Genomic DNA, 72,089 nt, shown 5'->3' on the forward strand with positions numbered 1-72,089 from the left:
GATTTTTTTTTCTTCAAGCTCTTTGTATCTTCAATCGCTAGTTTGTAGTGTTTGGTTTGGTTTGGTTGTTTTATAGTGGATTTTATCATTTTTGTTCCCTGTCCTGCAGAACATGAATGAGTTTTGTAATGGGAGAAGGGAAAACAGTTACAGTATTAATGTTTGGTACATTTTAAGTTAGGAAACCAGTCAGGAAGTGAGGGAGATAGAAAGAGAAAGGAATATGGGGGAGGGGGGTAGATGGGTTGTTGTTTTTGTTTTTGGTTTTGCAGAACATGATTAAGTTTTGCAAAAGGGAAGTGGAAAAACAAAAAAAACATCAACGTTAGGTGCATTTTGTCTCAGGAAGCCAATATCTTCAGACAGCCTGATCTGGTAGCACCAGGGAATATTTGAATATTTATGTATCTCATATAGAGATCAAGTGTTGGCCTGTAGAGTGGCCCCTTGATTTGTGAGATCTTCAACTGCAGTAGAATGAAATAAGACTATTTGGACACAATTTTCATTTCTATTTTTAGAGGTTTATGATATAATATATTAATATTACAATATATATATTAATCTTATGATATAATATATTAATATTACAATATATTAATCTTACGATATAATATATTAATCTTACGATATATATATAATATATTAATCTTACGATATATATATTACTTTTACGATATATATAATACATTAATCTTACGATATAATATATTAATCTTACGATATAATATATTAATCTTGCGATATATATAATATTAATCTTACGATATAATATAATATATTAATCTTATGATATATATATTACTCTTACGATATATATAATATATTAATCTTACGATATATATATTACTCTTACGATATATATTATATATAAATATTACAATATATATTATATATAAATATTACAATATATATTATATATAAATATTACAATATATATTATAAATATTACAATATATATTATATATAAATATTACAATATAATATATAAATATTATGATATATATAATATATTAATATTACGATATATATAATATATTAATATTACGATATATATAATATATTAATATTACGATATATATAATATATTAATATTACGATATATATAATATATTAATATTACGATATATATAATATATTAATATTACGATATATATAATATATTAATTGTTTGATTTACTGAAATGGATTAAATAAAGACTTCAGTTTGAAATTTCTAAACGCAAAAAGGCTGTGAAGTACAACGATCGAAACGTTGCGGACAAACAAGTAATGTAAATAATTTTGTGATTGAAACAAAGAATCGGGTGAAACCACAATGATCGAAGAGTTGTGACCGACAGAACAGAAGAAAGATGAATGGAGTGTTATGCAAAGAGATGATGAAAGAGTATCAGCACACATAGTTCATCGTCAGCAGCAGCAGGGAGACGATGGTAACCCAATGGTTAACGACATGAGCCGACAACCTGGGTGTGCCAAGTTCAAACCCAGTTTGTTCCACAGAAACACGTTCACTTAAGGACGTTGGCAATCTTCACGTGGACATTTCCATAAGGACTCACTATCCTTCTAGTAAAAAATTCTCAACAGAAAGATATTGGGGCAACGAATGCCAACAAAAAATCATTGTTAAGAACGATGATTAACAACAACAGCAGCAGCAGCAGCAGCAGCACATGGTGATAAAAATGAAGACATGTATCGACTGAATTTTTTTTTTTTTAGATAAGAATTGATGATTTTTATTATTTGGATTCTTCAGACTACTGTTCTCATCTTGAGTTTTGTTTTCACAATGTTTCGTCCGATGTAACCTCCTGACTTTCTTCAGGTGTAATGAATGCTTAATTTTATCCACAGGGATAACATGGTCCGATTTTTTTAGCCACAACCAGGTAGAAGTGCTAAGTAACACGAACTCGTACTTTGAGTGTTGCCCTGCCGCACTGAAGATCGAACCCCTAACCTCCAGAAAAGAGCATGCTACCTCTGTGGATTAAATCAAGCGTTCCGTTCGAAATTCTGTGCAAAATCCCAGAGTTCGACAGAAAGATTCAGAACTCCGACAGAAAGATTCAGAACTCCGACAGAAAGATTCAGAACTCCGACAGAAAGATTCAGAACTCCGACAGAAAGATTCAGAACTCCGACAGAAAGATTCAGAACTCCGACAGAAAGATTCAGAACTCCGACAGAAAGATTCAGAACTCCGACAGAAAGATTCAGAACTCCGACAGAAAGATTCAGAACTCCGACAGAAAGATTCAGAACTCCGACAGAAAGATTCAGAACTCCGACAGAAAGATTCAGAACTCCGACAGAAAGATTCAGAACTCCGACAGAAAGATTCAGAACTCCGACAGAAAGATTCAGAACTCCGACAGAAAGATTCAGAACTCCGACAGAAAGATTCAGAACTCCGACAGAAAGATTCAGAACTCCGACAGAAAGATTCAGAACTCCGACAGAAAGATTCAGAACTCCGACAGAAAGATTCAGAACTCCGACAGAAAGATTCAGAACTTCAACAAGATACACTTGACGAAGGTCGGAGTTTACACTGACCAATGCGTTGTGAAAATAACACTTAAAATGAGAACAGTAGTGCGAATAAGCCAAATAATACAATTTGTTAAGTGATGTCAGTAAAAAGTAGGAGTTTTTTTTTTTCTTTCTTTCAAAGGAGTTGCAATAATTCAAAGGTCAGGGAGTCAACTGTTGTAGGAAACTTTTGTCCATTTTAAACTTTCTTCCCACAACTTCTTCCTCACGTCTTCGTTTTTGACTGTCTCACACCAATCAGAAAAGGCACATTCCCTAAAAAAGAAAAAGAAGACTTATCAAATTTTTTTAAAATAAAACAATGCTTGGTGCTTCTGTAGTATAATAAGATTTTAAAACAAACGCATTTCAGGTGAAAACATCATTACGTACTTAAGTATACATCATGAGGAAATTAGTATACAATTACAAAAAAATTCAAATGAAAAAATAATTATAAGTAAAAAATAAAATTTATCAAATTATAGAGTTTTATCATATGTTTTAACATAGAAGAGTTCTTAAAGTCCAGGGGAGATAACTACAATTTTTCATTTTGACTTATAGCATTTGCTTTCAATAAAAACTTGCCATTTAAATAGAAAACACATTTTAGGTAAAGCACGCAAGATGTTGCCTATGAATATGGCTTGAAATTTTCAATAGCTCCTCATGTACCATAATGGGTGACAATGTCACGTAGCTAGCAGTAGCTATAGTGAAATAGAGAGAGGAGCAGTAGGAGGTAGCAGGACTGATGATGTCACGCAGAGATAGCAGCGGCAGTAAGACAGAGAGTGGAGTGGGAATGACGTGACATGAACAGCAGTAGCAAAGAGCAGACGACAGAAAATTTCTGCTAGCCGGTGACAGCTCTGTGAAAATTTGTTATGTAAAATGAAAAGCTGGGACAGGAAATAAAAGTGCCTCAAAAAAAAAAAAAAAAAAAAAAAAAAGTGAGTTCAAAGTATTTCTTTTATTTGTTTGGCACTTCGATGTAGGGTAATCAGACGAGAGGAAGAAAAAAATGAGAACACCTATAATAGTACGCTCATATCTCGATGGCAGTGAGCCTTGGTTTGGGTGAATCTAAGTAAAAAAAAAAAAAAAATGATCAAGAAAGGGCAGATAATCCAGATTTTGTTGAAACTCTTTTCAGTATAGTGGGTGATTTGAGTGCGAGAGTAAAAACTCCTCCCAATTCTTGTGTGCATGACCAAGTAAAAAAAACAAAAATAGTGAAGAGTATTTTTGCACCATGCCAAAAAAAAAAAAAAAAAAAAAAAAAAAAAAAAAGGTCAGCATGTACCATATCCACCCCCAACTCCGTCCCATTTAGCCACAAAGTCCTCAGAGGATGTCAAACGAAAAATGAACAAATGGTGAAGTTTTAGGACTTAACATATATAAATTTGAGTTCTGCACCATGCAAATAAAGAAATGACCAAGTCCATCATTTGCTTTCCCCCCCCCCCCATTCAGCCCCAAAAGTCCCCAAGGTCTTAACATATTTAAATTTGAGTTCATCACCAAGCAAAACTGCTAAATAGACATACAGAGTAAATTTTGGACAAATATGGTAAAATAGTCCCAAAAATGGAGTGTTTTTATTATCCCTAAAAGAGCCCCTGGGGCACACCCAAGAGTTATCGTGAAGTATAGACAAACAAAAGTATATAGAAATCAGTTAGTTAAAACTTTTCAGAAAGTTTTATAAAAACCCAAGGCATCAATTTTTTTTTTAATAAGCACACCTAGTACCTTTCTCTGTTAAAGAAATGAAAAAAAAAACGAAAAGAAATGTGTTCGTTTTACTTACGTAATATATTTGCCAGATGTTTGTTCGAGAGAATCATCGAGGGCCGCAAAGAGCACCGAATTGATGCCGTCTTCAGGTTTCTTGAACAAATACCAGACGAAAGGCATGAAACAAAGCGTGATGAACGTGTGGTTGCGGAATGGCATATGGCGATGCAGTTTTGTGTTCACGATACCTGGATTCACGCAATTTACAGTCACATCCGTACCTGAAAATACAGCGAAGACATTGAACTGTAACAAAATTAAAAACACGTTTTAAAATATCGACTCAAATGAGGCTCAGTAATGCACACCCTTCTCCTCGGCATAATATACAATTGTTTTCAAGATGAATCCAATATCAAATACATATCGCACAGAACTTTAAATAATCTATATATATATATAAAATTGGAAATTCAATTAACTTTCTTGAAGTTATACATTTGGATTTTACCGTCACTGAATTATTTATCTTCCACCACACTATCCATTCACGTGTAAAAACCTTTTTCTTCACCATATTCCCTCTGCTTCACTTTTTTTGTTTTCAAGTAAGATCTTTGACTTACTTGTTGTTTCATCAAATACTTTTGCATGCAAAATCCGATCCTGCATTTTGCTAATTCCTACCCTCTGATGAGAAGGAAAGTATTTCTTCGAAACTCTGCGGATTAAGGACTATCCACTTATTTAGTGTTTCCTTTTCAGATTAAATATGTTTTTAACTCATTTCAAAGTGTTTTTAACATGTTTTATTAACTGTTTGCTCGTATATATATATATATATATATATATATATATGATGATGATTGCAACGGCATTTCTCGGCATAATATACAATTGTTTTCAAGATGAATCCAATATCAAATACATATCGCACAGAACTTTAAATAATCTATATATATATATATATATATATATATATGTTTGTCTAGCCGCACTGATGAGTTGTGATACAACGAAACAGTACTGTATGTGGATGACAATTAAAGCCCCCCTCTTTGGGTTGAGCACTTTGTAAATATATTTTCACCCAACGCGTATTTAAAAGCGATTAAGCGAAGCCCACTATTAATTTGTTTGTAAACAAGCAGATGGTTCGAGCACTCTGCGACGGGAGGGTGTGGATTTAATACACACTCTAGGAAGAAATATTTACGGCACTGATTCGTAGCCGAATGGTGAGAGCTGCCGACTGTCAATGCGACGGTTGTAGGTTCAATCCACGGCTGGGGAAAGGTGTTTGTCTAGCCGCACTGATGAGTTGTGATACAACGAAACAGTACTGTATGTGGATGGCTATATATATATATATATATATATATATATATATAAGGCAAAAGCGGTGAGCACGTTTTTTGTATGTCCAGCAAAGGTTTTTTTTGCAAATTGATTCACAAATGTTGTCGAAAGAAAATCTGGAAATCTGGGGAGACTTGTTGTTAAAAACATTTTTAAATTTTACAACGAACACTCGTCCAGCTACAAACACTGTCAACAATTTCCCCCGCTCTGTATCCATGCCTCCTAGAACTAAATACAAATTCCACGAGCAAAGTTTCTTTTCAAGAACAGCCCGTCCGTGGAACACAATACCGCGGGGCTGCTTCCCAACTTATTATAGCATGGGTGTTTTCAAGTCCAACATGAGCAGGTTTTTTATCTGTCCTCTTAAATAATAAATTTCTTCCCGAATTCCACCATTACTGATCTCACTTGACACCCAATAACTCTTATCCTTGAGCGGTGACTCATTAGTAAAAAAAAAAAAAAAATGATTGTTTGAATATCGTTAGCGGAGGTCGTCTATCTTTTATTTGAGCTATTTCTCCTTCTCGTGTGTTTCGCTTTCTCGTATAAAAGTGAAACTAATTCAAAATAAAAGCCTTCGTGGCCAGCACGTGTTGAAGACAATCAGCTTTGATCACTGTGGTGAATACCCTTCATATCAGACACTTGCTATTCATTAAGACACTGCCAGAGCCCCCTCCCCTCCTGGTGAGGAACTGGCTTACAGCCAAACATAAGTGCGTGATTTCGTTTCTTCGCCTTTGCGAATTCATTTACTTTCTGCATGTCAACTTTTTAATCGCTAAATTCGAACGTTTTTCAATCGTTCCCCTTCCTGGCCGAGCGGTAAAATGTCACGGTTTGCTTTCACTTACTTTTCCACGTTCGCGTCAAGGATTCAGGTTCAAGCCTACCTGCCTACTACAACTTTTTTTTTTCTCAACACACACCTACAAACACCCAGGCAATGCCAGGCATCCCCGCTAGTCGATATATATAAAAAGGCAAAGTGTGTGTTTGTATGTCTCGCAAAAACTTTCGACAGACCAAACCTGTATCGTTTTAAACCTGGACCCTTCGGACAACAAATATTGAAAAATTGGCCAAAAAAACTCATTTCTCCATCCTCAACTGGACGGTTTTCTACAGGGAGAGGTTGTTTTTTTGTCTTCTTTTGTCGCCATTTTTGCAAGTCGTCGTATCGTCGTATCAGTTTGCTTGACTTAATTAAGTAAATTTCAACATTGTGAACTTCCGGTCGGACGATGGCGCATCGGTAACGCGTCAGATTTTCTTTCACTTTCTTTTCCGCCTTTGCGGAAAGGGTTTGAGTCTGCCTGACTACTAACGCATTTTTTTTTTAACACCTCTTCACATGGGCTGCCGACTGTTGTTTTGATTTCTTCCCCCACCCCCACTCGCTACTACCAGTTTTTTTTTTTTTTTTTAACACCTCCACCTTTGCTTCACAGGTTCGAGCCTGCCTGTCTACTAATGCTTTTTTTTTTCTTTTTTCACACACTTACAAACGCCCGGGCAACGCCGGGTACCCACACTAGTCTAATATATAAAAAGCAAAATGGGTGCACGATTTTTGCGTCGGGGTTCTCACATCTGTTAGATTCCAGGAGAAGTTTTCGTATACTTCCTAGATCGTAATATCTCACATTCGCAAACTGTTTCTTTCATTTTTTTTTTTTTTTTTTTTATTTGCGTTTTAAAAAATTCCCACCGCCCTGTCCTCTCGGCTGTTTGTCTTTTTCATATAAATAAAGCGAAAGTATTCGAACACAATCACCAACTCCTGGCCTTTGGCTGGGTAGTATCTGTTCTATAATTGCTCCTTGGTCAATGTAGGGGAAACCCTTCATACTGAGACAATTGCTATTTATTTGGATACTGCCAGGGTGCCTCCTTTTTTGGGGGCGGGGGGGTGCTTCCCCCGCCCCCCCCCACACACACACACCAATCAACACACACACATTATAAACGACTTTGTGTCTAATTTGCTTTCCTGGGGAAGTAAATAAATACCTCGGCAGAAAGCAGAAAGCTTAACTGGCCCTTGGCCAGGTTTAAAAGCAACTTTCAGCCGACTCCTATGATTCTTAAGTTAATTACCAACTCATTGAATTCACTTTCCACTATGGCGTAATGGTTAGTGAGGAAGACTAATTCCCCTAAGCTTTCGAGTTTGATCCCACCTCTCTCTCTCTCTATTTTTCTTTTTTATTTTGTCCTTGCGTTAATATCCTCCACCCGAGCAAAAGTTAGTGACCAACATATTTAATTCACTATCCTTTTTTATTTTTCACGTTTTTTCCTTCTCCGTGATATGGATTCAAGCCTGCATGCCTGCCTGCCTAATACCACTTTTTTTCTTTTTCTTTTGGCTCAACACACACCTCCAAACACCCGGTCAATGCCGGGTACCCAAGACTAGTACTTGAATAAAATGCAGCTAAGCTCCAATATGCAATTCTTTTTAATTCAATCAGGTTTAATTAAATATTGAGCCCAAAATCGTGAAAGTGGCTTAAAATTAAAAGTCAATAAATATTTTTCATCTATTAAAACGCATTTTTAAAACTAGTATCTATATGAGATGTCACAGTTACTCTGATTAGTGGCCTGGAAAACCCTCGACTCCCCCCATTCTTATTAGGGTTTCAGGCATAAGTTTGTTGTTATTGAAAATTACAGATTATTGTATTCTTACTTTATATTGTATTTTTTTCAAAACACAATAAACTAAATATACAAGATTAAAGTGTAGTATCTGTTCCGATGCTACACTTTCACCTGTCCTCGGTCAGTGGAGGAAAAATCCTTCATGACTGAGACAATTTTTATTTTTGTTCCTATCCAGAGTGCCCCTTTTCGGGGAGGTGGATTTCTTCCAGATTAAAAACCGACCTTGTGTCTAACTCTGCCCTCGTGGGGAGGCAAGTAAATAGGAACATTAGGTAGTTTTGTGATAAGGGGACATAACTCTTGTATCAACAATTCTGAAATAATGCAATTTCAGAAGAACATATTTTTTTTATTTTATGTTTAATATTTAAAAATTATTTTAATGGTATTTTTTTGATTTTATTTTTAATATTTAAAAATTATTTTTATAGTATTTTTTTTTTTATTTTTAATATTTAAAAATTATTTTAATAATATTTATTTTGATTTTATTTTTAATATTTAAAAATTATTTTAATAATATTTATTTTGATTTTATTTTTAATATTTAAAAATTATTTTAATAATATTTATTTTGATTTTATTTTTAATATTTAAAAATTATTTTAATATTTATTTTGATTTTATTTTTAATACTTATAAAATAATTTAATAGTATTTATTTTGATTTTATTTTTAATACTTATAAAATAATTTAATATTTTGATTTTATTTTTAATATACAAGAAATTATTTTAATATTTATTTTGATTTTATTTTTAATATACAAAAAATTATTTTAATAATATTTATTTTGATTTTATTTTTAATATACAAAAAATATTTTAATAATATTTATTTTGATTTTATTTTTAATATACAAAAAATATTTTAATATTTATTTTGATTTTATTTTTAATATTTAAAAATATTTTCATAATATTTATTTTGATTTTATTTTTAATACTTCAAAAATATTTTTTATAGTATTTTTTTATTTTATTCTTAATATTTAAAAATTATTTTGATAATATATTTAATATTCTATTACAATTTTTGACTGAACATAAAAACATATTTTCAAGGCCTTTTTAAAGTAATAATAAAAATACCATATATACTTGTATAAGTCGATGTTGCGTACATGTCCATCTTACATATATGTCGTTCATGTATATATGTCGATCTTGTATATAAGTCAATGTGCATTTTAAGACCAAAAATTGTGTCATTCTCTGTATTACCTGTGTATAAGTCGACTGTAGATTCTAGACAAGTTAAATGGTCCGTTTCATGGTTTTTCTGGCACAGATAATTTACTTTACGGTGTTTTTTTTTTTTGTAAGATATATTATAAACTGGTTCTCGGCATCCGCAAGCGATAATACGTGCATTTACGCAAGCGTGGTCTATTCGATTTTCGTATAAAAAAACAACTTGCCGCACACTTACATGCACTGAATGCAAATGTTGCGAATCAAATATTCTGATCAATGACATGCTGTAAATTCCCAGCGCAGTTACTGTCTTAAGACATAATTTATGTCACGTACCATAACGTAAACGCATACATTGCACGAGCTGTAATATACTATAATAATATGAATAATATAAGTGCCATTAAATGGTTAAAACTTGTTGAACTTAGGGGAGAATGGCATATCATAAACACTACATTTACTAACCTACTAACAAAAAACGTCATATCATCATCAAATACATCATATCGAACTTAGGCCTATAGCCACATCTAGAGAGTGAACATTGTGAGCGCTATTCCAATTATTAAGCCTCCCACTGAAAAACCGCGTATGTGCTTACATGCTCGCAAACACACTACAGTGAGGTTCGGAAGGAGTGCGATTAATTACTAGGATATATTAATGGCTATATGATGTTATTAAAAAACATCTTACTCTCTTTTATTGGATTTTTCGATTATCGATACTTATCAAAGACATTCCAATAAAAAAAACAATCTAAGAAAACTTAGGGGAGAATGGCATATCATAAACACTACATTTCCTAATCTGCTAAAAAAACATCATCACCAAATACATCATATCGAACTTGGGCCTATATCCACGTCTAGAGAGTGAACATTACGAGAGCTATTCCAATTATTATAAAATCTCCCACTGAAAAACCATGCATGTGCTTACATGCTAGCAAAAACACTGTGGTGGGGTTTCAGAAGAAGTGTGATTAATAACAAGAATTACCGGTATATACCGAGTGCACAAACAAAAGGGCTTTTTCTGTGTTACTAGCAAGGGGTACCCGGCATTGCCCGGGTGTTTGGGGGGGGGGGGAGGTTAAAAAAAAAAAGTAAGTATGAGGATCGAACCCGAACCCTTGAGGCAAAGTTGTAAATTCCAGTGTGAAAAAAAAAAAAGTGCGATGTTAACCATTGCCTCACCGCAAGATGCTAACGGAAACACGTTTGAATTTATTTAATTAGTTGGATTTAGCAGGTGCCCGTTTTCATGAGTTAATGAGGTCAAGTTTGACTGCGGGATAGTATTCATTACTACTGAACGCTTTTTTTTTTCCCACCCCCCAAGATGTTATAGGAAAAAGACTAACCCACATGCGACGAGTGACAAATATTGAATATTTATCTTCCCGAAATCGAGCCATCAACGGTCACCAACTGAACACTGTCATCAACTGTTGACAAAACTCACTTCCATTCCTAAACTAACTCTAAATATATTGTCTAGTGGGGGATGCCATTTTCTCTTCCCTGCAACCTCTTTCCCACAGAAGATACGCTGTGAGCCTGTCTCTGCTTTATTGTTATTTTCATGGCAAGTGCTTGTCTGAGCTCCAATCTATACCACTTCCTTGGCCAGATTTTCACAAAAAACAAAAAATACTCGTCTAGATGAAACCACTATCAATAATTTCTCCCACTCTTTATCTGTGCCTAAACCTAAACGTAGATTCCATGAAGAAAGCTTCTTTCTTAGAACTGCACGCCTGTGGTACTCTTTTTTGTTTTCCTACTTTCCGACTGACTACAATATGGACATCTTCAAGTCCAACATAAACAAATTCTTGATGAGCCATTCCCTTAAGTAATCCAATTTACCAAATTTGCAATACTAACGACTACTACATTTTTCCATTGACTACTGTACACTCATTAATCCTCATCCTCAAGTGCTTTGATAAGCAGTTACTCCTTTGTAAAAAAAAAAAAAAAAAAAAAAACCTATTCCTGATTCTTTGTCACAGTCACACCTTGATTAACAATCCTATTTCCAATCACCTTTGTGTGCATTTTTTTCTAACAACCTCACTTCCTATGCTTTTGTATTGCTGATCAAATATTTCTTCTTTTTCATGAATCACTTCCTTACACTCTGGATGAGGGGGGGACATCCATTGTATCACAGCCATAATTTGTGCTGCAAACATGGTCAGGTAGCTGATTTTTTGACGAGCACTTACACAAAAACAAGACCAGTAGCGGTCAAGATGCATGTTGCCGTGGCTAAAACGTTGCCGGAAACATTTTTTTGGAATCTCACCTTCGAGTTGCTCAGCCAGTTCGACAGTGAAAAGAGCGATGGCTAATTTACTTTGCGCATAAGCATGGCCAGGGTTGTAGTCGTTATCCTGGTTAATGTCGTCAAAATCAATGACCCCCAACTGATGGGCGTGGGCAGTCATGTTGATGATCCGCGACGGGGCACTCTTCTTCAAATGATCCAATAGCAAATGCGTTAGAAGAAAATGACCTGCAAATAACAAAGACAATGGATAAGATGTGTAGGGTTGTGTGGGATCAGGTTAAACATTTCTATTGGAAAATGTGAAAATAAAGAGTCAGAGTTGAATATTTCAAAATTTTAGAAGTTATGAGACAAGAAATGTTCAATGATTTACATCTCTTTGGGTTATGTGACAAATTATATGTTATGGATTTTAAAATGGATGCATATAACCACATAAAAATAATGCAACAACAAAGTAGAATACTTAACATATTTATTTAACAAGTTACGATTGAAATTATGAAACGTTTAACCACTGGATGTGCGATGATAAAGTCTCTTGATTTGAGGCCGTGTGTGTCCGTCTCAAAGTGTCATGGTCAACTCTTTTTTTCTTTCTCTCCAACCAAGTGCAATCACTTTTATATCGTCCAAGGGAAACAACTCTTTTCTTTGGTTGGTCCTAACATTATAACTCTAAACTAATTGTAGAGTGTTGTGTAGTGATCCGGATTTTGTATTTGAAAAGACGAATGCCACAGAAGACTTTTGATGAAATAAAAGAAACAAATCAGAATCAAAATTTTTTGGAATCATCAGAGGGAGAAGAGAGCTGGAAGTGAGAGAGAAGAGGAAGGGAGGGAGGCAGAAGAGTAAAAGAGAGGGGCAGAAGAGTAAGAGAGGGAGGCAGAAGGCTTAGGGAGGGAGGCAGAAGACTAGGGGAGGGGGGAGGGGGCAGAAGAGTAAAAGGGAGAGGCAGAAGACTAAGGGAGGGGGGCAGAAGACTAGGGGAGGGGGGCAGAATAGTAAAAGAGGGGGCAGAATAAGGGAGGAGGGCAGAAGACTAGGGGAGGAGGGCAGAAGACTAAGGGGGGAGGCAGAAGACTAAGGGAGAGGGGCAGAACAGTAAGAGAGAGAGGCAGAACAGTAAGAGAGAGAGGCAGAAGGCTTAGGGAGGGAGGCAAAAGACTAGGGGAGGGGGGGACAGAATAGTAAAAGAGGGGGGGGGCAGAAGACTAGGGGAGGGGGGCAGAATAGTAAAAGAGGGGGCAGAAGACTAGGGGAGGGGGGCAGAAGACTAGGGGAGGGGGGCAGAATAGTAAAAGAGGGGGCAGAAGACTAGGGGAAAGGGGATAGAACAGTAAGAGAGGGAGGCAAAAAGTTTAGGGAGGGAGGCAGAAGAGTAAAAGAGGGGGGGCAGAAGACTAAGGGAGGGGCAGAAGAGTAAGGGAGGGGGCTGAAAAGAGATGGCTTCTGATTCCTTAGAAAACCTCTGACTCCAACAGCAATGATGGAGATGCTAAGGTGTTTGAATTACCAGAGTAATAAATTTTGGAATCCTAAGAGTCAAACCAATACTTTCCAATTCCATAAATTTCATCGTTTCAGATATGTGTCACTAAGAAACGAAAGTGTTGAGTTCAAAAACTTTACGTGCAGTCCCATAGTTTGACGGCAGAAGTCAAAACAAACAAAACTTTGTCATAGCAAAAAAATTAAAAAAAAAAAAACAAGTGAAGCATCCATGGTCCCCCGTGAATGCACAGTGAACGAGGCATAAAAGAAACTAAGTTTAGCATTTGCACCCCCTCTCTATTAAGCCCCAAAAATCCCCAGGGGACGTCAAATCCTGGTGAAAATAAACAGTGCAGTTTTAGGCCTTTAACATTTGATTTCTGCACCATGCAAATAAAGAAATGACCAAGTCCATCATTTGCCCCCCCCCACCTTCCCATTTATCCCCAAAAGTCCCCAAGGTCTTAACATATTTAAATTTGAGTTCAGCACCATGCAAAACTGCTAAATAGACATACACAGAAAATTTTGGACAAATATGATAAAATAGTCCAAAAAAATGGAGTGTTTTTCTTAGCCCTAAAAGAGCCCCTGGGGCACACCCAAGAATTATCACAAACAAAATTATATAGAGCTCAGTTAGTTACAACTTTTCAGAAAGTTTTAGAAAAATCCAAGGCATCAATTTTTTGTTTAATAAGCATAAAAGTGTCAATTTTAGCCATTTTAAACTCGAAAGGCACCCTCCTAGGGGGTCAACCGGAGTTTTCCTGGAAAATCTGTTCTGTTACTTTTTTATTCATATCATGTTTAATGTTTGTGCAAGATTTCAAAAAATTCTAAGGTGTAGTTATTGAGAAAAGTGCAGACGAACGAACGGACAAGGGTGAATTTACAGGTCTACTCTCCTTTTGTCGGGGGACCAAAAAAAAAAAAAATAGGAAAGAACACAGTATGAAAATCGTAAATATTACTCATCATCATCAGTTTAACGTCTGTTTTACATGCTGGCATGTGTTGGACAGCTTTTCGAAATTAACTTGTCAAACTAACATATCTTGTACTTCCATAGACTTAAGAACTTCTGCGTCTGGCAACATGAGACAGTCAAAATATACTATCGTTTTTAGTCTGAAGTTACATCTTTAGGTCATGAGAAATGACAATTCATGAAAAAAAAAAAAAATTACTGTCTTATGTCAGTGATTTTATGATTTTATGTGTTATTTCATTATATTTCGAAAAATAACAAGCGCGAATATTGTTGAAACATAATGTTTGTTCCGTCATTTGTGACAATGTGTATATATTAGTTTTAGTTTATAGTGCTGTACTTGATTAAGTATTCATCCTCAACATGAATCTCTTTTTCTTTCAAAATCAACAGAAATTAATTCCTGTAATGGCCTGGTCCCTGTTGATTGCAGTGGGATGTCAGTTCTGTGCAGTTCTAGGAGAGTCCACCCTCCCAGGCTTTGCCTTCTCTCTTGGAGAAAGGGTTATTTTATTGCTAGTCACCTGAGGATCCCTTACTGGGGTATGCCTACAGGGTTGCCCAGGCACTTTTTGCAGGTCAGAGTGCTCCCCTCCTCAGGGCCGTTGACTTCTCAAACCACACTTTCCAACTATGGTGTCACAGTTCTTGTAGTAAGAGAGAACTAAATACCGTGTGTGTGTGTCTCTCTCTATATATATATTTATATTATATATAGATATATATATATATAATAAAAGTTGAGGAAGTTACATAGAACTTTATTACATCATCTCTTACTTAGCAGGGCTTTACATTGCGAGTGAAACAGTCACATTTACGAGTGATCTTTCAAAGTGGCAACTAGAAATAATGAAACGCTTATCTTTTAGCGATTGCATTTCTTTCACTGACGATCTTCCAAAGCTGAGTGAAAAATATCTTTTTATTTTTTTAATAAAACGAACAAAGTTAAATTATTTAAACAATAAAAATTTAATAGAAGAATACACTTTTTTTTTGACAAAGGCTGTTTAAAAAAAATATCTCAAGAAATGTTTATACGTTCAAGTATCAACATAAAATTTGTTGTATATTTAGAATTACACTTATTTAAAAATATACAGAAAAATCTTTATGATGTACATACTCGTCACAGAACGAGGATGTCATATTCTAAAAATCATGTGGGTTTGGCTAGTAACTTTTCTAAAATATTTAGTTATCAAAGGTTAACTAAAGATAAATTTGTTCATAGAGCCCTGCTTAGACTTATCGCTTAACTCCTATGACAATAGTATGTTGAAGAGAGAGAGAGGAGGGGAAAAGTGAGAGAGAGGAGGGGAAAAGAGGGAAGTGGAGGGAGAAAGAGATAGATGGGGAAAAAAGAGATGGAAGGGGGAAAAGGAAGCAGAGGAGGGAAAAAGGAGAGGGAGGGAGGGAAAACTAGATGGAGTAGGGAGAACATTAAGAAAGGGAGCAGAAGAGAGATGGAGGAGGGGAAAAAACAGACAATGGCAGGAAAAGGAGATGAAGGTGGAGGAACAAAATGAGGCGGAGGGGGGAGAAAGGACGGAGATGCGGAGACGGAGACGTGGAGATGGAGGAGGAGAAGAGAAGGGGGAGACAGGGAGACGGAGGAGGAGAATAGAAGAGGAAAATGGGGAGAGTCGGGGGGGGGGACACTGAGGGGGGGTAGAGGAGGTAGAGAGAAAACTAGATGGAGCGGGGGGGGGGGGGGAGAACATTAAGAAAGGGAGCAGAAGAGAGACGGAGGAAAAGAGAAGAGAGCCTTGTAACTTTTGGTGATTCATTCTTCTTTCTCATGAAAAAAACATCTTTATCACTACCTCCCATGTTTCTCTTGGCCTTCCCTTGCCAACTGACCTTGCTAACTCAACTGTTCTACTGATCTACTGACCCAAGAACTCATTTATTGTTTGATCACTAGTTTAGAGTCTGGTTTTACTTACTGTTCGACCGATAAATTCGACATATTTGGATTTATGTTAAAAACACAAAGCGATAATTACTTACCAAGATAATTGACACCAAATTGCATCTCAAATTTATCTTCCGTCAATGTTTTCGGGCACATCATCACAGCAGCGTTGTTGACGAGAATGTGAAGTTGTGATTCAACTGTCAAAGGAAAATTAAATATACGAGGGTTGTTTCAAAAGTAAAGCCTCCTATTTTTTTTTAAACTCAAAAAGTGTTGAAGAGCTACGTTGCAGATATTGACAGTATGAGACTCTAAGAAAGCAACCCCTGTCATGGACGTGCATCAGAAGCAGAGATGTATCACTGAATTCCTGGTAACGGTGCATAAAGAATGGTGGTGACTATGTAGAAAAATAAATTCTGGGCACAATATGTCACTCCTTTTGATGATATCACCCCGTCTTCGTAGCTGTTCAACATTTGGAGTTAAAAAAAAAATAAAAAAATAAGGTTTTACTATAGGAATGCCTCACGTTAATCAAAAGACTATAATTTTTACACTTTTTTAACAGGCTAAAATGTTTAGTTTTTGGGGGGTTTATTACATACCCATCACTACTATCAAAGCCCAGAGGCCACTCAAGGATAAGGGTTAATGAGTGTACAGTAGTCAATTGGACAATATAGTAATAGTAATGGAAAAACGGCTCATCAAGAACTTGTTTACATTGGACTTGAACACAACCATATTGTAGTCAGCTGGAAAGCAGGCAAGTGGAAGACAGTTCTAAGAAAGAAACTTTGTTCATGGAATCTACTTTAGATTTAGGCATAGATAAAGAGTGGGGGAAATTATTGATAGTTTTCAGCTAGACAAGTGTTTCTCGTAAAAATTTGGCGAGGGGGACGGGGACCATAGATTGAAGCTCAGATGAGCACTTGCTATGAGAATAACGATAAAGCAGAGACAAGCTCGCAACATCTCTTCTGTGAGAAGGAGGTTGAAGGGAAGCGAAAAGGGCATCCCCTACGAAGCTACAAAGTCTATTTTGAACTCTATCAAGGCAGCATCAGTCATTTCTAACAGCTCCTACCCAGATGTGGCAACAGTACTCCATCCTTGGACATACCTGGCTCTTATATAGGTAGAGAATTGCATCAGCAGTGAGATATCTACTGGCTCGACAAAAGGATCCCACTATTTTTCCAGCGACCTTGGCAACGGATTTGATGTATGTGTTCCATTTCAGATCATTTTTTTAAAAAAACTCAACCTAACATTTAAAAAACTCAACCTAACATTTAAAAAACTCAACCTAACATTTAAAAAAAAAAAAAACTCAACCTAACATTTAAAAAAAAAAAATCAACCTAACATTTAAAAAAAAAAAATCAACCTAACATTTAAAAAAAAAAAAAATCAACCTAACATTTAAAAAAAAAAAAAATCAACCTAACATTTAAAAAAAAGAAAAAATCAACCTAACATTTAAAAAAAAAAAAAAATCAACCTAACATTTAAAAAAAAAAAAAATCAACCTAACATTTAAAAAAAAAAAAAATCAACCTAACATTTAAAAAAAAAAAAAAAAATCAACCTAACATTTAAAAAAAAAATCAACCTAACATTTAAAACAAAAAAAAAAAATCAACCTAACATTTAAAAAAAAAAAAAAAATCAACCTAACATTTAAAAAAAAAAAAAAAATCAACCTAACATTTAAAAAAAAAAAAAAAATCAACCTAACATTTAAAAAAAAAAAAAAAATCAACCTAACATTTAAAAAAAAAAAAAAAAAATCAACCTAACATTTAAAAAAAAAAAAAATCAGCCTAACATTTAAAAAAAAAAAAAAAAAACTTAACCTAACATTTAAAAAAAAAAAAATCAACCCAACATTTATAAAAAAAAAAAAATCAACCTAACATTTAAAAAAAAAAAAAATCAACCTAACATTTAAAAAAAAAAAAACTCAACCTAACATTTTTAAAAAAAAAACTCAACCTAACATTTTAAAAAAAAAAAAACTCAACCTAACATTTTAAAAAAAACAAACTCAACCTAACATTTAAAAAAAAAAAAACTCAACCTAACATTTTAAAAAAAAACTCAACCTAACATTTTAAAAAAAAACTCTAACATCTAGAAAAAGCTCAGCCTCAAATTAAAAAGAATACTCAATCTAAGATTTAAAGAAAAAAAATTCAATCTCAAAATTTTAAAGCTCAAACTTAAATCTAAAATAAATAAAAAATTCAACTTTAAATAAAAAACTCAACATTAAATTAAAAAAGGTCAACCCCAAATAAAAAACTTAACTCTAAATTAAAAAAAACAAAACAATAAAATAAATTCTCACGTTTTTTGAACTCTTCAACAAAACTATGAATCGATTCCATCGAACTGAGGTCGCAGTGCAATGCATTGACATTTATGTTGTCGCATGAATCTTGGATTTCCTTGACAACTTTTTTTGCCAATTCCAGGTCACGACAGGCAAGCACGACACGAGCACCTGCAATAAATTAAAATTTCAATCAAACATTTCACATCATCAAGACAAATATTTCCGATAACTGCATCAAACGTCTACATCGATTAAGTGTAACAACAGGTTAGTAAGTTTTGGTTGAAAGGACGGATTGTTAGATGTTGACCGGACAACACCGAAACGTGTGCTGGTTGATGATTATTATGATTATTCAAACCAAAAAGTTTTGTCAGCTAAAATGTGTTTTTGAATGATTAAAATATTTAGATATTTATTTACATTTAATAGTTACCAGGAATGTTAACTTAAAAATGCAATCATAACTAGTTGACAACTTAGAAATAATGACATGTAAAAACATCAGGTGATAATCTTAGTAACATATACTAACGACATTATGTAGAAGGGGAGATACATGGAAATTAGTGTTTCGAGCTTTAAGGAGACAGACAGAGTTGAGGAAACGACCAGTCGTAATGGCTCAAAATACCCAGGGGAGCAAGGGGTCCAACGCCTATCAAATATAAGAATCAGTGTTGCAACTTTCCAAAACAGGAAAAAAAAATAAACAAACAGAATAGGTGATTATATTGGAATTGGAAAATAAATATTGGAACCATCCCATCACTAGTGTGGTTAAATAATTAATTGTTAACTATTCTGTACTTTCAAAAGTATATCATTTACTGTTCTATACTTTCATCTAACAATTTTCATGGTTAAATTTGTCAAACTGCTGTCCTAGCTTAAGACACCAAATTCACCCCCCATCTCTGAAAAACAGTCCTTTTGTTAAAGCCAGCAGCATCTCATTTGCATATAAAGTAACGATTGGTTGGTTTGGCTGTTTATGTTTTACGGCATATCAATCCTTTTCGGGTTATTTAATGCCAAATCCAAAGATTTTGAAGAAAAAATTTTTTAATAGAATATATTTGTTGTTTTCAAGTCGGTTTCTATTTAACCCATAGATGGGACCCTAACAGGTACTACCACTTCGGGTCAGAGTGGACCTGGGAGCAATGGCAATTAAAGGGTGGCTCCACACTCCCCAAAGCCTGCAAGCTGGGGCCTCACCACTGGATATAGTTTAAGGTCATATGCAGGACTTATAAAGTAACGAGAAACCTTGTTACTTCACAATTTAATTCGATGCAGCAATCTTTTTTTTATCTTATTTTTTCTACCCGTGATCGAACTCTACATGTTGCACAAAATAAGAGGTTGGTATTAACATCAATTTTTAACTACTTCATTTACTTACAAGCAGTGACTAGGCATTTAAACACGATTAGTGAGAACTTGATAGTGAAAATCAATTTTATTCGGACAGCTTCAACACAACAATCACATCACAACATAATCACGTTCAAATCAAAATGTAACCAAAAAGACCCACATATTTTGATCGCTTCCAGTTCTTAGATGACATTAGGATTGGTAAATACGTGATTTTGCAAATCAATTTTATTCGGACAGCTTCAACACAACAATCACATCACAACATAATCATGTTCACACACTGGTTCTCGTCAGATCACCAAAGTTAAGCAACATTAAACCTGACCAGTACCAGATGGGTGACCAATTTGGGAAGTCCAGGTGCTGTACATAGAAGGGCATCGACACTTTCCTGCAAGATTTGCAAAAAGCCAACATCGTCATCTCCCCTAACAGGGATATACATGCAAAGGAGGACCATTTGTGAACTTCATACTCCCATGGAACTTTCTCTTTTGGAGGAAGCCAATTAAATCCATATAGGGTTAGTGCCGTTTCCATTCTATTCTATCAAAACAATAAACACGGTCCGATAAGAGTGACGAAAAACAGGAACACAAAATATGATATTTCGTCTCGGCTCTCACCCAAGTCTTGGTGAAAGACGAGAAAAAATGGCATCTTGTCAACACAATGCTCAAAACCTGACTGTTTATAAAATCACGGGAAAAGGTTTGAGCGGAAGTGCGATCGCCTACAAAGGTGTTCTGATTAAACAGCGAAGAAATCGCTCTGTGAATGAGAACATGTAATCATGTTCTTACTACGGGGTGGAACGATAAAGTTGTCCCCCCCCCCTAAAGAAAACAACACTACAACTTTATTTTAAAACGTTTATTTTAAAAAAAAATCAATTCAGGTAACTTGATTGTGTAGTAGAGCTGAGATCTATTGAATGTAGCCGCCTTCAGCCTCAATCATCACCCTGATACCGGTCCAGGAGCGGAAGCATGCGTTTTCCAAAAGCGTCAGTGAAAGCTCGGCCAGTACTCGGCGGATGGCGACAATCAGGCCAGCTTTGGTGTTGTGGCAGGTCATGTTGGCGATGTTCTCGGCGTATGACCAAAGAAAGTAGTCCAGCAGGTTAAAGTGGGTTATGAAGGGAGAACCGGGGGGGGGGGGGGGGTAACGAAAACAAGGTAGAAAGTCGCAGCACTCCTTCTGAAGCCAAGCCTGGATCTCTTTAGACTTGTGAGCCGGCGTCGAGTCTTGCTGCCACACCCAGGTTCCGCCAGAGGCCACCTTATTGCACCAGGGAATCACCACACTCTTCAGCACATCCAGGTACAATTTGGCGTTGACTTTCAAGCCGACTTCAAAGATGTGAGGTGGCATAATGTGACCCTCACTTGAAACCACACCAAAGACCATAACTGTAGCCGGAAACTTTATTTTTGTCACCCTGGGCACATCCTTGTTATTCATGGCAATCCAGTGATGCATTTTGAAGGTGTTGGCAATGGTCCTGTTGTCATAACTTGGATTGGTAAAGAGCACGAGTTGTACAATGGTGCATCTCCAATCTCGCTCATTGAACATTGTGTCACTTTCAGACATAACAGAAGGCTCCTACTGCTCTTGGGATTTGTACGCAACTGGCCAACTAGTAGATCGTCTGCAACGAAAAAAAGAAAACCGGTTTTCAACAAATGGAATCATATTATCTTTTCTAGGGTGGTAATTTTATCGTTTCACATTTTTTTTCATTTTCTTCCTTTCAAGATTGAAATGCTGGGTATGCGGCAGCCAAACCAGCTGCCAACATTTCCCTGCTTTTCATTGAAACTAAACGAGAGCTTTTTTTAGTATTCTCATTGTCCCCTTAAGTGCAATTGTTTGGATCTCTTTTGCACTTGGTTCACCAGGAATATTAGTTAGGTAGGACTTCAGTTTTTTCTTCATAAGCCCTGTGGCACCTATAATAACTAGTATGATTGATATCTTCCTAAGATTCCAGTTTCTTTTCATATCATACATGAGACCTTGATATTTGGTCTATTTCTCTCTTTCAGCTCTGTTCAGACCTCCATCATTAAAGACACTCACATCAACCATGTTTACAACGCTCTCTGACTAATTCCATATAACTATGTCAGGTTTGACAGCAGCATTTTCAAGGTAGGTGGCTGTAGGGATTACATGGTCGTAATGTATGGCATATAAGTCATTTTCAACTGTTCTTTCAGGTTGATGTTCCCAGGACTTGCTGATACACTGGATGTTTCATTTTTTACAGATGGTCTAGTGGAGGTACTTACATACTCCATCATGTCTCGTTATGTAGTAGCCGTCCCCCAAAAGAACTTTGCAACTTGATACTAGATGACTCACACGTTCCAATTCTGTGTGGCAGAATCTGCATTTATTACCATTTCTGATATCTGCCATCTTCTTGAATGCATTGGTCTGATCATCAGAGAATCAGCAACTATGTCCCAGAGCCTAGCTGGAGTCCGAACACGGTACACCCGTAATAATAATAAAGGGTTGGGTTCGAGACTCCTAAAAAACGGTTCCCCAGTTCGATACAAAACACCTGATGAAGGCCGGAGGGCAAAACGGCCGAAACGTTGTGACTCAAACAACCAAGATGAGGAAGTCAGTCCGACAATCTCAATCAATGAAAACACCTCACCTCAAAAATACAGACAATTACGACTGAGGACTTGTTAGTGAGAAAAAAAAAAAAAAAACGTTACCACAAAGGTAATAAAGGGCTGGTACTGTGTTTTTAATAACAAGAAATACAAGTCTACTTTTAGCATCATTATTTTTTTTCTTTAGTCCTCATATTCCATGAGTGATGCTTCTGACAAAGGAAGAAGAATTGCTGTTTTCTGGGTTAGAATCTATGTATCAAACACTTACCATTTGGTAGATTTTGATCATAATTTTTTTTTTCGCTCCTTACAGCAAGTGGCTTCATACCTTGTCTGGAGCGATTTCCATGAAATAAAATAAACATTAAAAAAAAAACAAATCGAAAAAGAGAGCCTGTGAAAAAGAGAACGAATGAAATTAACGTACCTCTTTGAGCAAAGTTCAAAGCCGCAGCCTTTCCCATTCCGCTCGTGGCGCCAGTAATCAAAACAGTTTTCCCTTTCAAATGTTTTTTACTCTCATAGTGAGTGCCACGTAAATACTGCCTGTTTAAAAAAAAATAGTTTTTAAAGACATTTCTTCCAAATCTCTTCCGCTTAAACAGGATAAAAAAAAAAAAAAAAAAAAAAAATAGAGTCTCTTATAGGTTTCTCACTCTCTACAAGTCTCTAGCCCCTGTCCCATCACTGCAATATTGCATCCTTGTCCTTGTTTTACGACTGATTCAATGGAATATGCTCCAATGAACTTGCTGCTCTGCTATCCCCCCCCCCGATCTAAATAACATCAACCAATCCGACAATCAGCAACATCCTACTCCTTCACAAATCCTAGTGAAAACTAATCGTCGCTACCAACGAGAAATCATTGGTAAACAGCTATTGTGATAACGCAAACAACTATTTTGCAATGGCCAAACACTGGTTCTCACTAGACCACCAAAGTTAAGCAACGTTACGCCTGGCCAGCCACAGATAGGTGACCAATTTGGGAAGTTCATGTGCTGTATGTAGGAGGACGTCGACACCTCACTGCAAGAGTTGCAAAAACCTAACATTGTCATCTCCCCTAATGGGGATATACATGCAACTGGGGATCGCTTATGAATTTCATACTTTGATGGAACTTCCTCCTTTGGAGGAATCCAGTTAAACCCACACAGGATTAGTGCTGTTTTCATTGCAACACTAAAAACATATCCAGTTAGGTAGAAAAGTAACTTATCTTGCCTTTGATAACATTTATTTGTTATGTATTTGTTTTGTGACAACTTTTTCGAATCTATGTGTACAGTAATACAAACCCAAAATTTAATTTAACTTGCAAATAATATTTAAAATACATGTGCGTACACTGACAAGCACCCTTATTATTATCGTAATAATAATAAAAATCTGGTGTAGATAACATTGACTGGTGCCACACCAACTAGTTGTGAAGGGTCAGGGAGGATGGAAAGACCGAGGTGGGAGAGTACTAACCAAATCTCCACTGGACGTGTACAGTTCAAATCTAGAAACTTGGGGAGGCATTTTGTCACCCAAACCCCAGGAAACACCAATGGCTGATGCCAACAAGAAATCAGTAACAACGGCTGTTGCGATAACATGCAATCATCTGCACAAGTGGTAAAGAAGTGGAGAATACTGGAAATCTGGGGAGACTTGTTGTCACCTGGTCTCCAGGGAACACCACAGGTTACTGCCAGTGAGCAATCACTGATGATGGCTTGTGAGACAACTAATACGCTACACATTTTGATGAAAAACATGGGGAAAAAAAATGGACATAGAAGAACAGAAAACCAAAATTTAAATATAATTTCTGTATTTAAAGTAATAGTTATTTAAATATTTCAAAATATAATCTGGTGGAGAAAATCCAGCTTCCCAATAAGGGGCACTCTGGATAGGAATAAAAATAATCTCAGTCATGAAAGATTTCTCCTCAACCGACCGAGGACAGAAAAGGTCAAGTGTAGCATCAAAACAGATACTACACTGTGATCTTGTTCCAAAGGCCAAAAAATATTTTGTGATTAATGTTTCTTTAATTGTTTGTTCCCTAAATTCATAATTCAGTATTAAGTTGTGTATTGCTTTAAAATTACTTAATTTTACATAGATAATATTTATCTCTATATAAATAAAATGAACTCATTTTTTCCCGTCGGATTTTGACCTTAATAGGATTAAAAATCAAGATATTTCATGCAAATATAATATGCACAAATGGCAGAACAATATCTGAGGTGTGTTATAGGCTTATTATTTCTCAAATTCCTCGATAATCTTAGATTTCTATACTTTTTCTGCTGAGAAGTCACGGCCAAAATCGGTTAAGATCAATGGAAGTGGTAAAATATTTTCTCTCTAATAAATTCCTCCTCCCCCTGCCACCACTTAACACCGTTTGGGGATCGTTCACAAGGAACAGTTGAGAAGAGAACACCGGTTTGGCTTCGTAGTTCTTTCATGTGAAGTTATTTAAAATCACTAAACTAAGCTGCAGTGCTCTGTGGCGTAGTGGTTAGCGTGCTGGACAATTCACATTATATTTTCACGTTCGCGCCGACCTACCGTAGTCGTTTTTTTTTTTGGTTTTTTTTTTTTTTCCTAAACAACTGGAATGGACTTTTCTTGATGGCCGAACTGTTAACGTTGCAGATGGTTTTTTTTTGTTTTTTTTTTTCACACTTTATTTTCCTACTTTTACTCATGACTCCGGGTTTGATCCTTCCTACTTACCTACCATAACATTTTTTAAAACTCCCCCCCCCCCCCCGTCCCGGAAACAAACACTCGGGCAACGCCGGGTACCCCCGCTAGTATTTTATAAAGTTCAGTTTCAGTATTAATCAAACTATGTTCCTTTTTCTTTTTAAAAATGTTTTATTGCTCTTTTTCAAACGGCCCTCATATAATACTGACAGTCTGACAAATCTTACCTACATTGCCTGCAGATATTTTTCAGTTAACAGGCCTTCTTCTTACTCTCGGTGGCCGTGGTTTTACTCACTTTAAAACATGTAATCGGTTCGGAAATCATACAGTGTTTATCGATATATTTTAAAAAGAAAAATGGCGGCATGCTCACAGTTGAACACGGTAAGTTTGGGAAAATGAGTTCAAACAAACAAACTATACAAAATACTGTTAGAAACTCACTCAATATATGTCCGCCTATGTCACAGTAACATATATTGAGCGAGTTTCTAACAGTATTTTGTATAATTTTTTTACGTTATCCGAAACTATCTCCACAGCGAGCATACCGCCATTTGCGTTTTTCCAATACATCGGTAAACACTGTATGTTTTTCGAGCCGAATAAACATTTTACATTAAATAAAAAAACTGAAACCATATCCAGTTAGGCAGAAAAGTAACTTATCTTGCCTTTGATAACATTTATTTGTTATATATTTGTTTTCTGACAACTTTTTCGAATTTATGTAAATCCATTTGGTATTTTTTTTACGACCTGCCTCAGCGTAATATATAAACACCGCCAACCACCCCATGTTAAGAACGGCTTTCGGAATAGCCACCCCCCACCCCCGCAATAAAAAACAAACCTCCCCATGTTAAGAATAGCTTTCGAGGTGGGGAGGGAGTATTCCGAAAGCCATTCTTAATACAGGGGAGGTTGGGGTGTTTATAATATGCTGGAACACGTAAAAATTTACCCCCCCCCCCCCAATTTATATTCGAACTACTATCCTCATCTTGGTTGTTATTCTGGTATTTAGGGTTTGCCAAACGATTGTGAAAAATGGATCGCATGTTTCCGTGACGTCAGATTTGTGTTAACTATACGAACTATGGAAAAGCAGAAGCGACTTAATGATTTTTTAAAAACCTTTGTTTATCTTTAAACTGCAATTAATAATTAATCTTTGTTATAATTTTGTTAGGTTTTAAGATTTACACAGTTTAATGATTAATAATATTATAAACATTTGTATATTAAATATGAAATACGGTTTTACTGAATGTTTATTTGGTTACCTACGGGCTTCCATATTTTGGTCGGTAAAAAGAGAAACAAAATATGAGGGGGGGGGCTACAAATGCTTAATATTTGTGCAATAATATTTTCGAATTGGTTTTAATCTAGCGATAAAATAGCTGACAAGAGTCATGTTTATATTAAAACTTAATATTTAAAAAAAAATTTAAAAACAATTAATCTATGTTGTAACGGAACATTTTGAAATAATGGAATTTTAATCATTTTAATCTTTTAAAAATGAATTAATGTTTACGAAGTTTCTTTTTCTTGACAATTCAACTGATTATAGTATATATTAATTCGAAAAAACGCTATTGAAAAAAAACATAATATTAAGTTTATATCAATTTTTCAACTTAAACTTGCAACTTCAAGATAAATTTTTGTTCAATATGCGTATTTAAATTTTTAAAAAATAAATATTTTTTACTTATTTGAACTCTTCTGTTTCATAATAAATAGAAATCTCGATAGATTTAAATATATTTTGTTCGAATTTCGAAAAAATAAATGGGGGGGGGACACGCACTAAAAGAAATTTCCCCTCGTATATTTTACGAAAACTACATTTTATATGTAATTTCATTCTAACATAGATACGTATCGAAACTTTCACGAAAATCTGACCATTAGTTGATTTTTGCTAGATTTATTAAACACGGGTATGTTTTCACGTTCGAAATGTCTACTAGATGGGAACGTTATTTTAAAGCGCCAATTATGTAAACACGATTTTCGTCTCGCAATTTTATTATTTTCGTTCGATGAAAAAAATTTTTCTTTAATTATTACTGGTTTATTTTGTCCTTTTGGTATTACCGTCCTTTTAAATGGTACAAAAGTTATACTGATAATATTAATTTATAATAAAGTTACACCGTGTTACATATAGGGTGGGGTACTTCTGTGGTGAATTTTGCCAGTCCCTATGGTACTTGTACAGTTTAATAAAGACATTAAAAAATGAAAATATCGGAAGAAGGTTATATTGTACGTATTCGTTTTGGACTGAAGATACCCGAAAAAAAAAAAAAAATTCACTTAATTTGATCGAGTAGTTTTTTTTTTTTTTTTGTTTTTTGTTTTTTTACAGCGGAAAACGTTTTTATGAGAGCGCGTTGAAGGCAGACATCTTGTTTTGTTTTTTCAATTTTTGTTTGAATTTTAGAACACGCCACGGGGAGATAACTCCAGTTAAAGCGCAGACACTCCCTCCCCATCTTTAATACTAGCTTTTCTTCCTAAAAAAATCAAACCTTTTGCTCGGTATCATAACAAATTGTTTTTTCGCTGTAAAAAAAAATAAAAATAAAATAAAAAAAATAACTTAATTTCACCAAGTAATATTTTTTGGGTTTGTATTACTGTACACATAGATTCAAAAAGTTGTCAAAAAAAAACAAATATATAACAAATAAATGTTATCAAAGATAAGTTACTTTTCTACCTAACTGGATATGTTTTCAGTGTTTTTATTTAATGTAACATGTTTATTCAGCTCGAAAAACATACTGTGTTTACCGATGTATTGGAAAATTCAAAATGGCGCCCGCCCGACTCTCTTTAACACGGTAAGTTTGGGAAAAGGTGCTATAAATATAAAACTAGACAAAATACTGTTTGAAACTCGCTCAATATATGTTACCGTGACAGGCGTGACATAGGTTGACATATATTCGGTGGTTTTTTAATAGTATTCTGTCTAGTTTATTCTTTATAACACCTTTACCCGAACTTACCGTGTTAAAGAGAGTGTCGGGCGGCGGGCGCCATTTTTAACTTTCCAATACATCGGTAAACACTGTATGTTTTTCGAGCTGAATAAACATGTTACATTAAATAAAAACACTGAAAACATATCTAGTTAGGTAGAAAAATAACTTATCTTGCCTTTGATAACATTTACTTGTTATATATTTGTTTTTTGACAACCTTTTGGAATCTATGTGTACAGTAATACAAACCCTATTTTTTTTTTTTCTTTTTTTAATTTCAAAGTGATTTTTGGTACTAGTGCAGAGAGTGATCCGGACGTAAATAATAACGTTATTATTTAAAAAGCCATTCTTAACATGGGGAGGGAAGGGTGTTTTGTACCTATTCTATACTTCAACCTTACAATTGAACAAAAAAAACATATCATAAACTTTAATTAAACTTGAAAATACCATTTAAAAAATAGCGTGGATCAGTAAGTGCACTAGTAGGTGTATCAGAATTTTTGACACCCCTAACACGAAACTGCGAATAAAATATAAAAAAAACTCGTAATTTCTCTTTTAAAAGTGGGTTTTTTATTTTCTTTATGGATTATACTTCCAAAATAAACTATTAAAGTTGTATAAAAGGTAATAGAAATATTTTTTTAAAAACAGTAATGAAATTAATTGAATTTTACGAGTTCAGTATTTTTCAATCTTTAAACTTTAAAAATCAAATTTTTCTATTGATTCAATTTTTACGATATTTTCAATGTGAAATTTTATGCTCTTTCCAATAAACCGAATATAATTTAGACAAACTTTTTTTTTAATTTACCCCCCCCCCATTTTCAAGTGTCTATTAAAAAGATATTCAAATTTAAAAGTGTTTTTTAGAAATTTACCTGTCAACTCCGAAGTTTAAAACCTCTTTAAAAAAAAAAGCCACGTTGTTTTTTTGTTTTTTGTTTTTAATGACACCTTGGTCCTTGCTCCTTTAATTGAAAAAAAAAAAATTAGGACTTGAATTACATTTTTCGAGTTATAAGCTTGGAAAGACGGGGTGGAATTATTCACTATTTTTCACGAAATTCTGACACACCTAGTGCACTAGCACCTATTTTTTTTTATTTATTTTTTTTTTTTCGGAGAACTTCATTCCATAACGGATACGTACAATTTAAATTTTTTTCGAGATTTTCATTTTTTAATGTCTTGATTAAACTGTACAAGTACCGTTATTTTCACAACGTTTCGACCGATGTAACCTCCGACCACATTCAGGTGAATTTTTCGAATTTAGAAACCATAGGCCGAAAGTCAAACTTGGGAATTAGTTCGACATAAAGATTCCTACGTTCGACAAAAATAAAAAGCCGGGGGTTACATCGGCCGAAACGTTGTGGACATAACCGAGATGAGAATAGTAGTTCGAATAAACGAAATTATAACTTTTCATCGCGAAAATTCTTAAATGGACTATTATTTTACAAAAAAAAAAAATATAAATAAAGAGAAAAATCAATTTAATTTTTTAGATTGTTATTTCCAATGACAAATAAAATAAATATAAATTATGTGTTTAGTTTTGTAAAAAGGAAGAAAAAATTGATTTTTTTTGTTTGTTGTTTAAAATAAAAAATCGTTTAAATAAAAATATTGGGGATGTACTTGAAAGTATGAATACGAAACGTGATGTTTTTTAGATGAAAAATCGAAATGATCTGAACATTTAATGGACTTTTTAATATTTCTATTTAAACAAAAACTGTTAATATCTACCTGAAAGCAAATCCAAACCCTCCGATTAAGGCAACAATAATCGGATACCAAGAGCTGAAAAACGAATCGAATGCCGTCTCGGCCATGATTAATGGAAATTTCTTTTTAATCCGATATGAGTTAACTCCCCTTAGCAAAAAAAAAAAAAAAAAAACCTGTCCGGATAAAATGAATCTAAGACAATCTGGCCAAAAGACATTCTGGTCGTATAATACGTTTCATATTTTGTATTTTTTTTTTTTTTTTTTACATGGGGGTCACCACTTATCAAGGCCCGAAGGCCACTCAGGAATAAGGGTTGAAGAGTGTACAGTAGAAATTGGACAATATAGTAATCATTAGTAATGAAAATTTGGTAAATTTGATAACTTATATGGAATGGCTCATCAAGAACTTATTTAAGTTAGACTTGAAGACAACCATATTGTAGCCAGCTGGAAAGCAGGAAAACGGAAGACAATTCCACAGGCGTGCAGTTCTAAGAAAGAAGCTTTGTTCATGGAATCTACGTTTAGGTTTAGGCACAGATAAAGAGTGGGTGGAAATTATTGATAGTGTTTACAGCTAGACGAGTGTTTCTTGTGAAAGTTTGGCGAGGGGGGACCATAGATTGAAGCTCAGTCGAACACTTTCCATGAAAATAACGATACATCAGAGACAAACTCGCAACATTTCTTCTGTGAGATAGAGGTTGCAAGGAAAAGAAAAGGACATCTCCTACAAGGCTACGAAGTCTATTTTGATTGTTAAACAGTTAATTCTCTATTAAGTGTGTGTGTGTGTGTGTGTGTGTGTGTGTGTGTGTGTGTGTGTGTGTGTGTGTGTGTGTGTGTGTGTGTGTGTTATAAATTAAATAATAATTATTCATCTATACCAGGGGTTCTCAACCGGGGTCCACATGGACCTTAGGGGTCCATGAAATATTTCTGGGGGTCCACGGGCAAAACATAACAGAATGGGGGGTCCACAACGATATTTTAGTGGTCCATGAAGAAAACCAACTCAGAATAGTTTTTATTATTAAAAATTTAATTTCTACTGTCTGATCTCCATCGGCTTGACCATGGAAGAAACATTGTAATATTGTTAATACAAGATATTGTTAAAAAATTATTATCACTCTAATTTAGATTATTATTATTATTATTATTATTATTATTATTATTATTATTATCATTATTATCATAATTATTATAGTTGTTGTAGAATACCTTATTTGCATTAAATTAGTTTTCATTTAAAAATAAAGCTTAATTATATAATATTTCTTTGATTATTAAAACCTCAAAATTTATATGAGTGAAAAATAGAAGACTGTCTTATGACCAATAATTATGAAGGGGTCCACCAAGATAAAAAGAAGGGAAAAGGGGTCCATGAGTAAAAAAAGGTTGAGAACCACTGATTTATACCTGCATACACTAGCGTTTCATGCTTACGTGATCATCAGTGTAGGGTAACAATATATCAATATAATAGTGGCCTGGCTAGGCCACAGGGGAGATAACCCAAGCACCGAAGCAGCAAAACTGAAGCTGCTTGCCAGGACACTATAAATACAAATGTAGGCAAATTTGGGCATATTTTATTGGTTTGAAAATATAGATTCTTTTTTACTAATTGTCATAAAATTTTAACCATAGAATATTATTATAATCTTCAAAAAGCCTGAAAATTTTCATGTAGTTTCGTCCCATAGAACCAAAGATATGAGCATTTCAATAAACAATTTGGCTACGAGTATATATATATATATATATATATATATATATATATATATATATATATATATATATATATATATATATACACAGTAGCGCCCAAAAGTTAAGGAACGGTCGACCATTTTTTTTTTAATGGCTTTTAAGTTTATCTATGAAAAAGAGGGAAAAAATTGGTGAATTTTCCAATGTTTAATAATGGTAGTTAAATAAAAAAAAAATTTTTTTTTTTTTTTGATTTTGAATACATATTAGTTTTTTACATATAAACATATTTAATTAAATTACTAGTGTTGAAAAGTTACGGAACGGGGAAAATTATTAATGAGAAAACAAAGAATCCTTTCAGTATTTAGTGAAAAGCCCCTTGTTTTCAATCACACTATGGCATCTTTTGCTGCAAGACAGAATTAATCGTTCACATGTTATAGGTGAGATATTATTCCAGGATTTTCCTATACATTCCCATAAATCATCAAGATTTGTTTTTTTTTTGGGGGGAGGGGGGTCTGTGATCTTATCACCAATAATTTTCCAAACATTTTCAATTGGCTTATGGTTGGGTCACTAAGCTGGCCAATCCATAACGCAAATATTGAATCTATTTAGCTCTTCTAAAACTATTTTTGCTTTATGGCACGGTGCATTGTCTTGCATAAAGATATCAGAATCAGAAAGATTAGAAACCCACATGTTCTCTAATCAATTCTCTGTACATTCGGGCATTTACTTTTCCATGAATCCTTACAAAGGGGCCAGTTCCTTTTGAAGATATCATGCCCCATACCACTATACTACCCCCCCCCTTCAAATTTTACTGTACTTTTAACGCACTTAGGGGACAGTTTTCTCCATTTTTCTTCTGACATATTAACTATCAAATATTGAATAGGTATAAAAGCGTTGTTTTTTGGGTCCTTGAAAATAGAAAAAAAGATTTACCATTGACTGAAAAGAAAAAATCGGGCCGACCCCGAATAACAACTAAGAGGGGGGATAGAAAAATCTCTCGATCATCTCGTTCTGATCACTTTAAAACTGCGGCTTCAATGTCCTAGGATTTTACATCTGAAACCGGACAAAAAATTTCCAGACAAACGATCTCACGAAGATTAAATGAAGTTTGATTAAGTCCATGCTCAAAGCCTTTAATTTCTATTAAAAATAAAAAGGCCAGATTGTTATTTGTCGAAAAACATTTATTTTGGAAAGAAAAAAATGGGAAACGGTTCATTTTAGTGATGAATCTAAATTCACTCCTTTCGGATCAGACAAAAGTCCACATGCCTAAAACTTTCGACAGAGGCGATGGATTTGCACGAGGTCGGGATCGTTTTGAAGCTCGACCCTTCGGACAACAAATATTGGAGAATTGGCTAAAAACAATAATTCTTACACCCTCAACTGGACACTTTTCTACAGGGTGGGGTCGATTTTTTCGCCAATATTTCCGAAAGTCATCCCCTCTTTTTGATTGACTAGCCTTAATTTAAACGTCTGTAACTTCCGGTTTGACGATGGACACAACAGCAAAGACATCACGTTTTTTTTTTTTTTTCATGTTCTTTTCTTCCTTTGCAGTACGGGTTCGAACCTTCCTATCTACTAACACTGTTTTTTATTGCTCAACATACACCTCCAAACACCCGAGCAAAGCCGGGCACTCAGGCTAGTATATATATATATATATATATATATATATATATAAGTGAATTTAGTTTTCAAACAAATGGCTACACATAAGCATACATGTTTCAGCGAAAACCCAGTAAGGGAATCGCTTCGTCAGGCCAAGGACATCTCAGAGATGTCCTTGGCCTGACAAACCGATTCCCTTACTGGGTTTTCGCTGAAACATGTATGCTTATGTGTAGCCATTTGTTTGTAAACTAAATTCACTTATTTTAGCTCTGTCTAAACATTGAGCACTCTTTTGGGTGACACACTTATATATTTTGTTTTGAACAAACAAATAATTACTACCAATACAATATATATATATATATATATATATATATATATATATATATATATATATATATATATATATATATATATAATATAAAATATAAAAGTTTTTATATTTAGGTCTCGGAAGTAGAGTGAAAAGCATATCTTATTTTTCTTTTATTAATTTATTGGAATCTTTTCTTTTTTTCCTTGTACACATTTTTGTGAATTATTCCATGGATTTCTGCCTTTGGATTATTATGGACCATCTTCTTCCAATTACGTGATTTCGCTGGATTTTACTTGTACAAATGGAAATTCTTTTAACTTTCTTGAAGTTTTACATTTGGATTTTACCGTCACTGGATTTTTTATCTTCCACCAGACTATCCATTCATGTGTAATCACCTTTTTCTTTACCATATTCCCTCTGCTTCACTTTTTTTGTTTTCAACTAAGATCTTTGACTTACTTGTTGTTTCATCAAATACTTCTGCATGCAAAATCCGATCCCGCATTTTGCTAATTCCTACCCTCTGATGAGAAGGAAAGTATTTCTTCGAAACTCCGCAGATTAAGGACTATCCATTTATCTAGTGTTTCCTTTTCAGATTAAATATGTTTTTAACTCATTTCAAAGTATTTTTTAACATATTTTATTAACTGTTTGCTCATATATATATATATATATATATATATATATATATATATATATATATATATATATATATATATATGAATGGAAATGTATAAAAAAGAATACGAAAAGTATAAAAGCTTATAACTTTTCTTTATTCGTTTTCAATTGGTGACGTGCAGGAATACAAAATAATATTATGAAAAAAAATTAACAAACTTTTTTTACAGGTACATAATTTTCGACCGATCCTTCAGTCTTCATCGGTGTAGTGAAAGTATATATATATATAGTTGGGGAGGGGGGTATTTAATTCTCTCCCACTGCAAGAACTGTGACACCAAGATCGGAAAGTGGGATTGGGAAGTCAGCGGCCCCGAGGAGGGTCACTCTGCCTGGCCAATCCCATCAGCATTCTCTGGTAAGAACGCCTCAGGCGATTAGCAATAAACTAACCACCTTCTGCAAGAGAGAAGGCAAAGCCTGGTAGGTTGGACCTCCTAGAACTGCACAAAACCAGCATTACACTGCAATCGACAGGGATCAGATTATTACAGGCATGGTCTAATCTCTGTTGATTTTGGGGTCCGAAAGTACTGATTTAAAAAGACAGGTATGTCGTGATGTGTGTATTATTCTATGTTCTGACACACACACACACACACACACACACACACACACACACACACACACACACAGACTAGCCGTTCACAACCACTAGACAAGCACGCTGTTAAGACAGGCATTTAGGACACTAGACAGTCACGACCTGATTAAAAAAGAGTCAGACAAACAGCTAAAGAAAAGAAATAAAGAAACCGATAAGTAACAGAGATATTTCACGCAATATAAGAGTACATCTCTGAGCTCTGAGCAAACACCAGTGTGATTACGCAGAGGTTCTAATGTGAATGTATTTCGTTGCAAGTTTGGTCTGCTCAGTTGCAAGGACGATATTTAGGCCCTGCCGTGGAGCAAGAACCATAAAATAATCTGTAGACAAGTAGATAGCAGGTCTAATTCAAGCAGATCATATACTCCAGAGGGAACAGATGATAGAAAGTTTGTTTTGAACTCGTTTTAAAATTCTGAGTAAATGTTCATTGATCGTTTTGAACGCTTTATACAACCACAAAATTTTAGAGATTAAACAAGTTGGGAAATTTTAATTTTGCTTAAGAGATTAGGGTGGGAGTGGGGGCAACTTTTGCTACTAGCATTTGAGTGTGTTTTTTTATTTGTTTTTTTTTTGTTTGTTTTTTTTCGTTTTTTTTACGTTTCTTTTTTGTTTTCTTTGTTTTTTCTTGTTTTTTGTTTGTTTTTGTTTGTTTTTTTGGATTTTTTCGTTTTTTGTTTCTTCATTTTTTTGCTTTGTTTTCTTGTTTTTTGTTTGTTTTGTTTTTTTTGCTTGCTTTTTTTGTTCCTCTATTTTTATTTTCTTTTTTGTTTTCTTTGTTTTTTTCTTGTTTTTTTCTTGTTTTTGTTTGTTTTTGGGGATTTTTTCGTTTTTTTTTTTCTTCATTTTTTTTTTGCTTTGTTTTCTTGTTTTTTTGTTTGTTTTGTTTTCTTGTTTTTTTGTTTGTTTTGTTTTCTTGTTTGTGTTTTGTTTTGGGGGGTTTTCTTGTTGATTTTTTTGTTTTTTGTTTTTTGTTTTTATTTTGTTTTTTGATTGTTTTTTTGGGGGGGGTATTTTTTGTTTTGTCTTTCGTTTTTTTTTTGTTTTTTTTGTTATAGAATCTGCTTATCAGAAATGCGTCTCAGCATAACTAAGAATTACAAAAGATAAAAAAGGACCGTGGCGACAATGGCAGACGAGAATTACACTCTGCCGAGTAAATAAAAAATAAAAAATAAAAAAGAAACAGTAGAGAGAGCTCTTCCCCAAAACGTTTGATTTGATCATCTATATACATAAAACAGTAGATGTATGTTTGTCTGTCCCTTAAACTACTTGTCACATAACATTGAAATTGACAGGAAACAGTAATCATACACCAAGGATGGTTTATAACGAGTAAAATCTTTGTTTGGATGGATGATTAACATTAATTTATTTTAGTTGTTATTTCACAACATTTTTTTTTTTACAAGGAAGTCACCACTTATCAAGGCCCAGAGGCCACTCGGGGATAAGGGTTATTGTGTGTATTTCAGCCAACTATTCCTCTGGCCTTCGTCAGGTGGTAACCGTGACGGGATAGGAACTTCAAATCTCCTAACTGTATCCTCAGCAATAACTGCCTTCCATATTTGTTGTCATCTCACCACGTTTTGGCCAAGTAAGCCTTTGGCTGGCTTTGGGTAGGATTGAAACCGCTACCTTCAGACAACGCTCAGCTGGAACCATAGAGATTCAATGACTCTATCTACTGCACCATTAGGTGTATCAGAATTTTTGTAGGAATTTTTGACACCCCTAACACGAAACTGCGAATAAAACATAAAAAACTCGTAATTTCTCTGTTAAAAGTGGGTTCTTTATTTTCTTTATGGATTATACTTCCAAAATAAACTATTAAAGTTGTATAAATAGTAATAAAAATATTATTTTTTTATTTTTCAAAAAACAGTAATGAATTTTACGAACTCAATATTTTTCAATTTTTAAACTTTAAAAATCTATCAAAATTTTTTTTATTGATTCAATTTTTACAATATTTTCAGGGTCAATGTGAAATTTTATGCTCTTTCAAATAAACCGAATATAATATTTTAGACAAACGTTTTTTTTTAATTCACGCCCCCCCCCATTTTCAAGTGTCTATTAAAAAGTAAATAATAAATTTACTCACCGAAGTTTTATATATCACAAATTGAAGAGAAAAGGTCAATAATATATTCAAATTTAAAAAAAAAAAGTAGTGTTTTTTAGAAATTTACCTGTAAAGTTCGAAGTTTAAAACCTTTTTTTTTTAACCACGTTGTTAGTTTTTTCTTTTGTTTTTTTTTTTTAATGAGACCTTGGTCCTTGCTCCTTTAATTGAAAAGAAATTAGGGCTTGAATTACATTTTTCGAGTAGTTATAAGCTTGGAAAGACAGGGGGGGGCGAATAATTCACGCCTCCAATTTTGAAATGTCTATTAAAAAGTAAATAATTAATTTACTCACCAAAGTGTTATATATCACAAATTGAAGAGAAAAGATCAATAAATAATATATTCAAATTTTTTTTTTAAAAAAAGTAGTGTTTTTTAGAAATTTACCTGTAAAGTCCGAAGTTTAAAACCTTTTTTTAAAAAGAAGCCACGTTGTTTGTTTGTTTTTTGTTTTTGTTTTTTAATGAAACCTTGATCCTTGCTCCTTTAATTGAAAAAAAAAAATTAGGGCTTGAATGACATTCTTCAAGGAGTTATAACCTTGGAAAGACGGGGTGGAATTATTCACTATTTTTCACGAAATTTCTGACACACCTACTGCACCATGGGCCCTAAAGAGCAATTAAGGTTGGATTTTTAGGGGTTTTAAATCCACAATAGGGATAGGAACTCCGAATCTCCCAACTGCATCCTCAGTAATTACTGCCTTCCATAGTTGTCGTCTGACCACGTTTTGGCCAAGTAAGCTTTTGGCTGGCTTTGGGTAGGATTGAAACCACTATCTTCAGACAACGCTCACCTGGAACCATAGAGATTCAATGACTATCTACTGCACCATGGGCGATCAAGGTTGAATTTTTTGGTCCTATAAATCCACGTTTATTCATTATCTGAACTTCCATGGTCGGGTCCGTACCGAATGGTATATATATTATTTTTGATTAGAATTCATTATTGAGATGAGTAATATTTATTCATTTTATTTATTGCAGACTATTATCCTCTTCTTTCTTAGTTCTTGTTTTACGACGGGGTGAGACGACAACAACTATGGAAGGCAGTAATTGCCGAGAATACAGTTAGGAGATTCGAACTTCCTATCCCGTCGCAGTTACCACGTAACGAAGGCCCGAGGAATAGTTGGCTGAAACGTTGTGAAACAACAACTAAGAAAGATGAGGATAATAGTCCGCAATGATTCTTTCTTAGAACTGCACACCTGTGGAACTCTGTTCCATCTGCCTGCTTCCCACCTGACTACAACTTGGATGTCTTTAAGTCCAATGTTAACAAATTCCTAATGAACCGCCCTCTTAAGTAAACACTTCATTAAATCTCCCCACTAACGTACTGTACTTGCAATAAACCTTATCCGTGAGTGGCTTCCAGGCCTTAATAAGTGGTGACCACCGTGTAAAAAAAAAAAAAAAAAAAAAAAAATGAATAAATTAATAAATGATACTCATCTCAATAATGAGTTCCAATTAAAAATAACAAGGTTTTATTATGGTTTTAAGAAATTGAAATGCAGAAAATCTTGCTTCATTGATGTCTAATGATTATGGATCAAATTCAATGCAAATCTGAAATATTTGAATATTCAAATAGAAGCGCCGTTATGTACTCTAAAAATCTCTTTAAAATACTAAAAAAAAAAACTTGAAATTTATTATTTTTTTTTAATTGACATTTAATATCTATTATTACAATTTCTCAATCTCGCAAATTTCTGAATTTTTACTAGAGGCTTCCAGTCCTTTGTTTTTTTTACTGTAAAACCAGTCTAACTAATACCCTTGCCAAAGGTATGAACCCATTTATCCTTCTTTATAAAGAATATTATTTTTGATAGGAGAGGCAGTTCTGAACGAGTCCTTCATTTTTTTATGTTGTTCTTCGTCTTTTTTTTTATGTTGTTCAGATGTGGCACTATATCTTAGTGGCCCGATTGTGGTGGTTGTTAGCACCCTCTTCATGCATGGCCAGGAGGTGATTTAGCCATAGCGGAGGTATACATAAGCAACCAGAATGCAATCCCACAATTCCCTTTCTTTTCTCAATCTTTTTTTTTTTTCGTTGGGGTGAGCACGTTATTTTCCCTTTCTGTAAACGAGGGGGGGGGGGCATCCCCTCATTCTTAGCGCTAGTTAAGGTTAGCTAGTTTTAATTGTGAAAGTTAATCATTATTTGTAAATCGTTTTTGTAAAAATATTAATATTTTCTTGGAAAAATTTTTTCTTTTTTTTGTTTTATTTACAAGAAGAGAACTGTTTAGAAAAAAAAAAACAAATAATCGCATGCACATGTCTCACTTTCTGTATGAATTAAAATATAATATTTATGCATATTTTACGACCGGGCAATGCTGGGCGGACTGCTAATCTATAAATATAAAAGCGAAAATGTATGTATGTGTGTTCGCTTTTTCTGTGTGTCTACAAAAGGCTTCTTTCAGAGAAGCGGTCGGTCGCTTCACAACTTTTTAAAACTTTTTATATCACATATAAATCGTAATATCTCACAGTTAACAACGAAGCTCGCCTGTCTATTTAATTTGCTTGATTTCGGGAAGATAAATATTCAACATTTGTTGCTCGCCGCATGTGGGTTAGTCTTTTTCCTATAACATCTTGGGGGGGGGGAAGCGTTCAGCAGTAAATGAAATCCCACAGTCAAACTTGATCTCATTAACTCATTAAAACGGGCACCTGCTAAATCCAAGTAATTAAATAAATTCAAACGTGTTTCCATAAGCATGTCGCGGTGGGGCAATTTTTCACAACTTTAATTTACAACTTTGACTCAACGGTTCGGGTCCGATCCTCATACTTATTTTTTTTTTTAACCCCCCCCCACCTCCAAACACCCGTGCAACGCCGGGTAACCCTCGCTAGTATATCTATAAAAGTATGAATGTGTGTGTGTGTGTGTGAGGACAAAATTCTCAACCTATATATTCAACAAATTTTGATCTACAGACCTGAAATTTAGTATATAGGGTATTCAGACATGAGGAAAACTTTTTAATCAGTTTTCATCTGGAGAAAAGGGCTGCTAAGGAGTCACAGTCCCTGCGGGTAAGTGTAACATTGCGCCTTCATCTATGCTCAAAATTCGATGATGATCAATCGATGATACCATGCTTTCTCTGTAGAGGTTCATCACATTATTGAGAACAGAGTTTCCAACTAAGAGGCCACTGTTCCATTGTGTTGGGACAATTAATCGGAATCGGGAATCAGAACTTTTGGGGATATCGGAATCGGAAAATGTTATGCCTATTTTCCGATGCCCAAACCAATTCCTTTAATTATCTTCTTGTTATTTGATTTTGTTTTAAAAAAATCATCGATTGCTGGTAGTAATAATAAAATAATCAATATTTATTGATTTAAACATTTAGTAAAATTAAAATTTATAGATTTCCTTCCGACACCCGCATGTTTTTACGGTTGAGAAAATATATGCACATTTTAGATGTGTATTTTATGGTAATCAAGACAAAATAACTATTTCATACCTATTTACTATGCCTCCCCACGGGACAGAGTTAGACACCAGGGTCGTTTTTTAACGTGGAGAAAAGGTACAAAAATAAAAATTGTCTCAGTCGTGAAGGATTTCTCCTCCACCGAAAGAGAACAAGAAATAGAATAGCATCTGAAGAACAGATACTACACTTTGATCTTGTCCCGAAGGCCAAGAGCTACATATTTAGAGATTTATAAAGAATCGGAATCGGTAATTGTATCGGAATCGGGAATTCAGTACGGAATCAGTAATTGTATCGGGATCAAAAAAAATATTGGAATCGTTCCATCACTGGTCAACACAGGCGGATTATCAGGTTATTCTAAATCACTTGCTAACGGCATCTTCAGAACTCGATTCAGAGGAGGGGGGAGTCACTATCCTCCCACATACAGCACCTGGTCATCCATCTGGAATTGGGCAGGTTGAGGTTATCCAAAAAGAACTGGTGTGTCAATGTGATTATACTGTAATGAGATGGCTGATAAAAAAAAAAAATTCAGGGTCACGTACATTATGCAAATAGGATATTAATTCCGAATCTCAACCGAATTAAGCAGATAAGAATCTCGACATTAAAAGTCGGGTACACCATCGGATATAGTTTAAAGTCATATCCAGGAGCTCTATTGTATAAGTAAATAAGCATAAAGATTACATGAAAAGAAATAAGTTGGAACTTTTACGCATGGTGATGATTTTCATTTAATCACTGCTGTTTGACTTTTATGTCTTCATTAGCGGGGGTAGCCGGCGTTGCCCGGATGTGGAGAGGTAGTGTAGTAAGGAGTCAATGCAACCAGAAAAAAAAAAAAGAATAGACGCTCGGGTCGAGAGGTGTGCGGAAAAAACTAAAAAAAAGTTTAAGCGAACGGTAAAATGATTCAGTTTTTGTTTAAAAAAAAAAAAAAATCGCATTACGTAAGCCCTGAAATAAGAAAATAAAAAAATAAAAGGAGTAGGCAGGCAGGCTTGAACCTGTAACATGAAGGAGGAAAAAAAGTTGAAAAAAAAGCAAACAGCTTAACCCCCACGGCCACCATGACATACAGTTGTTTGACTTTTATGTCTTCATGACAGAAGAATAAACTGCCAAATAACCTAATATGTTACCGGGAGATTGTTTAAATATGATTGGATGGCCCACAATGGGGATGTCTGAGGCTACCACCCCATCGTATTACAATACAGAGGTATGAAAGTGGCCAAAAAATATATAACAAATAAATGTTATCAAAGACAAGATAAGTTACTCTTCTACCTTTCTGGAAAAATTTTTAGTGGTTTTACTCACTTTAAAACGTTTAATTGGTTCGAATATAAGACAGTGTTTATCAATATATGTGAAAAAGACAAATAGGAGCACGATGATCGCCCAAATATGTAACGTTTGGAAAATTAGTTAAAATTAAAAAATTATAAAAAAAATACTGTTAGAAACCCACTGACAAATAACTTAATATGTTAACGGGAGATTGTTTGAATATGATGTGGACACCTGAGGCAACCACCCTGTCGCCTTCACCTCCTCACAGACCCTAATTTTAGCTAAACTCATTTCAGTCACTAAAAATATTTAATGTTCCTATTCACTTGTGTTCCCAAGAGGGTAGCGTTAGTCACAAGGTCAGTTTTTAATATGGATAAAATTCAACTCTCTAAAAAAGGACATTTTGGATTGGAGCAAACATTTCCCAAATCTAGGATTTCTCTTTCCGTAACGGAGAGCAGAAAAGATGAAGTGTAGTATCAGAGAACAGATACTACACTTTGCGATATTTATTTGCACAAAATATAGAAATATTACATATAGAACAAATTCGGCACAACGCGCCGCTTTGTTCCTGCTGAAAGGCCAAAGGAAAAGTTTTCAAACAAGATTAAAGGGAGATAATTTTGTCACGGTTATTTCCCTTGAGCCGTATACAAGTTTTAGGTTTTCTTATCATCTTTTCAATTCTATCTTTCCAAGTTTCTTTACAACGACAAGGGGGGGGGGAAGTAAGTAAAAGACAATTGTCTACTTGATGGCCACTTCCGGTTTTGAAATCGGTAACAAGCGATGTTTATCAAAGAACCCATTATAGTTTAAGCAAGAGGTTTTGTTTTTTTTAATTATTGAAGGAGGAAGAAAGCAATTTATAATTTAGGCGTTTATTACACTGGCTAACAAAACAAAAAAGGGATAGAAAAACAAATATACAACAAATAAATGTTACCAAAGGCAAGCTACGAGGCGAGGCGCCTTCAATAAGTTTCCAGACTTTTTTGTACATGCATTTAAAATTATTGTAGACTCTTGAAAATGCAGTATGTTATTGCTATACATCTTATGAGATGACTGACGAATTTTTTTATGATTTCACGTTCAAATGAATAGCTACAGTAGGAACTGGAATACACCCTACTAAAGCCTGATTGTCACAGCTGGTGAATTTCAATAATGCAATCTGGATGCAATAACCCTTATCACTGAGTGGCTTCCGGGCCTTGATAAGTGGTGACCACCGTGTAAAAAAAAAAAAAAAAAAATGATATGCAATAAAATTCTGTTTTAAATTTGGCAAAAATGTTACAAAAATGCATGAAATGTTTCAGACTGCTTTTAAGCCATCTTGCATGAATCGAGCATCAGTTTTTGAGTGGCATAACAGATTCAAGAAAGGCTGTGAGTCTGTGAGAGATGAGGAGAGGTGTAGGAGGAGTAAAAAAATCAGAACACCAGAGTTGATTGGCCAAATAAAGAATTTCATGGATAAGGACCGTCGTGTATCTATAAGAAAATAAGTGCACAGTTTGATGTCAGTGTGGGAACTGTACACAATTATTTGCGAGAAACTCGAGATGTGGAACATTTGCACTAATGCACCAGTCCACAACTCCGTCCTTGTCACAGACTATTTGACCAAGATGGGCAAAAAGACAATTCCTCATCCTCCCTATACTCCAGACCTTGCTCCCTGTGACTTTTGATTATTTCCTAATCTCAAGGAAAACCTTAGAAGCTGTCATTATGAAACAATTGAGCAGATAAAAGAGGCTGTGACGAGGGTCATTGACACGCTCACACAAGAGGATTTCCATGGGATATTCCAGAAGTTGTTGGAACGGTACAACAAGTGCATTGCAGCTGGAGGAGATTACTTCGAAGAGGACTAAGTTTCATGGGTTTTCTAGCAATAAAAGTGCTCATGCGAAAAAAGTCTGGAAACTTATTGAAAGTATCTTGTAAGTTGCTATTCTACCTACCTAGATAAGTTTATTTTTGTGTCTAAACTTATTTTAAAGTGTTTATTTATTCTTACTTACGAAGAAAAATCTGTTGAGTTAGAACTAAAGAAAAAAAAAAAATGACATGCCTGCGGTCTCATTGCAACAGTTTGGGGCCTCAATAATTGCTCAAAAGTCGAAAATTAAACACAATACAAATAGAACATTATTTTTGCACAGTTGGTGATAATTATTGGATATGTTTTTACCAGTATTGTTTAATTTTTGATTCTTGAGCGATTATTGAGACTCCAAACTGGTTGTAATTTGGCAAATATTACACTTTTTTTGTTTGTAAGTAAAAGAAACATTAAGTTAAAACACAAAAATATTCATCCAGGTAGGTAGAAGAGTAACTTTTCTTGCCTTTGGTAACATTTATTTGTTACTAGCCTGGGTGCCTGGCGTTGCCCGGGTGTTTGGAGGTGTGTGTTGAACAAGAAAAAAAAAGGTTGTAACAGGCAGGCAGGCAGGCTCGAATTTGTGCCGCGAAGATGGAAAAGAAAGTGAAATAAAATCTGACGTCTTAGCCGATGTCTCCATAACGCGACCGGAAATCAAAAGCGTTGAAATAAAACGCAGTCAATCCAATGGTGACGATGACTTGCTAAAATGTCGGTGAAAAAAAATCGACCCCTCCTTGTACAAAACGGCCAAGTTTAGGGTGAAAGAATTAATGTTTTGGGCCAATTTTTCCATATTTATCATCCGAGATGTTGATTATCAAAATGATACCGATCTTGTCAAGATCTGTTGCCTCTGTCGAAAGTTTTTGCGAGACATCAAACATACATACATTTCACATACAAACATACATACATTTCACATACAAACATACATACATTTCACATACAAACATACATACATTTCACATACAAACATACATTTAAAGAGACAAGTGAGATTTATATTATAGACTAGCGGGAGTACCCGGCGTTGCCCGAGTGTTTGTTTCCGGGACGGGGGGGGGGAGTTTTAAAAAATGTTATGGTAGGTAAGTAGGAAGGATCAAACCCGGAGTCATGAGTAAAAGTAGGAAAATAAAGTGTGAAAAAAAAAACAAAAAAACATCTGCAACGTTAACAGTTCGGCCACCAAGAAAAGTCCATTCCAGTTGTTTAGGAAAAAAAAAAAACAAAAAAAACGACTACGGTAGGTCGGCGCGAACGTGAAAATATAATGTGAATTGTCCCGCACGCTAACCACTACGCCACAGAGCACTGCAGCTTAGTTTAGTGATTTTAAATAACTTCACATGAAAGAACTACGAAGCCAAACCGGTGTTCTCTTCTCAACTGTTCCTTGTGAACGATCCCCAAACGGTGTTAAGTAGTGGCAGGGGGAGGAGGAATTTATTAGAGAGAAAATATTTTACCACTTCCATTGATCTTAACCGATTTTGGCCGTGACTTCTCAGCAGAAAAAGTATAGAAATCTAAGATTATCGAGGAATTTGAGAAATAATAAGCCTATAACACACCTCAGATATTGTTCTGCCGTTTGTGCATATTATATTTGCATGAAATATCTTGATTTTTAATCCTATTAATGTCAAAATCAGACGGAAAAAATGAGTTCATTTTATTTATATAGAGATAAATGTATTTTTTCATTATCTATTATAAAGAAAAATATTTTCAATATATTTTTCAATTATTAACACATAAACAAAAATCAAACTGGTTTTTATAATTGGAAATTCGCAATAGTATATCATAGTTAACAGAAAAAAATAAATAAATAAGAAACTAATATACAACAAATAAATGTTACCAAAGGAAAGAAAAATTACTTTCCCACATACCTGGATTTTTTTCTTTTTTGGATTTTAAATTATTTTTTTAGTTGAAAAAAAAAAAAGTGTAGTCGAATATGTTATGCAAGATATTTTATTTTTTTATAAATAGTTTAAACAATAAAAATAAAATAACAAACCCAACAAATTTTATTTCTTGATTAAAAATGTTTTTTTTTTTTTTTTAATTATACTTGAAAATTATATAAATATTTTAAATCATTTTTACACAGTTAAAACAAAAGAAATATATTGATATATACATCACTTTCATTACCTACGTTTCAAATTTGTTGTCTGTCTATTTCCGACTAGTATCTCTATCTTTGTTGTTTTTTCAACAAAATATTGAAAGGTGGTCATAGAAAAGCGGATACCGACACAGCCTAATGACCTTGAGTGCCAAGTTTGAATCTGGTTGGTTCCATAGCACCATATTCTGTGCAGATGTTTTTTTTATATATATATATATATACTCACATTCACCCCTATCAAGGCATATCACCACTTGGACGAAAGGACGTATTATTTGGGACCATGCCTAGGAAAGATTAATGTTGGCTTATGTTCAAAATTAATGTTTCTGTTTAGAGCACAATTCAACCATGATACTTGACTTTTGTATTTTTAAACTTTTATTCAAGTCATTATATATAAAAAAATTTTTATAAATCCACAGTAGGTTCTCTACAGTGCGATATAGACAACAATGTATTGTAGACTAAGTCACTGTGAAAAGGCATGCGAAGCTTCCTCCAGGTGCACTGCGATGGGTCCCTAACTAGAATCGATTTGATTGAAAAATGTCGATTTCAGCAATTTCAATGACAATAAAAATATGGGAGTGTGAAATATTCGTTGATCATCATTCAATCCCGGGCAACGTTGGTTCCATAGCACCATATTGTGTGCGGATGTTTTTTTCTTATATATATACTCACGTTCACCCCTAAGAAAACATATCACCACTTGGACGAAAGGACGTACTATTTGGGACCATGCCTAGGAAAGATTAATGTTTTTTGTTTTGTTGGGGCTTTTTTTTAATTACATTTTCACCCCAAACAATGTAGGGGGCTACTATCAGGGACATAAGTTACAGGGGTACTATGCGGGGAGTTGGGCAGCAAGATGTCGGTGGTTCACGTTACACTTGAACTTCTGCATGTCAGTACAGTTGGGGAAGCAGGAACCCGGAAGGGGATTCCAAAGTCTAGTAGTTCTGGGGAAGAAACTACTAGAGTAGAACGCTCTTTTACATCTAAGGATCTCAACTGTGAAGGGGTGGGATTTTGCTGCTTGTCGGGTTTGTCGGGAGTATTTAAATCGAGGGGGTACAAGTGCTTGCATTTCGTCGGAGCATTCACCATTAAAGTACTTGTAGAACAGACAAGAGGGATGCTACATTTCGTCGATGGGACAGAGGCTGAAGCTTAGATGACAGTTCAGGGCCTATCAGATTGGCGACTCTCTTTTGAACCTTGTCTAGGAGTTGTTTTTTTTTTACACAGTGATCACCACTTATCAAGGCTCGGAAGCCACTCAGGGATAAGGGTTATTGCAAGTACATTACGTTAGTGTGGAAGTGAGAGACTAGTAGCAGATGTACCAGCCCAAATATGACAACAATAATCCATACATGGGTGAATGGTGGCCTTATAGAGATACAGGATACTTTCGGGCGTTAGTAGCTTTCTTGCACGGTAGAGAGAACCTACCTTTTTCGCAGCAGTCCTGGCAATGCTCTCAATGTAATTTTTCCAACTCATGTTTCCTGTGAACGTTAGGCCGAGGAGTTTATAAGATGTACTTTCAGATAAAGAGTCTTTGGCCATTGCTATTGGTGGAAGAGAAGGTTTCTTGTAGTGAGTGAAGGAAACAAGTTTAGTATTGGCAGCATTGAATGTGACCATCCATTTTTGTCCCCATTCCACTACAGATTGGAGGTCATCCTCTAGTGTTTCTGCCATCATTATAATAATGTTGGCTTATGTTCAAAATGAATGTTTCTGTTTAGAGCACAATTGAACCATAATACATAACATTTTCATTTTAAACTTTTATTCAAGCCATGATAAATAAGTTTTAAAAATCCGCAGTAGGTTCTCTACAGTGCAATATAGACAACAATGTACTGTGAACTAAGTCACTGTGAGAAGACGTGAAGCTTCCTCCAGGTGCACTGCAATGGGTCCCTAACTAGAGCAGGCAATTAATCAATTTGAGGGTTTGTATTACTGTACACATAGATTCGAAAAAGTGGTCAAAAAACAAATATAGAACAAATAAATGTTATCAAAGGCAAGATAAGTTACTTTTCTACCAAACTGGATACATTTTTTGTGTTTTTATTCAATGTAACATGTTTATTCAGCTCGAAAAACTCAAAATGGCACCCGACACTCTCTTTAACATGGTAAGTTTGGGAAAAGGTGTTATAAATAATAAACAAGACAAAATACTATTTAAAAAACACCGAATATATGTCAACCTATGTCACGGTAATATATATTGAGCGAATTTCTAACAGTATTTTGTCTCATTTATTATTTATAACATCTTTTCCTTAACTTATCGTGTTAAAGAGAGACTCGGGCGCCATTTTGAATTTTCCAATACATCGGTAAACACTGCATGTTTTTCGAGCTGAATAAACATGTTACATTGAATAAAAACACTAAAAATATATCCAGTTTGGTAGAAAAGTAACTTATCTTGCCTTTGATAACATTTATTTGTTATATATTTGTTTTTTGACCACTTTTTCGAATCTATGTGTACAGTAATACAAACCCCAATTTGATTGAAAAATGGGCGATTTCACCGATTTCGATTTAGCAACAAAATCACACCCCTTCACTGTTGAGGTCCCTAAACGCCAGAAAGCTTTCTACTCTAATAGTTTCTTTCCTCGGACAGTTGAACTTTGGAATTCCTTTCCTCCTACCTGCTTCCCTGACTGTACTGATATGCAGAAGTTTAAATGTAATGTAAACCAACATCTTGTTAATCTTTCCTAGGCATGGTCTCAAACAGAAGCCCCAAGTGGTGATATGCTTTGTTAGGGGTGAACGTGACTTTAAAATAAAAAACAAAAAAAACAAAAACATCAATAAAATAGTCCGTGAAAAATTTTGGTAAATAATGAAAGATCTGGAAGGTCAGGATTATTTGGGTCAGCGTGTTATTTTTTGGGGGGGAGAAATGATAACAGATGTGACTCTCCACTTCTTAAAACTGTCAAATCAGTACTTCATCAGCAGATGCAAGATGACGAAAGTTCAAAACCCATGTAAACAAAGACGTCAATAAAAAAGTCTGCAAACAATTTCAGGAATAATGAAACATTGGTAGCTTCGAGGAGTGTAACTTTCCAGTAGATATATAACCTACTAAATAACCGATTAACATTAACTACCCATGCAAGGTCGCAGAAATACCTGGTTTAGAACCCAGGCACGGGGCGAACCCTCTCGGTGCTCATGGACCTGTAGATCTTCCCTGGTCATCGGTCTAGGAGAAGGAAAACTCTGAAGCTAAACCTAACAGAGGAAGGCCTCTTCAGTCCTGGACAACAACCTTCCTAGAGCTGGTGACTCAAACAAATGACCGGTTGGCAAGCCTAAACTGCTTAAGAAGGAGATAGGCTCTGTCTATCGCCCAGCTTTGATACTCTTTCTTTGTCTATTAGTCCGTCGTAGAGGTGCTCGACAAAAATCATCCAGTGGTCGACCTTGTTTCCTGACTAGGGCAATGAACGCCGTTTTCCCTTGGTGACTCGTAATTATTGAGAACTTACGGTCGCAATATTGCCAAAGAATTCCGCCAGTTTCGCCATTTTTTCTTGCATGTGGCTGCTGTCTTTCAGGATCTCCCTCATCTCTTCTTCGAGCTCCAGCATCCTCCGATTTGCAAGGTCCATCTCCGACTGATGGTCCTTTTGCAACTGGGAAATGACCATCCGCTGACCTTTCTCCTTCTCTGCGATTTGCCTCCGAAAGGCATTATCCGCTTTCTGCAATTTTTCTCCGCTTTCTTTCGCTTCCTGTCGGGCTTTCTCACACTCGGCTTTTAAATCTTTCTCTCGCTTCTCCCAAACGCTTTTCGCCTGTTTCACTTGAACCTCCAAAGCGCTAATCACATCGCTCTTTTGCTTCCAGTGTTCTTTCAAAATGTTATGGGCATTCTTTGACTCTGCCAGTTCCATTTCCAGACGACTGATTTCGTCTTTAAGTTCCGACTTTCTTTCTTGGAGTCTTTGAATCGTTAATTGACTTTCCTGTAATGCGTCTTGTTCTAACGCGAGTTCATCTTCGATTTTCTTCCTCGATATAGCGGTGTCTTTGTGAATTTCTTGGATCAGTTTCTCTTTTTGGCTCAGCTCCGCCTTCAGCATTTTTATCGAATCCATTTGGTCGTCAATTACTTTGGATTTTATCTTTACGGTGTCAACCTCGCTTTTGAGTTGCTTCTTTAAATATTCAATCTCTGTTGAAAAAGTTTCAATTTTTACTTCAAGCCGCCCTCTGTCCTGAGCTAACGAGGTGCCCTGTTGGGCAAGTTCATTTTCCCACATTTTCCGTTCAGCCCGTAGGCCAACAATCAACGACTCTTGGGCTTCAACTTGCGCCTCCAGTTTCAACCGATCCTGCTTGATTTTGCGTAGGTTATTCAAATTCTTTTTCGCCTCATTCAATTGACTCTCCATTTTCGTAACTTCCTCTTTGTACGTGTCCTCCAGGTTTTGCTTTGATTTCAAAAGATCGGAGATTTGCTCCTTCTGCTTTTTCACAACATTTGCCAGCTGCGAAACAGTTTCTACGGCTTTCTTCTCTTTCATCTTGATGGCCATTAGTGCCTGTTTGTTGAGTTCATTCTCTTTAGAAATCGACTCATAAGCCGTTTCTAGTTTGGTCACCTGGCCAGACTCTAACCGTAAAGCGTAGTTTAATTCTGACGTTACCTCTTCATAGTGTTTTTGCATCATTTCTTCACGTTGGCTCTGCAGCTTCATCCGTTCTCCCTGCTGAATTCGGACATCTTTGATTTTATCATCAATCACGAGTCTTAATTCTTCGCTTCCCAATTTGTATCGATCCGTCATCTCTTCCTTGTGCGCCAGTTCTCGTGTTGTCAGCAACTGTTCTAATTCTTTCACCCGTTTTTGAAGAAGCGACACCATCGATTTCGATTCTTGAACCTCTTTCGCCACAGCCGTCGCCAATGACTGGTACTTTTTTGTTTTCTTGCGTTCCTCTGCTAATTCTTCAAGATGAGCCTTTTCGCTTTCGTCAGCCAGTTTCTGCAGATTTTCACAAAGAATCTTCTGATTTTGCAAACTTTTTCCCGACACTTTTAACTGACTGCTGATATCGGCATTATCCTGCGTCACAAGAAGTAGGTCGCCTTCAAGTTTTTTCACCGTTTCTTTCTCGTTTGTGAGCGTCTCTTTCAGAAATGTATTTTCCTGGAATGCAGTTTCGTACTGCCGATCGGTTTTGCGAGATTGCTCCTGGATTTCATTTACAAAAGTAGTTAATTCTTTTAAGGCTAGTTCGGCTTTCAGACGTTCGGATCTTTCCGTGTTCAATTCTTCAATCAGATCGTTGTAAGTAGTTTCGATAACATTACGATATTCTTGGTCCGTTTGATTGATTAGAATATTTTGCTTTTTGCTTTTCGTTTTAACCTTCGACCGTTCTGTATTCTTGTGGCCGCCATTCATTTGTGAAGAATGCAGTCCAACCAAATTTGTTGGGGTTTTTGTACAACTTGTAGTCTTCCCTTTCGCCGCAACATTCTTTTTATTTGCTGAACTTGAAGAATTGTGTGTCTTTGAATGTCTGGGCTGTGTTGAAATTTCTCCTTTCTCCGAGTTGGTTTTCTGTATACTGCTGGCACTACTTTTTGAAGGACTCATCGAAGAAGCCGAGTCTAAACTGACACCAAACATTTCCGACTGATTTTCACAAGTGTTTTTTTCAAAATCCGAAGATACTCCAACTCCAAACACAATGTTCTTATCAGATTTTGTAATGGAAGAATTATCCGATCGATTTTGGTCACTGTATTTCTTAATGATATTGTCAATCCGCGGAGTATTGATTTCTTGTACTGACCCTTGACTTTTGGTATTAGTAGTTTGTATACTACTAATTACCGGCTCGTTCATAGTAACTTTATTCTTATAAGTTTGTTGCTCGTTGTGAACGATGACGTCATCATTATCAGAATCGTGATCATTCTGAATCATTAAATCCTCCAGAAAGTGCTTTGGGCAATTCATGACATCCCATCTCTGAAATCCGTTGTTAACGGCGTCGACATTTTGTCCGTCTCTCGAAATACCATCCAAGACAAATAACTGGTTCAAGCGTGAGAGCAACCGTGCCCTGTAGTCATCCATCTCACAAACCGGGTTCGTCAAGCCATCTCGACAGGAGAGAGACAAATCTCGCAGGTTCGTGCAGTTTCGGAAACAAGCGACAAGATGTGAGAAACGGTTAATTCTGTTGTCACACAGGTTGACGATCGTCAGGGCATAAGACTGCCCTTCCATCGCCATAAAACCGGACAAGTCTTCGATTTGATTGTGACTCAGGTTGATCTTTAAAAGAGACTTCAAACAAGACAAGCCTTCCACCTGTTTGATAAAATTACAAGAGAGGTTGAGAACCTGAAGTGAAGAAAGACCGTCCAGACCGCGTATGATGCCAATTCTATTTGAGGACAGGTCGATTTCGCGGAGGTTATGCAAGTTTTTAAAATCAGGAATGGCTGGAAGAAGATTCCCATGCGCGTTAATCATTTCAATCGATTTAAGATCAGAATAATTTACTACGAATTCAGACAAACCTTGGCCGATTAACGACAATTCTTTCGGTGGCCACCGCGCCATGTTGATTTTTTTTTTTTTTTAATAATAAATAAATAAAAATAAAATAATCCAGTTGTAAATTCTTTAAACCATGTTTCTAATTTATTTTCCTTGTGGTTAAAATTTCATTTTTCTCCAAGTAAATATAAAAAATTGTGTTTGTTTGTGCCGAGTAAAAGAAATACGGTTTCATGTTTATACTTGCCGCTGTCGACAGAAGAGTTCAACAACAAAGGGAGATAATAAACAATTTTAGCTTCCAAAAATCTTTCTTGTATTTCTTTTTTTTTATTTTTTTATATATATAAATACTAGAATTATTATGGCTTATGCACTTTTGTTACCGCGCTATTTTTAAATAGTTTTTCAAGTTTATTCAAGTTTCATTATATATTTTTTTATTATTAAATTGTTAGGTGGAAGCACAGAATAGTTACAAAGCATCTTCCCCTCCCCATGTTAAGAATGGCTTTCAAAATAACGTTGTTATTTCAGCACGGTAACAAAAGTGCGTAAGTACCGAATTATTTAATATTATTTTTATTAAAATAAATAAATAAACACTTGCCTCTCCACGAGGGCAGAGTTAGGCACAAACTTAGGTTTTAATGTGGGGGACATTCCAGCTCCCCCAATAGGATTGGGAGAACAATAAAAATTACCTTCGGGCCAAGATCATAGTGTAGTATAAGTTCTGGTGCTACATTTCACCTTTTCTGTCCTCGATCAGCGGAAGAGAAATCTTTCATGACTGAGACAATTTTAATTTTTGTCCCTATCCAGAATTTTGTGGGGAGCTGGATTTACCCCACATTAAAAACCGACCTTGTGTCTAACTCTGCCCTCGTGGGCAGGCAAGTAAATAGGAACGATAAAAATTATTTCAGTTTAGAAGGATTTCTCCTTCAATATATGAGAACAGAAAAAAGATTAAGTATAGTATCAGAACAGGTACTACACTTTGAATTATTTGTTTTCAAACAGTATTTTTTTTTTTGTTAATTAGTTTAAATTTTGAACTTAGATCAACTTGGTCAACAATGTTTTATTTTTTTTTGAAAATGTTTTTTTTTTCTGATATGAATGTCAAAATTTTTAAATATTTACTTTTATCAAAACAAAGAGAAGAAAATATTTAAGTTCAAAATCATTTTCCAAACATTATATTTCGATATTTGAGATTTTATTTTTTTTTATATAACATAAATTCGCTTATAAGTTTAACGGTTAAAGTTTATATAACAGGCCAGTATACTTTTTCACAATGTCTAAAAGTCTCTTTTTCAAAAGATGTTATGCTTTGCTTCACGTTTATTCGATTTGCAGTTTTAAAAATTACTTCGACAAAAAAAGATTCCCAAGTTCGACAAGATACACGCGAAGAAGGTCGGAGGTTACATAGGCCGAAACGTTCATCAATTTATTGTACCTTTACAATGCCTCCCCACGGGACAGAGTTAGACACCAGGGTCGTTTTTTTTTTTAACGTGGAGAAAAGGTACAAAAATAAAAATTGTCTCAGTCGTGAAGGATTTCTCCTCCAATGACAGAGAACGAGAAATGGAAGTGCCGCATCTGAATAACAGATACTACACTTTGATCTTGGCCAAAAGACCAAGAAAAGTTGATTAATTTATTCTAGTCAAGCTTATGTGCTCTTTTGTCTTTTTCTTTTCTTTCTTTTTTATTTATGTTTTTATTTATTTATTTTTTTATTTCGCGTTTCTGCTCTGCGTACGGGATGACGGTGACAAGTAAGATATGATCCATTCTGATTAAGGATTATGTTCTTCTCGGATATGAAAGCTCCTTAGCTCCGTCCACCCCATGTTAAGAATAGCTTTCCTGTCCACTTGACCATGACTAATTATCCAGCCAAATGGACAACAAAAACCGGAAATCAAAACGAGGAGACAATCTTGACTATGAATGAAAACGAAAGTACTCACAAAAAAAAAAAAAATGGGACATTGAAATTTACGAAACTTATACACAACAATTTGACCAAAAATACTAAATCTATTCGGAAAATGGTGCTTATTTTACGACTAAGCGAGTCGTAGTGTTTTCGTCCGCCATGATTAAATCCGATGAAATGAAAGAGACGAGACAACTTAAATCGAAGTTGATAGGTGAAAAATCAGCCTTATATTCAATATGGTTTAGTAGAATAATTGCTAAAAATCGTAAATTTTGATTTTCCTAATTTTAAATAAAACTACTAGATCAAGTTACGCAATTTTTGGAATATGTCATTTTCGTTCCGTGACTGTTACGTACATTAAACAGACTTTTCTGAATTTTCTTTACTTTTAATCGCCGCCATCAGTGCCAATCTAAATAAGAAAATTACAAAAAAAAACAAAAAAACAAGCAAAACTTCAAAAATGAAAAATTTTGTCTGACATCTCTCTCTCTCTCTCTCTCTCTCTCTCTATATATATATATATATATATATATATATATATATATATATATATATATATATATATATATATATATATAAAGCAAAAATGGTAATTGTAGAGTAAATATGCGTTTATTTTCTGTAAACTCTGACGAGGTTATTGGATGGACAACACGATCCGGCAACTGAAACATGTGTAACCAAACAGATAAAAACGGTAATAAAAAAATAAAAAAAATAAAACATATATATATATATATATATATATATATATATATATATATATATATATATATATATATAATAGTTCTATTTACTTAATATATAATGCTTATATCGATTGGTTTCTTAGATGTAAATCTAATGAAACCCGCATGATTATTAAAGAGTGCTCAATGCAGGAAAGAGAGCTGGTAAATAGATTGTTTATTAAACAAACATTATTGGTTACATATGTGCATACATGTTTCAGTGGAAACCCAATCTCGATTCTTTGGTCTGATGAAGTGTTATCCTTGAATTGGGATTCCACTGAAACGTATGCACATATGTAGCCAATAATGTTTATATAATAAACAAACTATATATATATATATATATATATATATATATATATATATATATAGGGTGGGCCAAAATAAGGGTCCTATTTTTAAAAATTCATAAATTCATGTAAGTTTTAAGAAGTGTTTTTCGGCCAAAATTTGTTTTGTTTATTTCAAAAAAATCTCGGAAGGGTCAGTCTACGCACACATAAAGTTTGGTGAGTTTAACTTTTATTTTGTGGAAGTTATTCAAATTTAAAGATAGGACCCTTATTTTGGCCCACCCTGTATATATATATATATATATATATATATATATATATATATATATATATATACATATATATACATAATATAAAGCTGAATGTCTGTGTGGGTGTGTGTGTGTGTGTGTGTGTGTGTGTGTGTGTCTGGTCACAAATAGGCTCCTATATGGTTGACTATTTTAACAAACTGATTACATATAATGATAGAATATGTATCGAGACACAGGAATAGGTATGTTTGATCTCGCAGAATGATGGTTCATTAAAGTTGTGGAGTCTGCATTCGCGCCTGATCCACAAAATTGTCTAAAATAATCACGTAATTGGAAGATTGTCCAAAATAATCTGTGGAATAATTCACAAATATGTACAAGGAAAAGGGGGGAAAATTCCAATAATATTAATAAAAGAAAAATTAGATATACGTTTAACACGGCTGCCGAGACAAAGTGTAATTAAGAAAAATCAGCGCAGAAGAGGAGAAAAAAAGATTAAATCGTGACAGAATTAAATATAAAATAGAAAAGCAAATGTCAAAATGATCCAGACAAGATGACGTTAAAAAGCGCGAAAAATATTGGGTAAAAAAGAGGTCAACTAAAATGTACAGGTTATGACTTAAGACAATGTCAGCAAGAGTTATTAAGAGACACTAAATGGAAAAAAATTAATAAATAAATAAGATATAAAATAAAAAAATAAAAATAATTTTTTAAGGGGAGAGGAGGGCCGGTATCTGCATATTCCGGATAAAGCAAGTAAGTATGTATGTAAATGCATATAGTAAAATATAAGTAAATATACATACAGGATATGAATGTGTAGGTAGATTGATATATTTGATAGATAGGAATATTTAAAGACTAAAAGAGAAATTGCAGATAAAAAAACCGGCCAAGCAAAGAAGAAATAAAGAATTAAAATAAAGGATTATTAAGTTAGAAAGTATTAAGAAAGTATGTAAAAAAAACGATAATGTTAAAGAAAAATTATATATATCTGAAAAGTTAAAGTAATAGCTATGTAATTTCAAAATTACCATAATTAAATTTGGACTTATGTTTACAGAAAGAGATCAGTTCGTTTTTAGAATTTATTATATTGTTACTTTGAGGTGAAGATATTATAGTTAAAGCTTCGGTTGTGCAGAGGCGACATGATTTAGAGCCTGGAGTATAAGACTATACTTTTTTATGATAGTCCATTTGATTGAGAAGGGGGTATTATTAGAAGTAAGTTTTTTAATTAAAGTGGTTAGAGAAGTTCTTTGGTTATTATTAGAATTATGGTTGTTAAAAGAAGAAATGTGGTTTGATATTCTTTTCTTAATTACTGTAGCACCGGTATATGTATGTACTTTATTAAAAGCTCGAGGTCTGATATTAATATAAATTTGCTGATTTGTATTAGTTAAATAATTTATTATTATTATATATATATATATATATATATATATATATATATATATATATATATATATATATATATACATGATTGTTGAGCTGGATTAAATCCGACGATATGAAATAAAATGAAGGTGAAAGGGCCTGAATACTCAACGTTTCGCCCGATTTATGCCCATCCCTCTTGAAAAAGCCCGCATAAATCGGGCAAAACGTTGAGTATTCAGGTCCTTTCACCTCCATTTTATTTCATATATATATATGTGTGTGTGTGTGTGTGTGTGTGTGTGTGTGTATAGATATATAAGATGTATACAGATATGTGTATATATATATATATGTGTGTATTTATATATGTATATACTATGTATATATATATTTATATGTATATATATATATGTATATATATATGTATATATGTATGTATATAGATATATATATATGTATATATATGTGTGTGTGTATATATATATATGTATGCGTATATATATATATATATATATAAAGCTGAATGTCTGTGCGTGTGTGTTTGTGTGTTTGGTCACGAATAGGCTTCTATATGGTTGACTATTTTAAAAAACTGATTACATATAATGATAGATGTATCGAGACACAGGAATGGGTATGTTTGATCTGGCAGAACGGTGGTTCATTAAAATTGTGGGGTCTGCATTCGCGCCTGGTCTACAAAGTATGGAAATAAAAAATTTAAAAATTTAAAAAAAACCGTTTACAAGTGTTTTTGATATAGATATACATAAGAATACTTTGATAAGTATGTTTCAATTTAAATAGGAATGGCATAATAAAATTGTTGGGTCTGCATTTGCGCCTGGCCTCCATAGAATGGAAATAGGCACAAACTTTAATAAAGACTTTTCATATCTATTTGCGTAAGTATATGTTTCAGTTTGAAGAAATATGATATAATAAAATTATAGGGTTTTCGTTTGCACCTGACCTCCATAGAATAGAAATATGTCACAAAGTTTAACAATTTTTTAATATAGATCCACAGAATATTGTGATAAGTGTTTCAGTGTGAACAGGTATGGTATAATAAATTATGGGGTTTATCTATTTTATTTTTACTTTCATCATATTTTGCTTTGGTTTTGATATCTTCAAATTCGAAGCTATTTCTTTACAACCCTTCCTTTTCTTTTTACAACCCTTCCTATCATACTTTCATAAATCAGAGTCCATTTTCTGTAGGCTGTGTTTGAACCCAGTCAACAACGGGTACTTCTAGCGGCACTGATGAGTTGTGAAACAACGAAACAGGTCTGTATGTCGATGACTAAAATATATTTTATAAAGCTCGCCTCTTCGGTAGAGCACTCTCGTAAATTATCTTACTCGCTACTTAATTTAGCTGAAATAATGCGAAGCTCGCGGTTTGTTTACAAACAAACATTTGAGCCCTCTACGAGTGGCGAACGGATGTTTATTTAAATAGACGTTCGGACAGTTTAATTTCGGCCACCGATTCCGTAGTCAGGGGGTAGGACTGCCGACTGTCATCACGACGGTTCTAGGTTCGATCCTCGGCTTGGGAGAGGTGTTAGTCTAGCGGCACTGATGAGTTGTGAAACAACGAAACAGGTCTGTATGTCGATGACTAAAATATATTTTATAAAGCTCCCCTCTTCGGTAGAGCACTCTCGTAAATTATCTTACTCGCTACTTAATTTAGCTGAAATAATGCGAAGCTCACGGTTTGTTTACAAACAAACATTTGAGCCCTCTACGAGTGGCGAACGGATGTTTATTTAAATAGACGTTCGGACAGTTTAATTTCGGCCACCGATTCCGTAGTCAGGGGGTAGGACTGCCGACTGTCATCACGACGGTTCTAGGTTCGATCCTCGGCTTGGGAGAGGTGTTAGTCTAGCGGCACTGATGAGTTGTGAAACAACGAAACAGGTCTGTATGTCGATGACTAAAATATATTTTATATATATATATATATATATATATTTTTTTTTATTTTTATTTTTTTTTTTTTTATTCAATTTTCACCCCAAACAAGGCACAGTGCCACTTTGTAGCAGGGGGCTACTATTAGGGAATTAATTAGCGGGGTCATTATGAAGGGAGAAGAGTAGAAAGATGTTTGTTAACATTACACTTGAACTTCTGCATATCATTGCAGTTGGGAAAGCAGAATCCCGGAAGGGAGTTCCAAAGACTCGCAGTTCTGGGGAAGAAACTATTGGAGTAAAAGGCTTTCTTGCACCTAGGGATCTCCACTGTAAAGGGATGAGACTTAGTAGCTTGTCGGGTTTGTCGGGGGTAGTTACGTCGGGGAGGTACAAGTGTTTGCAGTTCGTCAGAGCATTCACCATTAAAGTATTTGTAGAACAGGCAGAGGGATGCAACATCTCGTCGATGGGACAGAGGTTGAAGCCCAGATGACAGTTCAGGACCTATCAGGTTAGCGACTCTTTTTTGAACCCTGTCCAGGAGCGAGAGACAAGCAGCAGATGCACCAGCCCAGATGTGACAACAGTACTCCATACATGGGCGAATGGTTGCCTTATAGAGGTATAGGATACTGGCAGGCATAAGTAGTTTTCTAGCACGGTAGAGGGAGCCAACCTTCCTTGCAGCAGCCTTGGCAATGCTCTCAATGTATCTATTCCAGTTCATATTCCCTGTAAACGTTAGGCCGAGGAGTTTAAAAGAAGTACTTTCAGGCAATGTGTTCTTGGCCATTGCTATTGGTGGTAAAGAAGGTTTCTTGTAGTTATTGAAGGAAACAAGCTTAGTCTTAGCAGCATTGAATGAGACCAACCATTTTTGTCCCCATTCCACTACGGATTGGAGGTCATCCTCTAGTGTTTCTGCCATTTTCTTGGATATGTGTTCATTTGTTTTCCCCTCATATCTGTTATAGAGAGTGGTGTCATCGGCAAATATACCCATCTCCGAAACAATATTATCAGGGAGGTCGTTTATGAATATCAGGAACAATAGAGGTTCAAGGATAGACCCCTGAGGCACTCCCGCATTTATGTCATATTGTTTGGATGTACGTCCGTCGAGGACAACTTTGATTTTTCTATTACTTAAGAAGGATTTAATTACGTTATGAATTCTTCCAGTGATTCCATATGATCTAATTTTCCTTAGAAGACCATCGTGCCATACCCTGTCAAAAGCCTTAGATATATCAAGGGCCACCGCTCTACCCTCCCCTGTTTTATCCAATGAACGGTATATACGTTCAGAAACTACAGTTAAGATATCTGCTGTTGAACGGGCTTGCCTGAATCCATATTGTTTGTCAGTCAAGAGTTTAGCAGCTGTTAGGTGCTGGACTAGGGCTTTATTAACTAAGGACTCAAATATTTTGGCGAAAAGCGGGAGGAGGCTAATGGGGCGATAATTTAGTGGGTCAGTTCTTTCACCAGAATTCTTGAAGACTGGTACCACAGAGGCGGTTTTCCAGCAGTCGGGAAAACAAGATTCGTTAAGGCATTTATTGTAAAGTTTGGACAGAACTGGAGCAACCTCGGCAGAGCATTTTTTTAATAGCACAGCCGGGATGAGATCTGGTCCACATGCTTTAGAGGTGTCTAGGTTTTTTATAATAGCATGTACCTGAGAAGGGGTGATTTTCAAGTCATCAAGTGTGGCGTCTGTTCGCAGAGGAAAATCAGGGAGTGAGTGGTGTACCGAGTTCAGTGTGGAGTTTGAGGCAAACCGACTGGCAAGCAGATTAGCCTTGTCAGTTGCCGTGCAAGCAACCTCATGATTGTTTGTTAGTGGGGGAATAATTGACTGTCCATTATTAACTACGCTGTTGTAGATTTTCCAAAAATCCCGGGTTCCTAATTTCTGTGCTTCGATGCGCTTTCTGGTGGTTTCAGAGTAATCTGACTTAGCTGTGTCTATCACTCTCTTACAATTATTTCTAGTTTCTATAAACTTCTGTTTATTTGAGCTGGACTTATGTCGGTTGAATCTGCGGAACGCATGCTGCCTTTGACAAATGGCAGCTGCACAAGCAGAAGTAAACCATTGGGGGGAGTGGGGCTTGCTATAGTATTTCCGTGCGGGAACATGTGCTTCAATAGCAGTTTTGAACCATTCAGTTGTCTCATTTGCACACTGTTCCGCTGGAAGAGTAAAGATATTTTGCCATGGGGCATCTCTGATGAGCTCCCTGATGGCTTCCCAATCAGCCTTTTTGTAATACCTCGTTGTTTTGAGTAGTGGGTCTTCAGTTTTAGGGCGAGAATTTAGGCTGATTTCTACCATTATCACAGCGTGATCAGCATTCCCGAGTGGGCTATGGGCATTTGTTGTACAGTCATTGGGAACTGTTGTCAGAAAGAGATCTAGAAGTGAGGCATGTTGATCGTGCTGGTCTGGGAAACGTGTCGGAAATGTAACCATCTGAGATAGGGAATGAGATATAGAGAAGCTATATGTGGCGCTACCAGCTACGTCTGTGTGATTTGAGAATCCTAGCCAGTTACTGTGGTGGACATTGAAGTCACCAAATACATGTATTTGTGCGCTAGTATCGAGGGAGAGTGCTATATCTATGCTGTCTGAGACTTTGTTTATTAGGGTACAGTCTTGGTTTGAGGGAGAGCGGTAGAGAAAATATAAGTAGCTAATATTGTGTTGCATATTTAGTCTGAAGCACATAAAGGCCTGGCCCTCTGATTCTAGTTTTATTTCTCTAGTTAGGGGGAGGGTGTTTCGAATATAGACTCCAAGTCCATGCATATGTCTGTCCGAGTCCTTACGGTAGAGTGGGAGATAACCAGGCATGTTAAAGTGGTTAGAGGGTATGGAGGAGTGAAGGTTAGTTTCACTTAATGCTAAGATATCCGGGGTGTTTACAAGGAGAAATGACTCAACATCATCTAAGTTAGTTCTAAGCCCGCGGATATTAGTAAATGCAAGCCTCAAGGGAGGAGGCAGGTTGGTTTTCTTTGAGTTTGGTCCTGGTTTAAACGTAACTTTTGCTTGAGCTGTCATTTCATCTTATTTTATTTAAAAGTTTCAGTTAGGGTGGATGAGTGAGGGGGTGCTGGACAAGTAGTTGTGCAGAATACCAGACATGCAATACAAGTAGACCATCAGCTGTCCTCACCCACAGGATTGTGGCCTCAGGAAAGCCCACCGGGGATGAGTGCAGGGTCCCTTTCCATGCGCGACATGGCACTACAAACATCCCGATATTTTACAACTGTTGATGGAGCAGCCGCTCTAAACGCTACCAAAGAGTTAGGGCTCCTGTACTATCAGTCGGAAACAGCAGCCAGGAACTGTCAATCCGGTACCCTCAATCCATTAGGCAAAGCCAGCCCAGTCCAACTGCACTGACATATATGGCACTGAAGCACCCCACTGTGTCCAGTTAAGGGGGATGGGATGTGGCAGGAGTGGGGAAAAGCGGCGTTCATTACCCTAGTCAGGAAACAAGGTCAACCACTGGGTGATTCAAGCGAGTCCCTGTGATAGTACCTCTACGCCTGGCCAATAGGCAAAGAAGGAGTATGAAAGCCGAGCGATAGACAGAGTCTATCTCCTCCTTAAGCAGTTTAGGTTTGCCAACCGGTGATTTGTTTGAGTCACCAGCTCTAGGAAGGTTGTCGTCCAGGACTGAAGAGACCTCCCTCCCCTAGGTTTAGTTTCAGAGTTTTCCTTCTCCTAGACGGATGGCCTGGGAAGACCTACGGGTCCATCAGCTCCGAGGGGGTTCGCCCCGCGCCTGGGTCCTAATCCAGGTATTTCTGCGACCCCGCATGGGTAGTTAATATTTATTGGTTATTTAGGTTAATATCTCCTGGAAAAATCGGGCATTTAGGTTAGCTTCTACAGAAGATTTTCACTCCTCAAGTGTGGTTTAAAAAGGGCATTATTATGCTGTCCATTTTCATTTATACTGAGAGAGGGTATACGTAAAATTCATGCAGTGGAAGCAGTTAAATTTGCTACAGTATTGGATCGAGAGAGTCGAGTTGATGTATGGTTAGATATAGTTTTGTAAGTTTAGCAATGTATGGTTAGATATGGTTTAGTAGGTTTAGGAATGTATGGTTAGATATGGTTTAGTAGGTTTAGGATTAGGATAAAGTGTTAGAGTATGATCTACTTTCTATTAGAAATTCTGATTTGGTGCCCAAACCGGACATTTAGTAAGACTGAAAGATTAGATATGCTCAGTATAGAGACATAGAGATATAGAGACATAGAGATATATATACACACTTTTAAATATTTGGATTTATCGTCCTCCCCTGTATTTTTTAGATACTGTTAGAGTTAGAGTTTGGGTTAATTAAGAGGAGGGACAGGTGTTTAGTTCTCTCCCTCGGCAACAACTCAGACATCATGGTCGGAAAGTGGGATTAAGAAGTCGGTGTCCCAAGGAGGGAAATTTTGACCTGCAAAAAGTACCTGGGTAGTTTCGCCAGCATTCACCGGTAAAAGCGCCTCAAGCGATTAAGAATAAACTCCCCTTCTCAAAGAGAGCAGGCAAAACCTAGAAGGGTTGACCTATTAGAACTGCACAAAACTAAACACTCACCGGAAAATCAACACGGACCGGATCATTACTGAAATCCCTGTTGATTTGGGTGTGGGGGTAAAAATCCAGGTTCGTAATTAGTAATTACAATCTACAGAGGTACGAAAATGTTGTCGATAAAAAAAAAATATATATATATAACAAATAACCATACTTCGCCTTCGGGACAAGATCAAAGTGTAGCATTTCGAAAACATTTTGAGGAGCGTTTTACGCAGCAGCCCGATCTTCCGGTCCTTGAGTTTAGCGACTATTTGGCCGACTCTCCCCGTCTTGACGCGACTAGAGCGGCTGGTTGCGAGAGCCGGATGATGGAGCAGGAGGTCTTTACTGCGCAGTGACAGATCACCAGGACTCGATGGTCTGCCATACAAACTGTATTTGAGGCTGTCACCCATGTTTCTGCCTCTTCTGACGGATGTTTTCAACCATTGGTTTGCTCAGGGATCCATCCCAGGGCAGGTAACCAAGGGAGTGATCACATTGCTGAGGAAAGGTGATGGGCATGGTGGGGAAGAGTTAGACGACTACAGGCCCATAACTCTGCTTAACATAGAGTTGAAGATTTTGGCCAAGGTCCTGTCGAATCGGCTGCAGGCTGTTATCGAAGAGTTGGTTGAACCGGAACAGAACTACGCTGTGAAGGGGAGATCGATTCAGAACAACTTGCACCTAATCTGCACGATCCTAGAGGGGGGAATAAATGACGACACGGAAGCCGCGCTGATCAACTTAGATCAGTCCAAAGCGTTCGATAGGGTCAACCATCGTTTCCTGGCATCTGTCTTAGAGGCCGCCGGTTTTAAACCGGACTTCTGCAAGTGGATTTCCGTAATGTATCGACAGCCAACAGCTGTCGTGCAAGTCAACGGAAAGGTCGGAGGTAAGGTCAAAGGTGGCAGCTGCAGTTGACCCGTGGCTTCCTAGGAAACTTTCCTTAAAAGGTAGAGCTGAGGCGTGCGCCACGTACATCTTCCCTCTTATCCTTTACCGACTGGCCGTACTTCCTCTGCCTGCACAACACCTAACAGCTCTTGTCGAACTCTTGTCCTCGCTCCTTTGGGACAGAGGAAGACACTGGATAAGCAGACAGGTCTGTATTCAACGTCCGTGTGAGGGAGGTTTGGGAATGCCGGACTTGAGGTGTCATCGAGACGCCGAGAGGCTGGCCTTCCTTAGCCACTACCTTCAAGACTACAACCGTGGCACCCCGCGATCACTGCCGCCTTTCCCGACTTCATTCTCGACCCCGCTATCGAGAGTTGTCGCAGATCGCGGGGAGACTCAGCCTTCCTGAAAGAGTGCTGAGCCACGCTAAAATGACTACCAGGGTCCAGCGACCTTGTGACTGCCACCCGTAAGGAACTCCATAGGGATCTAGTGAGGGGGGGGGCCGCCGACGATTCGCTATGTGCGTGTTTGGGTTGGCAGCAGAGTGAGATCCGCTCCGTGTGGAGCTGGGCGCCATGTTCGAGTCATCTGAACAATTCAGAGTTCTCTCTTACTTGGCGATTGGCCCGAAATGCGCTTCCCCTCAACAATATACAATTCAATTCTGGTTTTTTGGAGTCGCCTGCCTGTCCCCGTTGCGGGACGACGGCCACAGAAACAACTGATCACACATTTTTCGATTGCCGCGAACTCCGCCAGTACTGGTCGTATGTTGGTGAGGTGACGGCTCGCATCGACCCCGAGCATCCTCGCCCGATTACTGTATCAAACGTAGTGGACAACGTGAGGCCGCCGTGGGACCAGGAGAGACAAATGGTCTACATCGCGATCCTGGCCGTGGCGAGAATGGTGATTTGGACGTCGAGACTGCAAGATGGCCAGGGGGTGCTGCCTTTTTCTGATCAGGATCTGATCGCTTTCTTTAAACACCAACTACGGGTAAAGATCAGATGCAACAGAAGAAGGCTGCATCGTGTGGCTTTTAAAAGAAGATGGATACAGGTAGCAAGTCTGTGTGTATGAAGAGGGCCAAATTTGAATACGTGTTTCCCGCCTAGGTGTGGAGCGCTCAGTTCTAGGGTTTCTGTCGGACCCCCGCCCCTTTCCAATTCTACTTCCTTCAGCTTCTCAACCAGCTGAATAAATCTTGTTTCCCTTATTAGAAAGCCTCCAAGATTCCCAGCCTCCAGAAACAACAATTTTTTCTTTTGCCCGCCCTTCCTCTCGAAATTCAACCCAGCTTGGAGGAAATTAAATCAAACCGTACCCCCCCCCCCGCCCTCACCGCCAATATTTTCTTTTCTCCCCTATTTAGGACACACCCCCTCTCCCCTCCATTTAGAGACTGCTCGCGAAACCCTGGTCCCTTTACAAACCAGAGTGAAACGAATGGTCTAGCATTTCAGATAGGGTTGGGAGGGCCTTACTAACCGGGTTTTTTTTTTTTGGGGGGGGGGGGGTTCCAAGTTTTTTTTTGAAATTTTATTAAGATTGTTATCTTTTTTGTATTTTTTGATATAAATAAAAAAATGTTTTAAAATTGGGCTTTAGTAGGGCCCCACCTCCCACCACACACACATAAATACAAATTTAAGAGGGTAACCATGATAAAAGATGCTGGCCGAAAGAAAAATCATTTAAAATTTACAACAGAGACGAGATAGATCAACCAACCTCACCATCCCCCCCCTTCTTTTTGAGTTGGCCTTGTGCCTAAGTTTTTTGTCCATTTTCCCAATTGTATTTTTTTTCTTGTGAATAAAAAATTTAATATCTCAAAGTGTAGTAAAGCATCTTCAGATGCTGCACTTCAATTTCTTGTTCTCAGTCAGTGGAGGAGAAATCCTTCACGACTGAGACAATTTTTATTTTTGTTCCTTTTCTCCACTTTAAAAAACGACCCTGGTGTCTAACTCTGTCCCGTGGGGAGGCATTGTAAATAGGAACAAATAAATGTTACCAAAGACAAGATAAGTTAGTTTTGAAAATTTGGCCTTCCTAAGGATTGAAAGATTCGTCTTTTTACGCTCTTGCATAGACCATGGTTCCACGCAAGAGCGTAAACAAGGCCAAATTTAGCCTCAAAAAGGCCAATCTGGCAATCCTTAGAAAGGCCAAATTTTCAAAACAAGATGGCGGCCTTGATTGTTGTACAGTTAGTCTAATAAAAAAATGTTGAAAAAAATAATAAAAATTAATTTTTTTTTCGGGTTTTATTTCAGTCTCAGGGTCTAATAATGTGTTTTTTATAAAAATAAATAATTTTTATAAATTTTTGTCTGAAATACACATTTACCACTTTTCTACCTAACTGGATAAGTCCGAACTGAGTAAACATTTTGCATTAAATAAAAACACTAACTGGATAAGTTCTTAGTGTTTTTATTTAATGTAAAATGTTTATTCAGTTCGAAAAACAAGTAATGTTGCGCGCTACGAAAGAACAAGAAAAAATGGTCACGAAGTCTTAAAAATCTTGACAAAGACTTCAAAATAAAGAATTAAAAAAAAAAATGTTGTTAGAAACCAACCTAATAAATGTTACCGTGGTTAGGTTTCTATCACTATTTTGTTTTATTTCTTATTTTGAAGTGATTACGGAGACTTCAAAAGTGTAAAAATGATTTCGTGGCCATTTTTTCTTGTTCTCCAGTAGCGCTCAATGTTAATTGATTTTCGAGCCGAATAAACATTTTACATAAAATAAAAACACTAAAAACTTATTCAGTTAGGTAGAAAAGTAACTTATCTTGCCTTTGATTACATTTGTGTTTTAACAACTTTTTCGTACCTCTCTGTGGATTGAAATACGAACCCCGGTATTAAATTAAATCTTTATGGATATTGTCACTACATGTAAAACTAGTCAAAAGTAAATTTTCAGATTACAATTCGAATAAATCGTTTTTGAAAACGTGAATTTGTAACGTTTGAACCCTACACAAAATGTTGTTTTCAAAATGTGAATGTCGGAAAACAAAAAAAAAGAAATGGATCCACGTGAGTTACATGATTGAGGTCACGTGACAAATCCGTTTCTTTTTCTTTCTTTTCTCTTTCTTTTCTTTCTTTCTTTTCACTTTCTTTCTTTCTTTTCACTTTCTTTTCCTGTATTTATTTCTTCTTCCTTTTCACTTTTTTCTTTTCTCTTTCTTTTAATTTTTCTTATTTATTTCATTGATTTCTTCTTTCTTTTCTTATTTATTTCTCATTTCTTTTTTCTTTCTTTCTATTCCCCCCATTTTTCCTTTTTTTTTTTTAACTCCATTCATGTAAGTCACGTTGCTTTTCGACTTTACCAAGTCCAATTTTTATCACTTAAGCTTTATTTATTTATTTATTTTTAGACATTTTTCTAGTTAAAAAAATTTAAATAAACAATTGATATTATAATATTAACAAAAGAAAAATTTTTTTTTAATATTTTCGTATACTTTACACGGTAAATAATTAATTAAACAATAATTAAACTTTTTAATAATTTTCGGCCTTTTGGCCAAGATCAAAGTGTAGTATCTGTCCTTCAGATGCGGCACTTCCAGTTCCCGTTCTCTTTCAGTGGAGGAGAAATCCTTCACGACTGAGACAATTTTTATTTTTGTACCTTTTCTCCACGTTAAAAAACGACCCTGGTGTCTAACTGTGTGCCGTGGGGAGGAATTGTAAATAGGAATAATTTAGTTTTTAAAATTCATTTTACAAGAATTACGTCAACTTTCATAACCAATCAAATTACATTCTTGCAAACGGTGTAGCCCCAAATTTGTCCCAGTATCTTTCTGATATTTTGGTTTAACTAAATTACAGAAGGCCGTAATACAAACAAAGTAAAAAAAAAAAATAAAATGAAAATAAAATTACTCCCAGACAACGCCGGGTAGGTAGAGACTTTGTTAGTGTGTCAAATTAATATTGTTAAAAAAAATTTTTGTGTGTAAGTATACGAAAATATGGTATTTTTTTTTTAGATTAAGTCCACCTCCACAATTTTCTTTTAAATGACACCTTTCAAAGGTTTTCGACTATGCTGAATAACATCGCATTGAGATTTTGCAGAAATAATTAGTTATCGAGATATAAGAAGTTGTATTATGCATTGTATTCATTGGCGGCCATCTTTTTTACGCGCGTGCAGTGTCAGTCATAGATGAGTAGATTTGTTTATGGCGTGCGCTCGCGCGTAAAAAAGATGGCCGCTAAAGAATACAATGCATAATACCACTTTTTATATCTCGATATCTACTTATTTCTGCAATATTTCAATACGATTTTCGTATCCAGCATAGTCGAAAACCTCTACAAGTAGTCATCTTATAGAAAATTGTGGAGGTGGACTTAATCTGAATATTTACCAATTATTTTTATAAAAATTATAATTATTGTAACAATTTTTTTAAATTTCTTTATTGTTAAAGAATTGATTATTTAATTATAAATTATTTAATTATTATTATTATTATTATTATTATTATTATTATCATTATTATTATTATTATCATTATTATTATTATTATTATTATAAAAAAATTAATTATTGTAAAAAAATATTTTTATTTTTTTATTGCTAAAGAATTAAATTATTGTTTGAATATTAATTATTATTATAGAAAACAATTATTGTAAAAAGATTTTTTAATTTTTATTATTGTTAAAGAATTTAATTTTTTGTTTAATTATAAATTATTTTATTATTTATTTTACGCGCGTAAAAAGATGGCCGCCAAAGAATACAATGCATAATACAACTTCTTATATCTCGATAACTACTTATTTCTGAAACATTTGAATGCGATTTTCGTATTCAGCATAGTCGAAAACCTCTATAAGTAGTCATTTAAAAGAAAATTATTTTTATAAAAATTATAATTATTGTAACAATTTTTTAAAATTTCTTTATTGTTAAAGAATTGATTATTTAATTATAAATTATTTAATTATTATTATTATTATTATCGAAAATTCAAAATGGCGTCTCACACCCTCTTTAACATCGTAAGTTTGGAAAAAGGTGTTATAAATAAAAAACTATACAAAATACTATTAAAAACCCGCCGAATATATGTCAACCTATGTCACGGTAACATATATTGAGCGAGTTTTTAACAGTATTTTATCCGGTTTTTTATTTATAACATCTTTTCCCACACCGTGTTAAAGAGAGAATCAGACGCCATCTTGAATGTTCCAATACATCGGTAAACACTGTATGTTTTTCGAGCTGAATAAATATGTTACATTGAATAAAAACACAAAAAATATATCCAGTTTGGCAGAAAAGTAACTTATCTTGCCTTTGATAACATTTATTTGTTATATATTTGTTTTTTGACAACTTTTTCGAATCTATGTGTAGTGTACAGTAATACAAACCCAAAGTTTAAATTGTATGTATCCGTTCTAGAACAAAGTTCTCCGGAAAAAAATTTCACTTAATTTCATCAAGTAGTTTTTTTTTGTACAGCGGAAAAACATTTTTTTATGAGAGCGCGTTGAAGGCGGCCATTTTGGATTTATAAAAAAAATTTGTTTGAATTTTAGAAATGCCAAAGGGAGATAACTCCAGTTAAACGCTGATACCCCTTCCCATCTTTAATACTAGCTAAATCGAACATTTTGCTCGGTATCATAACAAATTGTTTTTTCGCCGTAAAAATAAAAAAACTACTTAATGAAATCAAGTGAAATTTTTTTTTCAGAGAACTTCATTCCATAACGGATACATACAATTTAAACTTTTTTCAATATTTTCATTTTTTTAATGTCTTGACTAAACTGTACAAGTACCGAATTTGAAATTGTAGTCATAGGTTACAAGTATATTAAATTACATTTATTTGAATTAAAATCCCACGTGGTTTACCTTGTTCTTGATTTAAATTAGAAAAAAAAAAGGTTTTCTGTTCAGATTCTGTAGTGTGGCCTGTATTCTTATTCCTTATAGTGAGTTTGCCCTGATTTTGGGGTTGATAATTGCTGACAGCAAATTTTGTTAGCGTTGTGTTTATTGCTTTGTGGTTACAATTCCATTTTGGAAGAATAAATATTGGCGGTCTTCGCCACCTTAAACATTTGCGGATAATTCTGCTATTTTAATTGTTCACTAGGGACGAATCATGGCCCTACGGGAATTAATGACTAAGTGGGAAGCCAAAAAACCTAGCATAAATAGTGCTGTGAAGTGGTTAGAGAATAACAACCTATCACAAGATATTTTAAGGTCCCGCGAGACGGTAATTAGAAGTTGGTTGAAGGATCTGGATGACTTGATAGACTTCGTATAAATCAAGACTCCAGATGAAGAGAAATCGGAAATTGAAGAAAAATTATTATCATTGAAATTGAAAAGAGATATGCCACGATATATTCAACCTATGACGGTTATGCCCGTAAAGATGCAACTGGACTGTCCAAAGTTTCCCCGTATGTCCATAGAAGATAAGTTTTCTTTCAGAACCTTCTATATATATAAAAGCCAAACGTCTGTGTGTATGTATGTATGTTTGTTTGTAACGCTAAAACTTTTGAAAGACGGAACCAAACTTGACAAATTTGGTATCATATCGAAGACCCATCACCCGGATGACAAATATCGAAATTTCACGTCAAACGGACCACTAGAAGTTGGTCAACTGATCAGTTATCTTCGAGGGGGGCCCAAAAAACCTGTCATTATCTATATATATAAAAGACAAATGTTTGTTTGTAACGCTAAAACTTGAGATGAAAGATTCCTCTCCCCTAAGAATAAAACATATGTTCAATATCTGCTTTTGTTTTTTCATTGTTTATACGGTCCCGAGCAATGCCGGGTAGCCCTGCTAGTTTTAAATAAATTCAAATTTTGTACAGATAATTTGAACAAGGCTGACAAATTGTTCGTACTTAAATCTAAACTAGAAGGAGAAGTCTTTGAAGTGGTCTCCAGTCTAGATGTAACATTGGACAACTATGATGATGTAGCCCCGGAACTTTTAAGGGAAAAATATTTAAATCCTGATTTAATCAGAAATCGGGTTTTCGTACGAATTAATATCAAATTTGGCGTTCTACCGAAATTAAAATATGTTTCATCATCGGAGAATCCGGCAGATCTTTTAACTAGAGGCATCAACAGTTATTCAATTTCTGGATGTATGGCCCAGAATGGCTTAATAAAGATGGCATTGATTGGCCAATTTCACCCTTACCTTGTCTAAATGAAACTAATAAAAAAAATTGTATCATGTTTATACACTTATGAGGCACATCATTC

The 72,089-nt window shown here is 35.4% G+C and overlaps 2 protein-coding genes across 2 annotated transcripts; both read right to left on the reverse strand.

Moving 5' to 3' along the window:
• Positions 1-2,643: 2,643 nt before the first annotated feature.
• LOC145260678 (retinol dehydrogenase 13-like) lies at positions 2,644-30,223 on the reverse strand. The gene is made up of 7 exons (XM_080119057.1): positions 30,115-30,223; positions 23,046-23,164; positions 18,606-18,761; positions 16,339-16,443; positions 11,847-12,056; positions 4,364-4,571; positions 2,644-2,820 (listed from the first exon to the last, which is right to left on the reverse strand). Exons 1-7 carry the CDS (start codon positions 30,198-30,200, stop codon positions 2,715-2,717), a joined length of 990 nt encoding a protein of 329 aa, XP_079975183.1. The 5' UTR covers positions 30,201-30,223; the 3' UTR covers positions 2,644-2,714.
• Positions 30,224-46,300: 16,077 nt separating this feature from the next.
• On the reverse strand, positions 46,301-53,181 carry LOC145260679 (leucine-rich repeat and coiled-coil domain-containing protein 1-like). Its single transcript, XM_080119058.1, has one exon. The coding sequence runs from the start codon at positions 52,731-52,733 to the stop codon at positions 49,620-49,622; it is 3,114 nt and encodes a 1,037-aa protein (XP_079975184.1). The 5' UTR covers positions 52,734-53,181; the 3' UTR covers positions 46,301-49,619.
• Between the last annotated feature and the right edge of the window lie 18,908 nt (positions 53,182-72,089).

The sequence above is a fragment of the Euprymna scolopes genome, chromosome 36 (genome assembly GCF_053919585.1).
Source record: "Euprymna scolopes isolate OS-2025 chromosome 36, ASM5391958v1, whole genome shotgun sequence".
Taxonomy (NCBI): Eukaryota; Metazoa; Mollusca; class Cephalopoda; order Sepiida; family Sepiolidae; genus Euprymna; species Euprymna scolopes.

Bases quoted from the DNA above. Each gene is read 5' to 3' on its own strand.
- LOC145260678 (XM_080119057.1), bottom strand. From the start codon at position 30,200: ATGGCCGAGACGGCATTCGATTCGTTTTTCAGCTCTTGGTATCCGATT. The intron at 12,057-16,338 runs GTAAGTAATTAT...TGTTATTTGCAG, and splicing joins ATTTGGTGTCAATTATCTTG to GTCATTTTCTTCTAACGCAT. The intron at 2,821-4,363 runs GTAAGTAAAACG...TTTCTTTTTTAG, and splicing joins ACATCTGGCAAATATATTAC to GGAATGTGCCTTTTCTGATT.
- LOC145260679 (XM_080119058.1), bottom strand. From the start codon at position 52,733: ATGGCGCGGTGGCCACCGAAAGAATTGTCGTTAATCGGCCAAGGTTTG.